At 36.8% G+C, this 65,276-nt stretch overlaps 1 long non-coding RNA gene across 2 annotated transcripts; it reads left to right on the top strand.

The window, feature by feature from the left end:
• Positions 1-8,345: 8,345 nt before the first annotated feature.
• LOC306799887 lies at positions 8,346-54,783 on the top strand. Of its 2 annotated transcripts, none has more exons than XR_013773706.1 (3): positions 8,346-8,611; positions 50,908-51,058; positions 54,347-54,783. It is a non-coding gene; the product is annotated as an uncharacterized lncRNA (long non-coding RNA). The 2 variants fall into 2 exon arrangements; XR_013773707.1 differs by lacking the exon at positions 8,346-8,611 and adding an exon at positions 22,841-22,891.
• Positions 54,784-65,276: the final 10,493 nt, after the last annotated feature.

Genomic DNA, 65,276 nt, shown 5'->3' with positions numbered 1-65,276 from the left:
AAATTATAGTAATTTCTTGCACATTTTTGAAAAATAATTGTATAAGGATTTATGTATCTGCTTCTGGATACAGTGTGTAAATAAAAATTTCATTCACAAAAAGGTTTGTGTAGTCTTCTATACACTGACATTCTAAAACAAAATCCTGAGAGACTGTAAAATTTGGATATCTGACTTAAACATTTGAATGTGGTTAGTATTTAAACTCTCCTGTATTTTTTAACCCTTGCTAGTTGACTTTCAAATATTTCTGTATACCTATTATTTCTAGCTTTCTAAACAAAGCACATTGTCAGGATATAACTAGAATATTAAGTTTGAAAGGTCTGCATAAATACTATATTAAGCTAACTTTTTGATCATTTAAATTGTTTTTTTTCCATTAAAAATTTACAGAATTTGTAAATTCTCCATCCAGATGTACCTCAAAGGTAATACATTTCCTCTTGCCTTCCAAAGAACCAAATAGTTTTTATGCAGCGCCAAAATAAAAATTTGTGTTTTCCATCATATGTTCAGTTTATGCTGTCCTAGATTCCCTTTAAAAAGAGTGACATTTTAAACCCTGGGAAGTCACACAAATAAGACAGGAGATCGAAGACAAGCAGTGTCTATATTACAGAAATATGCACAATTGCTCACATATTTTCATGTAGTTTGGACTTTGATTCACTACTCAAATTCAGGTGAATACCAGCAGCTCCTTAGGTCTCAGTTTATGACCAGGTGTGGTGGTGGTGGTAGTGGTGGTGTTTGTTTGGTATGAGTTTTTTTAATAAGCAAACAAACTAAAAGTCCAGCCTTGGAAGCAAGTGATTAGTGCTCATATTGTCCACAGTGATATGTACCTTTCTGTTTATTCTGTAACTGAAGTCCTTAAACAGTAACCAGGAAGAATTCTTAGCTTTTGCTGTTTAAGAGAAAAGCACAGTGTCCTATTTCCTGCTGCTGGGGCTAATATTGTACACTCAGCACATTGTGTGGTTGTTCCCCTGGGGGTTGTTCCCTTGGGGAATCTTGCAGGGGTTTTGTTACTAGGTCTGCATGATGTTCTTCTTTATGTTGTTCTGTTCACTCCAGAAATTTGGTGAAAAATAAACTTGCCCTCAAATATTTCCACGGTAAATGGTGAAAGGTGAGTAAGAAGTAATTTTTCAGCCACCTGTAAAATTCATGTGATCCAGACAGAGCTCGATTTTTTGTATAATCAAGATGCCTACAGTACTAATTCTACCCCACGTTGAGCCTTCATAGTTGTGATGGAAGAGAAAGAATGAGACACTGCCTGATGTAGAAATCTCACTGTATGTCTAATAACAAAACCCTGGGACCAAAGCAGGGCTTGGCAGCAGGAGGCTGTATTAAGTCACCTTCTGCAATTAAGACCTCAAAACTTACAAAGCTGCAAGATCTAGTGGAAGTCCTTGATGCTTAGGGAAGAATATCCCAATATGCTATTACTTTCCCCCAGCAAATGCAATTTGCTTGCAGTCTGTCTTAGTTTAGTTTTGATTTTTTGTTTTTCCTCTTTTGAAGGCTAAGGTTCAGCCAATTTTGGCATCTTTTGCATCTTTTAGTATGCACTTAGATTTTTTTGCTCATAAGGTAATAACTACTGGTCCCTGCCAATGCAATATGGAGTAGGAATAGGATAAAATGGCTTGTTGTTGGAAGGGACGTAAAAGATTGTCACCCCCGCCGTGGGAGACACACCTTCCACTAGACTATTTTGCTCAGAACCCCATCCAACCTGGCCTTGAGCACTTTCAGGGATGGGACATGCACATGTTCTCTGGGCAACCTGTTCCAGTGCCTTGCCACCCTCAAATGAAAACAATGCCTCTGTTAACAGCTAATCTAAACCTACTTTCCTTCAATTTAAAGCCATTCCTCTTCATCCTGTCACTACACACGCTGGTAAAAAGTCTCCTGCCTTTCTCTTAGGCTTCCTTAGGCCAAAATTAGGCCAGTCTTCTCTTCCCCAGGCTGACCAATCCTAATTATTTTATTCTTTCCTCAAAGGAGAGAAGCTCCAGCCTGTAAAATAGGTAGGGCATCTATTACCATGTGATCATTATTGTATCTATTCCTTAATTTACGTGGCTTCTCTGTTGTACACCTTTCAATTAAGGAAGGAAAACACAGCTTGAATTTCTTAAACTGTTACTGTGTGTTTTGGATAAACCAAGGGGCTATCTGGGCTGGAGAGATTTTTGGCAGTGCTGATCACAAATAAAATACTTCCCTTTTTCTTCTGCTCTAGCTCTCTGTTTCCATCAGGAGACAGCAGCTGTCTTGCTCAGTTTCTGGCTGGAGTTTTTTTGTTCAAAAGTTTTCTGTGCCCACTAATACAAACTCATGTTTCCTCTGAAAAGCATACTGTACTTTTTTCCAGAGCACCATTCTTTCTTGGCTGTCTGCCCTGTATCACTTCAAGAAGAAAATAAGTTATGAATGTTCTAACCTTCCTCAAAACCTGATCTTTTCTGAAGCAAAATTTTCAAAAGTCCTATTTTGAGCTAAAGGAAAAGTTACCTGAACTGTTTCAATCAAGCAGTGTTTTCTGTCAGTCAGATGATGGTGAAAGTCTCTAAAAGTCTCAGTTTCAAGACTTCATTGTGCAACAGATTCAAAGATACTCTGCAGTTCTTTTATGAGCATGAAGTTCAGAAATACAGAGTTCTGAAAAACTGTATTTCTATGATGCAGTGAAGGTAGGGAATAACAAAGAACAGGTCCATGACAGACTTGTTCCTTTTTGTCACTCATCTGTGGCAATCAATCAGTTTAAAGTTTTCTAACTTCCCCTTCTATTTTCTTTCTCTTCATTTATCTTTTCAGTTTCAGTGGATAAATCCAAATTAAAAAGTATAGAATGATGGAAATTGTTACTATTGCTGTATTTTCAGGGGGATTTTTTTTTTTTTCTGATTACAGGTTGTTATATGAACATCAATATTGACATTGTTAACATCTTCATGCCAGTTAACTGTTCGGATATGTTCATCAAAGAATTGTACACTTATGAAAGTGAAGATAACCTTACTGTCATCTTTTGGTACTTAATTTATCCAAGTTTCTTACAAAGATAATTTATTGCTTAGAACGACAGCCATAGCCTCTCATAATTAGATCATTACTTTTTCTCCAAAAGTGGTATTTGGGAAAAAATAAATTTCTTACACATTAAAAAAAAAATATTGGCACTGTCAAATCTTCAAATTAATATTGACCTCAATAAACTTTCAAGTTTAATTAATTTTAAATGGAATCCTAGAACAGTTTTCTGTGAATAGCCAAGAAAGAGAATGTTAGCCTGAAAGAGTTGTTTCAGAAACAGTAATTGCTGTTGTAATCATTAAAGACTAATTGTAATCCTTAAAACTAATCTCAACATCTGGTAATGTATGAGTTTTAATATATTATTCTAATATATTAAAAGGACTTCCAACGGTAATATATGCAAGAAAGAACTAAATATTACTTTCACTGATGTTAGCCTACTGTACTGCTGAGATGATCTGGTAACTTGCTAAGATCAGCTAACCTCATTGTTCAATGGCAAAAACACATCTGTCTCAGAATGAAGCAATCCCTGTCTCAAGCCACACCAAAATCACAATTTATTTTATACATGACTGCCGTGCACAACTGTGAATGAATAAGTATTGTGAAAGAGTTACAACAAAATAATAAACCCTTGAGATTTGTTCATATACAGCTAATTTAGCTCAGTGGCATGCATTACAAATAGATCAGTGCTCAAGAGAAGTCTTAGGGTGTACTTGTTAAACATACAAATCATGGTGTTATTTAAAAAGAGATATTTTGAAAATAGAAACAATTTTAATGACCTTAAGAAGCATTCTACACACATAAAAATTTGTTTCAAGTAATTTTCAGGGAATTAGTTGTCTTTCAGTTTCAATTTTTATTCAACAGAGACTGACTTTTAGATGTCAGGTCTCCTAGGCAATAACAAAATTACTTGGTTACTTTATATAAATTTACTTATATCAGAATTAAACTTATGATGATACCTAAGAGGGTATTTTGCGAAGGTAGAGGTAGAGTTTTTTCCAGTGTTGACAGCTCTGCAGTTTCATGAAGGTTAAGGATATATTTTGTATAAGCTGAGATAGGGAACTGCTTAGTTTCATAGAGATTAGTTTTTCTAAAAATTTAGGTAATGTGTTCAGTCATTGGAAGGTTATTGTCCTTGCAAAACTGTTGATATTTTATAGTATAGAATATGGGATGTACAATGCTGTGCAAGGGAATAAAACAGCTATAAATATAATAGCTTTGAGCTCCTAGAATAAAAATTTGAAGAAAAGTTTTTATAATTTATTTTTAAAACAAATATTGTAGTGTTTTGTATTTTTGTTTTCTGTCATAAAATACAGGTTTTAAGGAAATCTCCATGAAGGTTAACAATATTTTAACAATTATGATTTTTTTTTTTTTAAAGGAAGAGTATGCCTTACAATGCTGACACCTCTTCACATTCATGTGTATCTGCCTACTTTCCTTAGGGCATACCCGTATGTAGAGACAGCAGTTCTCTTCAGCACTGTGACTCAGTTCTCTCCACAATTTACCCAGCCTCATCACTTACAGCTCGATCAGGAGAGATCCTGTGGCTTCAATCACTTGTTGTGGTTCCATTTCCCCCTTGTGGCATCTCTGACATGCTTGCTGTGTGGGATATTCCCATTAAAAGTTGCAATGTGACTTCAGGATAACCTCTATCCCTTCATATGGCAGAGAGGAGGAAGCACAGCACAAACATCATCCATGTGCCTGGTGTTGTCCATGCTGTCAGCTGCTCCAGGGTTTGTGCAGCCCTGGGAGGCTTAAGTCCTTGTTTGGCCTCAGCAACGTGGTGATGGTTGTTGCATGACAACATGAAGAAAGTTACCCTAAAGTTAGAACAGATGAACTAACTAACTATTAGAAGTCTCTGTAGAAAACTTCCACAATTAATGCCTAAGACTTTTAGCAGTCTAAGACAAGCATTGTCAAGGGTTGTCATAAAACAATAGGAATAATATCTAAGTGAGCTTCCATTTAACACCAATGCTGCTAACCACAATTTACCTGCCCTGAGTTGTGACCTGCAGCTACTCAGGTGACCACAACCACCCACTGTGGGTGTAACTTGCAGGTTGCTGGCCAAGGGCAAAGAAATTATTTCAAGTGGCTGACAAACTGCCTGTGTGCTGGGATCAATGATTCATTTCCTTTCCCAAAACAAGATCTAAGAAGGAAAAAGGCAAGTAGGAGGAAGAGGTTCAAGAGGAAGGAGTATGTGCTTTATACAGCTGGTCTTGAGGTGTGAAGCTCCTTTTCATGGGTCTTTTTAGGTGCTAAGAATGTGTGTGGGGAAGAACACAGTAAGTCCATATGTTAGAAATACTTTATTGTTTTGCTAAATGCAATGATGGGGCAGGATGGATAAGAAGGCATCTGAAGGGCAGATTGTTTATACAAGGCAAGACTAAATCCCTATAATTTAGAGTTATTCTTTACCCAAGATGTCTCCTACCCCTCTAGTAATATTTCTTCTCTTTGTTACTTGCTTTTATTTAGTTTTACTTTCTGTGCTGGTCATATTTTCCAGAATTGGCTTCTAAATGGGCAAACATAATGCTGAGCTGTGAGGGTCTGTAGTCTAGCATACCTGTGCTTATGTTTTTACATTGGGTGAGAAATTTTAAATCTTGAGATATTATCTAATAAATCTTGTTTCTATGTTTTGGGGTTAGCGGGAATCTTAAGGATAAGCACCTTCTTGATCACTGTGGAAAATGTTCCTTTAATTATTTTTAAGGAAACATTAAACAGGACAGTAAATAATTTGGCCTTTGCAAGGCAAAGGATTGTCCCCAACTGGAGCATCTAACAGATTTTTCATGAGCTCTTCTGTACTTTTTTTAGTGCAAAGCCAGTGTTAAAATTAATTCAGGATCTGCTTCCAATTCATTCTAGCACTGAAAGCTTTGGAAAATGTCATATCTGAGAGAGACATATTATTTGAACCAACATAGAGTCTGTGTAATATAAATATTTCAGCACACAAGAAGAACAAGAGCAAATCTGAAATTACGTACTTTCTCCTGTGTTTGCCAAAGCATAAGCATATTTAACTGCACAGAAAAGAGTAGAAATCCTTGTATATCAGTTAATATCAGAAGAAAATCTGACCTGCTTATCCTTAAAATGTATCCTTTAAAATGTAATGGCATATTTATTTCATGTTGTATTTTAATTCTTTTATTGGAGGTTAGTTTGTTTTAAGTTTCTGAGGTGATGAAATAGCTAGAGGGAAATGAAAAAAAGGGGAGGAGGTGAACGAGGAAAACATCTTTCATCCTTCTGTTTTTATATGCAAGTAAAAAAGAGAAGAGATACTACTAGAGGAGTTGGAGGCATCTTGAGTAAAGATGAACACTACATTATGGGGATTCAGTATATTTATTTTTTCAGTGTGTGTGGCTGAGTTTGGTCATGCCACCCCTGTACATAGTGTCTGAGCTTCATAATTTGGCACCTGTACATATTTCCTCTGAAAGGTATTTTGCAGCTTGCTTTCAGAGAGTTTCAGAGATTCTGTTTTCAAAGACCTATCAGGAAACAGCTTTGTGATTTTGATTCTTCTCTCTTGAAAATTATATTTCTGTAGAAGAAAAATAGTGAAACCTAATTTATTTCCTGAATAGTCTTGGAAAAGATCAAATGATCAGCTAATGAATGGATTAGTGCTTTTTTTCATTGCTTTACGAGCCTCAGATATTTCCCAATGGAAATATATAAATAGATTTTGATAACAAACAAAGGGAAGATCTATTTTATTCCAGAAGCACTAATGCTGAAGGGCATGTCAAATACTGCAGGGTTTTTTTTTTTGGTTTTGTTTTGGTTTGGTTTTTTTTTCGTTTTCCTAGAGGAGAGAAACTGAAAATCACCAAGGATTTTGACCAAAGATTTTTTTTTTTTTTAAGTGGTGAAAAGTAATTAAAAGTAGTAAGCACACAAGTGATTTCCAAATTCTAAAAGGGTATTAGAAAAATATGAAGCACTGGGAGGTATATGAAAATCTGGAGGCTTATGCATATAGAACCATAAATGCCTATGCATCACCTGTTCCATTTCAAGGTCAAGGAAAATGAAAATGTTCCATATTAGGAACTGAGCTAATCAATAGTACTGCAAGAATAAAAATCATGTATGTTTTATATAGTAAAATAAGTAATTTTTATGTCCTTTTTTTTCTTTTCTCAAGTTCTAATTTGAAAGGGTGGGTATTGTGAAAATGTGGCAATCAACTGAAATTCTTGCCTTTCTCTAGGAATCTGTTGGGACCAGATGCTTATGCTTTTGCTAGAAGGCGATAGTGTTTCATTTTAAACACAAGTTATATTGCAGAGCTGTGGAATTACAAAAGAAATTATGGATGAGCACATTTTTTTTCACCTCAGAAGACCTTTTACAAGTTTCAAATCTTAGATTTACAAACACATATTAAATAATCATGAGGCAGCTGGCATGCATCTTGGGAAGATGTCAAGAAGCAAAAAACACTTCATGTAATATAGAGAGATGATATATTATTAAAATCTCATCTATCCTTAACAGTAAGATAGTATTGTATCATATCCTCATATTTTCTTAATAGTAATGCATGCTTTATTCTGGAACTATATCTGGGCAACTATTGATCCAAACTGAAGCTTGTCCATGCCTCATATAGATCCTACTTGAATTTCTTTTTCAAATCTACTACTTATTTTCTTAGGCACACAGTATATTAGTACAGAAAATATTTTATTACCTCATACAGTCCTTTGTCTCGTTATTATATATCTCACAATTCTTGTAAATTCAGTTATTTACAGACATAAGGCAGGAAAGTTTAAAAAACAGGAAAGAAAAAGAGGCTAATCTACTTCATGTTAGTCAGTTTTCTCTCTTTTTCTCTCAGCTTCCAAGAAAGGTTACACCAAATAGTGGGTCTCTGTTGTCTAGCAGAGGGTTTAATATAGGTACCAACAGCCACCTATGTCTTTCATTTGAAAAAAAATTGGATACACCACTGTTCATTTCTACAACTTGTTGTTGTGAGGTGGTACAAGAAGAGGAAAAATGTTATGAACTTTGCTCCTTCTGAGGAAAAAGATTGTTCTATGGCACAATCAAGGATTTACCAGGAGAAAGGGGAGAAGAGAACCTCTTCTTGATAGGATTATAGTCTGTCTAAGTTTATCTGTAGAAAAAAAAACCCAAATCAAACTCAACAACCCTCAAAGGTTTCACATTTTTCTTTCTATTTTGTAAGCAGTTATATGTCTGGATTTTAAAACTCGCTGCTAATTTTGGCTGAGCTGTCACATATGTGACCCTGCACCAGTTGTTTAATTTCCCTGAGCCTCAGTAAGCTTGGCAGAACAACAAGACAAGAACATAAGACCACTGGAAAAAACAGATGGAAGAGGAAAATAATTTTTGCACAAAGCTTTACACCATGCTTTGAGATGAGTTATTTGAGAGAAGGATGTGTAGCAAGAAATGGGCTGGATGAGACTCCAAAGAAATTACCTAAACTAGGTAAGTCCAGGTAAGTCAATTTAAATCAAAGGAATAATCCCATTGAGTTTTTGATGTGAAGTGGAATCTGCCCATCCATTTTTGTACACGTATGGTTGTGCACATCGTGTCTGTGTGGGAGAGGATGCTGGAGAAGTGCAGACAGGACAAAGAAGCATTTAAGACCTTGTGATTACAGTTTTGAATCACTCTCATGCCATCATAAGCAACATGAAAACATGCAGACAAATGTTTACTTTGCATGGAAATTTCTCTAATTGCCTACATTCATGGATAGCTTGAAAGTAAAAACTGGCTTTAAAGTAAAATAAAGTACATTTCCTCATTTCCTGTATCTTGTGGGGGTTTCTTTGGTTTGGTTTGGTTCTGGGTTTTTTTTGGGGGGTGTGTTTTTTTGTTTTGTTTTGTTTGTTTGTTTGTTTGCTTTTGGGGTTTTGGTTTTTTTCTTTTTTCGGTTGTTTGTTTGTTTGTTTGGTTTGTGTTTTTTTTAGTTGGTTTGTTTTTTTTCTAAGCTGCAAAGGATCTGTCTTGTGTTAAGTAGACTCAGGGCAGGAAACTGTATCTGGACAAGGAAGCCAGGTAGCTTGCTACTAAAGTTTTGGCTAAATGATATGAAATGGTTATTGCTTAAAAGATTACTCCTAGAACTCTGGAAACGAGTCAGTATTTTTAGGTTTTCCTTGTAAACTCAATAACTGAATAAGTATCTTCTGGACCTGTGTTTCTTATTATGACTTACAAAAAAAAGTATTAATGACTTAATGACTGGTGACTGAGGCATACTCTTATTTTTTTTGCATTCTATAAACACAATTAAAACAAATTTGAACCAAAAATATGGGCAAATGTTTCCACTTGATCTTTCTGGGTAGAAAATCAAGGGCAAATCATATAATGACAAATGTTCTTTTGACAAACTACAAATTGCTTTAAAGCCGGTGTAAGCTGACAAACATGGATAGGGCACTGCAGAGTTCAGAGGCTGTTGTTAGTCAGGATTTTGGGGCAATTACATTTCTATGAGTGTCAATAGTAGCTCATCTCTATTCTGTTGAAGGCAGAAATTTGTTCAGCCACAGGCATCAAAATATAATCAATATACTTCTAGGAAATTATTCAAGCCAAATGTTTGTGCCAACTTAACAGAAGTGCTAATTTGTCAGACAGTATGAGAAACTACTTGTGTCTCTGTAGTGAGGGTTTTTTTTTTAAATAATATTCCAATGCCAATAGATACTGACTTGTTCTAGGGGACCTGAATTTGCTAAAAACTTTAAATATCAAATTACTCTTTTCTTCATATTGCTGGACTAACTTGTCTCTTAGGTTCTGTCATCTGTGATTTCTCTAAGTACATTGGTAATTATTTTAGTGATGCTGCAGAAATGAAAAGAAAAGCAATAAACAATATGCTCACTTGTGTATTTTAAAGTATGAAATTTATGTCTATCATTTTAGCTTTTCCAGATTGTTGAACAGAAGAAATTAGAAATGGTCAAACCCCATAAAAGTATGAGATAGACTTGTCCCTAATTAGAGGTTTCAAAATTTCTGATGGTACAGTCAGTAAAGGAGAAATAGTTTAGAGATTTTTCGCTGAATTCATTACTTCACCATGTCATAAATTTTGTATGCTCTTGGAAAGCAATATGGAGAGAATACATGTTCTGATCACATTGAAATCAAAAGCATGTTGCCTTCAGAGGTGTTAGAATATCACTGAGAATTTTTTCAAATTTCACAGTACAGTCTATTTTATTTTTGTGTAATTTATCAGCTGGAATATGTCTGCAAAGAGGCAGTATCTATAGGGATGTAATTGGAAAGAGTATCAGATCACTATTGATCAGTAGATACATGGAATCACTTTGAATTTGAAACTAAACTATTAATAGATAATGTCCTCCAATGGATGTCAATAATTTACATGCTTATGGAGTGCTCTATGCAGCCTTTTCAGTGTACCAAGAGAAATCTCTGTTCAATAGCATGCCATTGCTTTATTTATATATCTAGATGTTTATTTATTAAATAAACACAATCAAAAATTAAAGCTCTCCCTTCTGGTTCTTTGATGAAAGTGATACAAGGATTCTTTTAATCCTGGCAAAAATTCCACACCCGTGGGCCTGCTTTGTGAAGCTGTCCAACAGTTGGCCAGGTACTGATTCCACAGGTTAGGATGTTCAAGATAATATGTTTTAAAAGCAAAACCTTTCCCTCAACTTTGGCTGCTCTTTGAAGGAAGTTAGGGATATAGTTAAATTTTAAAACTATATTAGCCATTAACAGCTGCTGGCTGAGGAGTCTGGGTTTTCCTACTGACACTTGGATTTGGTGTAGCTAGTATCCAAGGGTACCTCTGAATTCCCAAAAAGAAGGTTGAGCAGGTTTCTCCAGCAAGGCAAAGGTGCTGTGTCCTTCATTCACCTCTGGATGAAAGAAGTAACCCAAACCCTTGAGGCTGGTCACTATAGAAGGTAATTTTCAGGGGAAGGAATATTTGTATAACCATCATTTCACTATAATAAGGAATTCATCAGTTAATCACTTCAGTTTTAGTTATATTGTTAAAATGTTAGCAATATAAAAATATTGATAGAATAAGCTTTTTCAAATATTTTAGAGCCTGACAGCAGCGTACAATTACTATTTAGTGGAAAGGGTAAAACAAGAGCATCCAGTTAAATATATTGAGGAAGATCACAGGATCATAGAATAGTTTGGGTTGGAAGGCACCTTTAAAGACCATCCACCACTCCCCTGCAATGATCAGGAGCATCTTCAACTAGATCAGGTTTCTCAGAGCCTTATTCAATCTGACCTTGACTGTTTCCAAGGATGAGGAATTCTCTCCTGGAAACCTGCTCCAGTGTTTCACCACCCTCAGTGTAAAAAAAAAAAAAAAAAAAAAAAAAAAAAAAAAAAAAAAAATTCATGATATCTAATCTAAACTGACATTCCTTCCATTTAAAACGGTTACCCCGTGTGCCATCACCAGAGGACCTGCTGGAAGGTTTGTCTTTCTAATACTCCCCCTTGAGGTATTGGAAGGTGCTGTAAGGTCTTGTCAAAACCTTCTCTTCTCTGGGCTAAGCAGCCCCTGCGCTCTCAGCCTGTCTTCACAGGAGAGGCGTTGCAGCCCTCTGATAAATTTTGTGGACTCCTCTGAACCCACTGCAAAAGCTTCACATCTTTGTTGTGCTGACAGCTTCACGATAGATATTTCTACTAGCATGATCAGATTTCGTTGATATATATTCAGTAGATTGTCATTTGTTAGTTTTCCTGGTGAGAATGTGATAGCACTGCCTTCCCCATTTGAGTTATTCATTTTGTAGCTTTCAAATGAGCAGTGTCAGGCTTGCTCTCTTCTTTACATTAGCTGAGCAGTGAGTTTTCAGAAGGATTAATATATACTCCTTCAGCTTTCATGCCTCTGTGCTGTCCCGAGACTCATAAAGCAAGAGGGATTGATAGTTTCAGCATTTTACTCATGTAATATGGGGAAATCATTTAGAAAGTGATTTATGGTGTTGCAGTGATACGGTTCATAAAGGATAATGCCTTTCTACTTTAAATTCACATTCTATTACATAGGAAAGGCTTTGGCATTTGAAAGAAAAGTCAGCTGTGGTATCATCAATTTATAGCAGGTTATTTGAATGTGAAATAGAGGGAAACACCCCATCAAACACTTTATTCCTAGTAATGTTAGCTTCCCTGATAGTTAATTAGTCATGGAGAGTTCCATTTGACAATTAGCCATAGATTTGTGGTTGTGATGAAGAATGGTTGAAGAGAAAACGAGAGAGACAGTAACCTATACAGCATTTCTGTAAGTGTAAGAGAGGTAATTTATTCAAGGGCAAGCCTTTATTCTTCTGTCTTTGACATGTTAAGATGACACAAAATGGGAAGGTTGAGACAGGCTTACCTAGCTTATTCCCACTTCAATATTCAGCAGCAATAATGAGATTAGAATATATTTTCTTGTTATCAGCTGACCTGATACTTTTCAATACACAGTAGAATGAGAGCTATTATAGCAGTCCCCAGATATTTGAGTCTATTCCCATTCCCCTTTCATCTTCCACACTTTTTTATTACCAGTTCTGATTTAAATCATAGCTTAGTTCTTTGCTCTCAGTTTGAAACCAGATCCTACCCATCAGCATGGCTGTTTGTTGATTTTGGGAGCTACTCTGCCTGTGGTCACTGCTCCTTGCCTAGTGATCACAGGAAGCAAGCAAGAGCCTGCTGATGCAGTAATAGCACAGCTAGTTCTCTCTGGGGATTGTTTTTTTATTTTTGAAGGTACACAAACATAACTGAAAAAACATAGTTTTGGTACTGCACTGGCATGGGCTGTGGAAGGAAGAGAAATATCATCATACAGGAAATTGGTTGAAATGACAGCAGAGAGGGATTTGTTGATTTTTTAATGACATATATCAGTTCTTTTAACCTGTGCACAGGAGCAGAATGACAGGCTTAAGGGACATACCTAAATCATTGTAAAGGTTAATTGAGACCAGTCCCTGCATTAAGTGGCTGAACAAGACAGCACCTCTCTTGCTATGTACAAGGAAACACCAGAAGAAGACGTTTTTTATATCAAAGAGAAGACTAACCCTGCCTTCTTTATTCTTCTTCCCTTAATATTTAACTTCTCTGAATGCTGACACAGTGAAGTATGGGAATATTCTGACTATTTATTGGCATCATATGGAAAAGCTTTATCAAAGACACAACATAAACCTCTGTGTATTCTTAAATTTTCCCTATAAATTTTAGTGAAAAATGTGACTAAATGCAAATGTCAAAATCTGGGAGGAACAAACAGAAAGAAAGAACAGAAAGAAAGTAAGAACTTTGGTACAGTCTTTTAAGGAGGGATATGAAGTAGGAGAGTAGCTGTTTAACTTATTGAGGTTCAAATCAGGAAAGAGGCATAAAAGGTTTTGGTAACTCTTACATTTGCTCAGCAGAATTGGTTCTCACTAAGGAAATGTCATTTTTACTGTTTGGATCACTTTTCCCAGATATTTTCACAAGTGGGCCTTTAGCTAATCCTGAATTTATGTGGTTTGCTCTCTTCCTCTGAAGTCCTTAATAAAAATGTCAGATTCCATAGGATCTTATAAATGACCTTGTTGGTACCCTGTAGTGATTGTGTGCATAAAATCTTCAAATCTAGAGTGCTTCATAATTATCCACTATATTTCATCACTGCACTCAGAGACTGTGGTTAGTGTTTCTTAGGGGTCTTATACAGGCTTTATATACAGGGAATATGGAAAGGCAAGAGAACTGCAAGACTAGAACAAAAGTACTTACTATGAATTCCTTTAGCTTTGTTTGCTGCTGCTACTTTTTTTCTAAGAAGAAGATAAATTCCAAGAAAGAGGAGGTTCAGTTCCATCTCTTTCGAATATTGCTTCCAAACCTGCATTTTCTGCCCTTTCTTCCTTTTACCTCTTCTTACCTGTCTCTTAAAGCAGTGGCAAGTGCTGCCATAAACCTGTCTCCTGTTATTGGTGACATAAGAACAGAAAACATTTTTATGTGGAAGGAGCCTTAGTAGTTATAGCAAACCACTTATCTTTTTAATAAAAAGCATATATTTTTTATGCTTTACCTTTTTTATTAGTAACTGCAGTAGCATTCAGTACTCTGTAAAATGACATTTCTTTCAGTCACTTTCAGAGTTGCCTCAAACCTGTGGTATCCAGATCTTGGGGTCACTCAGGCCTTTTATCTGTGCTTGTAGGGGCATGATTACCACAGCTATGAATTTCCTCGAAAATTATTAAAGCTGTGAAATGGCCTAAATATATAGGAATTTGCAGCATTGAGACCAAATGTATAATTTTCTTTTTGATGAAAGGCTGTTGCTCAGTTTGGATCCCTGTGTTGCAGGGGTCAGAGGAGATGAAGGCTCTGGGAGGTGAAGACAGTGCTCTGCCATTCTTGAGCTTGAAAACCAAATCTCCTCTGAGAACCAACTGTAATTAACACTCATTTTTCTGGGTAATGGAGGATTTTGGTGCCCAAGAGAAAAGCACAAATAATACAAACCTATGTAAATTAAGTCTGGAAATACGGGATCTGTGCAAAGCCCATGAATCCCACTGCCATGTACATAAAACGTTACTGATTTCAGTCTTGAGATGACTTGTGTTAAATTTAACCTGGATCACTGAGAATTTCTGCTTCGAGAGATATAAACATGGGTAGGTTTCCACTGCAACAAGGTGGATCTGAGAGGCATTCTATGATTTTTCAAATGTGATATGATGGCAGTACTGGATGCCAGTAAAAATTCTGCAAGTGTCCAGAGCCCTCAAGTCTCGTATGGAAAAAGATGAGAACACACCTGAGGAAACCACATAGGTAGAATTAGCCTTGTATCTTCTGAATTTAAGAGAAAATAATGAAATTTCATTGTAAGCATGGCCTTATAATGGAAAGCAGGATCTTGTCACTAGGTATAAGGAAGTTAAACCTCTTGAAATCTCCAGTCCCATGCATTAGGACAGTTTTTGAGTGTTAAACTTAGGAGCAAAATATCCATGCGTGAAAATTAACAACTAAGGGCTCAGCAAAATTCAAATGAAACCTCCTAATCTTTCATTCAAAAAATGGTGCTGAATAGAGCGATACTTTCAGGTGTCCTCCAAGCAGAAATTCAATTTCAAGTGCCTTCGTTTTGATCCCATTGTGTTATGGATTACTGAGCCTAAATCCTGAATTACAAAATAAATCACCTCTAAATTACTTCTGTGAAGCATGTTTCACACAGTTCCTGTTGAATCATGGAGCCTTAAGACAAGACATACTTATGGATCTGGTGAGAAGGTCTAGAGAGAATGGTTTGGAGTAACATAATTTTTTCTGAATCCATGAGAAATTGGTAGAAAAACTTGGAGTTTATTTTTTTTTAAATTTAAATTATACCTAAAATAAAAACGCAGCTAACTTTTTTATGTGTACTAACTTGGCTAAAGGTTATTTTACTATAAAAATATTTTTATCCAGTGTTTTTTTTTCCTCTCCTGCAATTATTCTTTGGAAACCTTATTTATAAAAGGAAATACACACTTCAGAAAAAGATATGCCTAACATCCAGTCAGTGGAATTTCACAATGGTGCCCCAGATGGGTATTGCCATACTAGTCCTTTTATATTTGTATGGAGACCTCAGATTCAACATACCCCTCATAACTTAAATTTTACTCTTATAAATAAATCTTTTAAAGATTACCCTCCCTGGAAAGTTAGCTTTTATATTTTTCAGCATATGTCTTAATATAATCTTTGCTGACATAAATTTGCAGAAAGGATGTTACCTTAGCAGAGGGGCAAAAAAACAGATGGTACAAGAATTCTGGCTATATTTTCAGGAATTTTGAATCTGGCATGTAGTTTTATCTGAAAAACAGTGTGGCAGAGAGGAAGAAATTCAGAACATAAAAATATTTTATGTATTCTTCTCCAAATGAAAATTTTCACTACCTTATTTTGAAACTTAGTTTGGTACTATTTTAAAAATAGGGTGAATAGCACATTCCATGAAATGTTTAGGAAAGTGTTATTTTTTCCATGATGCTGAAGTAATAAGTTCAAAAAGGCTCTTTGGATGGATGTGAAATGAAATGGAGTCATCAATAGAATTCATTATTGATGAATAATGATTACTCTCACCGTGCAAGTAATTGGTATTTTCGGAAAGCTTCTGGCTAAGTTGTTCAGTAAGAGGAGAATTCAGACAGTGGTAGCTTCCTTTGATACCTCATCTTCTAATTTCTTTGGATGATCCCTCCAGAATTATTGAGTTTTGTTTTGAAGGTTACTAAGATAGAAGAATTATATCTGATGTAGACATGTCTCTCATATTTACTGCATTTTGTCATGGATTTTTATAAGCACTTCATTGCTCTATGCCTTTACAGGGTATACCTTGGATATAACAGTTTTCATATTAGTTGTTGTATCTTATAATTAAGTGTTGTAGAGCTTACAAAACTGTTATCATAGATAACCTATCTCTCTTTTAATATTCATATATACAGAGTATATTTTCTGTGGTCCTTCACACATTATTTTGAATACTTGATATTTAGAACACATCCTGCCTCATTTCAGCAATTGGTTCTCTATTTTTCAGGGGCAAAAGAAAGTTTTAGAATCTTCTAGGGTTCCTGGGCTCATTTATTTACACGGTTCACTCCTACACCTATTCTCATACTTCTATTTATAATGCAATAAAGTCAGTCATTGTCACTGAAAATGCAGTGATATAGCAGTAATGGACCACTAATTCTGTAGCCTTCATGCCATTAAACTACGTGTAAATGAGCAGTGCAGAGAGTTAGGGGTGGAGTAGAACCTGGCATATATTCAGGAAAATGCATTTCCTTTTTTAAAGTGAAATGCTGGATGGCTTCACTCATATTTTTGCAGAGGGGACCCGCCTAGCTGATGGGAGCACTGCAAGCCCTGCACCATCAGGGGAAGAGCTGGGGTGTGGAGGAAGTTAGTTTGGAGATTTGTCAATGCCTCAATCCAAGCACACTATGAAATAATTGTCACAGTACTTGATTAAAAAACAATGGTACCGCTTTAGATTTTCCACCAAATCTCTCAAACCTCTCGCAAATACCATCAGACTCAAGTGCTCACTAGTAAGAATAAATAGCATTTAATAAAAGTAGAACATGCAGTGAAATAAATAATCCTATTTTCTATTATTAAGTCACTTGCTGGATTTCTCACTAAAGTTGTGATAGCATTTTTTAATAGATTTTAACCAAGTAAAAGGCTCAAGAAAGCCCTGGTTAATATTTCATAGGAAATCCACTGCAAAACTGGGAACAGAACCCAGATCCAAGGTGGCCATGGTTTTGACTACCATGGAGATGACAAGAGTTTGCAGAAAGCTTCACTACTTCAGCTGTGTCTAGTTTTGTAGATTGAATAGTGTGGCATCATATGAATGATTAGAGTGGGTCTCGTCATTCTTGGGTGATTCATTCCCTCACACAGCTGGGGAATTGGACTGTCCAGAGCTTCTGCCCTGGGCCAGCCTGTGCCAATGCAATCATATGCTCTCACCAGTCACAGGCAGGGGAAGAGCCATAATTGCCCCTTTTTTCATTTGGGCATGTCATTCTGGTCTCAGAGGGAGCCATGGGACCAAGTCCATCTGACAGCTGCTCACTGGCCATGTCCTTTGGGGGTCAGTTCTGAGGCTAATTCTCTGCAATTTGGTTTTAATGAACTGAATGATGAGGCAGAGAAGATATTCACTGTGCTCTCAGCAGATGATAGTCGGCAGGGCTGTTCTTAAGGAGGATCTTTGTGGCCTGAAAAAATGTGAGAAGTAAAACATGACAGGTAGAGTCCTGCATGTGAGATGGAATAACCCTGTGCACAGATACAGTTTGTAGATAACTAATTGGAATCCAGCTTCAGAGAAAAGGCAATCATGTTGAACTGACCATCAGTCAGCAGTGTGTCTTTATACTGAAGAAGGCTGGTTGCACCCTGGGTTGTATTAGCATCACTGTTGCCAGCAGTCAAAGGTGCCTCTTCCCCTCTGCATTGACCGTGAAATCGATTCTGAAGTACTGCATCCATTTTGGACTCACCAGTGAGATGCTCAAGGGTGTGGAGAGCAAGGTGTATGGGGAAAAACTGAGAGGATTTGGCTTGAACAAACCCAGCTTTTATCTGAAAGCTCTAAGAAGAAAATACTGAGACACCATTCTGTTATTATGTCCAGAGCTGCCTAGTAGGAAAATGTATAGAAGATAGAATTAGACTCCTCTTGGAGACACATGGTTTTGAGATGAGAGACATAAGTTGGAAGGGGAGAATTTTCTTCTAGGTGTGATGATTGTCAGATATAATTCTATGTTAGAAACAGAGGTATTTATTTTAATCTTGAGGATGGTCAGAGACTGGAACAAGTTGCCCAAAGCATCTTTGGAAGTTCCATTATTTCAGAGATTGATTCAGCTAGACAAGAACCTGTGCAACTTACTTGAAGTGGACCTTTGTAGAGCAATAAGTAGAATGAGATAACTTTGAGAGGTCCCTTCCAAACCGATTTCGTGAATCTTGCTAGATTTGTGTAGTCATTACAAGTTTTGCCATGGAATGTAGGAAGCTGTTTATCCTGTAAGCTATTGGTTTGAACCTTAAAAATGAGAGTTATATGGACACGGAGCAATTATGACCAGCTCTGTTTTCTGTAAGGCTGTCAGACCTTCAGTGGCTATTTTAAATTGCAGTCCACTGAAAAAAAAAAAAAAAATTTAAAAAACAAATTATTGACTATACTGTAGAGTTTACTGATGGCAGATTACACCAATCCCAGTTACTTTACTCCCTCCCTGATGCCATTTGGACTATATCAGTTTTCATTACAGGAGTTTCTATTTTTACAATTATGACGACTTTCCTGCAAGGTTTCTCATGCTCGTTTCATTCTGTTCTCTTGAACTGATGAAGTGACCTCAGTGCCCCAAAGCACATCATTCTTCTGTTCACATCAGTGGATTTTCTTCCTGTCTCCACCCATTCATGGTTTTGTGGCTGTCTTCTATAGCTGACTGGCTTTGTGGTACTCACTCCAGGATGCTGCAGCTTCCCAGCTTCATTTGTCATTGCGTACAAGATATATAAAGCAGGCTACACTTCAAATCTTACAGTTTAACACTTGTACCTGCCACTTCCTTGTTCTCTGATTGTGAATCACATATATTGAAAATAAATCTTTGCACGTTTGGGTTTCTTCATTGTTTCAAAAATGTTTGATGTGTGTTATCACAGTAGACACAGCTCTGCCTTTACGAGACAGGAAGCAAGAAATATTAAACAAATGAGAGGGACAAAAGTAGCAGCTCCACTGAGGCAGCAGGGCACTTTGCAGCAGAAACTACAAGATGGACTAACAGGCTCAGTATATTCATCAAATAGCTGATAGGTTTATGGCCAGCTCCCCAGTGCATGAGAGATGTGTCTGTAAGAACCGGAGCAACACATTCTCATGTATGTAAGTCCAAACAGAGCACTCATCTGTGAAAATGTTCCAACTGCACTCATGCCACAGAGAATGAGAGGCTGAAAGCAACCACTGGGAAAGTAAAGTGTTTTGAATGTTTTGCAGTTTATTTCTGACTTCCTTGTAGCTGGCAAAATTGAAATTTCTTCTTGAGCTACATTTGATATTGTCAGAGTAAGAAAGCCAGGCTCAGGCCTAGTTAGGTGCTCTTGGACTACTGCTGTGGGTTTGCTAGGCAGGGAGAACAGTGTTTTACACTGTGGCTGATAAATGGTGCATTGATGTGTAACAACATGATAACTTGGGGGTAGATAACCTTAGGATTGGCTAGCAGAAAATAGCTCTAATGCTGGAGTCATACTTAGTGTGGTGACACAATTTTAAAGTACAACCTATATCTTACCCAGTAAGGTAAGTAAATGAACATAGAAAATCTGCAAATCTGTTCAGTGTGGAAATACAGCACCAGGACTGTGTATAGGATTAGGAGAAGGGTGTGTCCTTTCTTTGTTCTATTATGCAAACCAGACAATACATTCAGTAATTCAATCTAATCAGACTTTCACAATCAGGTGCTGGCATAGAACTATAGCAAATATTTCCTGACTCCTTAGCCAGCCACATTTACAGCAATTGGGAAAAAATATGACATGGTAACCCCTTCATTGCCTGTGTCCATCACATGAGAAGCAGCAGTCCTATGGACCCCCTTTGTTCTGATAGGCCATAGCAACATCCATGGCAGAAGAGAAATTGCTGCTTATGTTTTTACTTCTGCCAAGGTTTCTCCACAGCCTCCCTGGAGCAGGTCTGTTCCCACACTTCAGCCTGGTGAGAGGCACCCTAGGTCACCATCAGAATGCTCCTTTTTAATGTTCCTTGCTAATGGATCTTCCTCTGGGAGCCATGAAGTTGTTTATTAGGCATTTGCAGGTACCTGATCTGTCTTGTTATCTGCTGCAAATCAGTCCTCTAAATTGCAAGCAAATCAAGGCTTTTAGTAAATGTATTCAAAAATTAACTGAAGATTCATGTGAGTTTTCTACAACTGCTAGAAATATCATCCAATAATGTAATATCACAGCTTTGCAGAACAGGCTGTTAAAATGCCATGGCATGGGCAGAGACAAATTAATTAATAAATGAACAAAACCACTTGCAATGTAGAAAATTCTACTAATGCTAAAAATACTCTCAAAATCTAACTGTGAAATGTAACAGCATTGATTGATTCACTTTTTAAGCAATTTAAGACATCATTGAGGAACACTAAGAAAATTAATGTTTCAGTGAATGGCAGACATTATAGTATCTGTGCAAGGAATGATCAGAACAGCAAAATGATCCCTGTGCCAGAGTCTTTAAAAAGTAGAGATCACAAATTTTCATGACTGTTACATGAAAAAATCCATTTTAGAAATTAAGTTCTGGATGCAGCTATATATGCATGCAATCTTAAAATGGATTCTGCTTCCTAGGAAGGTCTTTGCCACCCTCAAATCACTCAGAGATATAAATTTACTATCATTCTCTAGTACTGCTTTTCTATTCCTGAGAGATTCCCAGTCCCAGCTGCCTCTCTCAACCCTTCTTTGATGACTGGAGCCAGTTAAAAGGGATAAACAATATTCATCACCCTCTGCAAGTGAAAAGATCTCAGGTTTCTGACATAAAATCTAAAATTCTTGCATGGAAGGGTGTGTGGGTGTGCAGCCTAGAGATTAAATGAAATAATTCTTGCCAGCTTCTGTTGAGCAAATTAAAGCAATAAATACATTTAATTAAATGAATATGTTCAAGGATATTAACTGCTTACAAAAATTGTATTGAAGAAAGCAGTTAAAGTCATTATTGGAAATACTTCTGTATTTTCTTGTAACTCTCTGTGAAAAGCTAGCAACAATATGGACCAAAAAAAAGATTTAAGACAGTACTTGCAGTCATTGACTGCTGGGAAAAGTTCTCCCTTAACTTCAAGAGCATTTAATAAGAGAGCAATTTATGCCTTTTTTATCCTCAGTTTCAATTTTCCTCAATTTTTAGTTTCAACATGTCTCTTTCTGGGTGAACATCTCATGTGTTTCCACCAGTTTAGCCATGGTACTAAAGCTGTGGGATCCCCTGCTGCTTAGATGCAGCCTGAACTGGTGGCTGAGGACATTGTTTCACACTCGAGAACACTATTTAACTGTGCCTCGCTGCCTCTGGCAGGGTACAGCCACAAGGAATAAAGCTGTTCACACGCTGCAAGTGGTTTTTATTCTCTTGAGTCTCCAGATGTGATGGTGTAATAAGACACCTGGATTCAGGGTAGATTTAGCAAGTTGGAGGAGGATGAAAGTTGCACTGGAATAGGTATAATTTAGGTGTAGTATCCTGAAGCTGTCAGACAGTCAAAGCAAGAGTTCTTTGATTCAAAAATCAAACAACACTCCTTATAAGACCATCATGTGTGAACAGTAGCTCAAGTGAAAGGGGCTACCTTCTAGGTAAGATGCACTCATCTTGTGGAATCCTGTATTTTTTGCAAGGTCTGGCAGCTATTACTGGTACAAACTTTCCCACTGTTTAATTTTCTCTTCATTTCTGCTTGGGTCTTTAGGATTTGCACATGTGATCTCTCCCCCCTAAATTCCTTTTCATCCTTTATTTTGAAAATCTAAAATGCTCCCTAATTATTTAATGAGGTTTACATTAATAATTTCAATTGCAGACTTCTCACGATATGTCTTAATTTTTTTGTTCTGGCAGACAGTGTAGGATTGTGTTCCCCAGTCATTAGGACTAACTACCAAACCTGGTTCTAATCAGAAGGATCTAAAAGTACTTCTGAGTCTGGAGCTGCACAGACATATTGACTCCTTGTTTTTATGAGAATGAATTAAGTTTCAGAATCTGGAGGGGTCTGTAGTGTACAGGCATGACTGAGGAAACCTAAACGTGGCCACTTATACCACACTGCTCAAAACTGGGGCCCCAGTCAAGATTGTCTTGAGCTGGTTTTGTAGTTTGAGTTTCTTTGGGGGTGGGGTGTCTGGGTACATTTCTGTTTGGTTAGCTGATTTTTTGGGTTTGGTGGTTTTGGGGTCTTTTTAATAAAAGCTACTATTTCAGGTTAACTGACTTAGTTTTGTCAAGGTATCTTTCTCTTATTTTTCTCTAAGGCAGCTATGGGTTACTCATGTGGGCTGGATCAGGATGACCCTATGCTTTGTAAGTGTTTTCAGTGACCTGGTTGCACCTGTGATAGTGTTTGTTGGTGGAGATCCAGCAGATAATTTCTGGTCAGATTTTAGTTTAAAAAGCAGAATGAAATCAATGAGTCTTGCTGCTTCCACTCTGCTTTAGAGATAAAAGGTTTTAACGAACTGGATGAAGTCCACCCAATTATTTTGCTTACCATGGCCAGAACTGTATGTCTTACTAACCAGGTAAGGACAATTATCCTTGTTGCTGTGTCACTTGTATATCACTCTTATGCATATATCCAGCCCAGGAAGAAATATTCAGACAAATGCATATAGATATGCATCCTGGAAATAAAGTTATGTAACTTACTATTAATTTACCATGCCAATTTAATTAACTTACTAATTTAACTTATTAGACCTGTATAATAATTTCTTTGCATCTGGGATAAAAGAGTTCTGGTTTATTTTTAATTGAATTACAGAATTAATATCACTTAGCTTTTATTTTATCCTACATATGTAAAAAAAAATACCAGAAAATGAACAGAATATTGAATAAATTGAGACTTAACTGTTTGAGATTGAACTGAGATATAAGTGGGAAGAACTGTTATACTAAAGTAAGCACTCTAAAGAGATGGTATCCTTCCTTAGCAGGCTTATGTAGATATTGACAAACAGAAATGGGATAAAGGGATCTGTTTGGAATCCCACTTGTTCATGACATGGAGCAAAAGAAATGGTGGTTACAGTCAGGCCTACTTCATATGGAGAGTTTGTTCTCTCTTTCAATTTTGCAGTTGTCCCCTCCACCTTCACAAGAGTGCTACAGATGTGCACAAGGCATACATTTTATCCATGGAAATACACTGGAATGAGAAACAAAAGGTGATTCAAATTTCTGGATTTCCTCATATCTGGATGTGCACAACTACATTATTCTGTTGATGCTCACTGTATATTTTCACTGTTCCCAATGCAGACTATATTGAGGAGGTGCCAGCATTATTAATGTTGATGTTACCAGTACTACTCAACACAGCATTGCAAACCCCAAATACTCTTGCTTCTGTGCAGCATCTCCTTCTTCCCTTTACTTCACCATCAGTTGCTGCTGGAGTAGCAGCTTGGAGGAGGGAATTGTATTTGTCTTCTCCTTGGGTATCCCACTCCTATGCCTCCCTAAGAAAACCCTGGAGCAGGGTGGAGCAGAACTACAGCACACGTGGAGCAATTGTGAGCCTGCAAATACTCTTGTGGGACTGGGCAATAGAAAGGACTGTAACAGGGTAAGAGATCCCAAAAACCTTTAACAGTAAAAGAGACAATTTGTAGCTCTTTTAATTCCTGGCTTATGGGGGCAGAATGGGAAGGGCAGGTTGGAAGATGAGAGGAAGAAAGGTGAAAGACCTATGTTCTCACAAATGTCAACCATGAAAAGGTTTGTAAAGTATCATTATACTTTTCTGTTATCAGTATTTTAATAAATATGTGAGTTTACGCCTCTCAATACATCTTAGTTACAGACTATGCTTAGTTTTGAAGCACACAGTGTACAAATATTCTATATCCTTCTGCATATAAGAAATATTAGATTTCATTACTTGTTCCTGTCCAGCTTGGCGACACCAAAATTTTGTGACTTTGTTTTGAGCAGACTAAAATGATGACTGAGTTGTGAATAGCAACTTCCCAGCCACTGACAGTGTTTCTGGGCACAGTTCAATCAGTTCAATTGACTTCAGACAAGAAAATCAGTCTGATACAAATCTATGTGAATATGACATGCATGTTAGAATATGATACAAACACCAGTATGTAATGGTAGATTTAGAAATGTAGAATATTTTAGATACAGCTTTAGGGACCTAAGTTACAAACGTACAGAGGACTAGTCCAATCTAACTTGAATGGCTTTCAGTCTTAAAAGCAACTGTCAAGGAACTCCTGACAGAGACTTCAGTTCCACAAGACTTACAGAACTGGACTCTTTCTTCATGCAGTGAATTGGCCAGATATTCTTGCAAGTATGTGACTGTACCCCTCAGGATCTGACCTATAGACTATAAATGTCACTTCCAAACTTTATTGCAGCAGGGAAGAGAAATGACTTCCATATTTTAAAAAGGTTTCTTAGTGAACTCCATCTGCTGCTGGCAACTCACTATAAAAATGGCCAGAATAGCCAAATTAGTCTGCTTCACAGACTCAGAGAATTCAGATCATACATATTAATATAACCCTCATGCTAATCATTAGTAAATCCTACCTCTCTCTCTCCTTTCCCCAGGAAAGCATTGCTCCTGTTTCAGCAGGGGTGTACCAAGCAGAACATGGCAGATGACAAAGTGGAGAATCCTAAGGCACTACGGTGCTGTCCTTACCTGTCTCTGAAGGGGCCTGTATAGGATCTGAATTTTGGCCAGCTGGTGGTCCTTGCCTAGCTCTGAAACAGCTTTTTCTTGTTAATAATCTCATTTTTGCTTCTGTCTCTGCTCCAGAAGCAGGCCAGAGAGCTGATCCACAGCTCAGCTGTGAGCCCTGCTTTCACAGTCCCATGTGGTGCTAGTTCAATTTCAATGGACAGTTTCTGTGTTTGAAAGCACTAGTTCACAGTTAGAAGTTCATTTTTCTCTCCTCTTTTTAAGAACCCATGTAAATTGGCCAAATCACGAGGACTTGCAAGTTCCAGTGTCAATTCAGTAGCTTCAAAGACTATAAACTCCAAGTGAAATTGTAGCAGCAAAGATAAGTGACTCTAAGATAATTAAGACATAGATTATTTTTTGGGTTTTTTTTTTGTAATGCCAAGAAAAAGGTATCAAACCAGAAAACCAGGAAAAAAACCCTCTTGGCCTCTTTCACAAGAAATTGTGTTTTGAAACACTTATCTTTTTCTAAACTCCACACTAATGCTCACCACACTGGTGATTAGACAGGAATTAATTAGATATTTGATAGTGATTTTACTATTTGTTTCTTGTGGAGAATTTTTATGTTAACAGTAAAACATTATCTTAACATTGTCTCCCTCTGTTACATTAGTTTAGGTTTTGACCTAATTTTAGTATTAAAGAGCTTCTAAAACTAAAATTGCTGGGAGAAATAAAGCTCTATTTTCATTTACCCCCCGCAAACCTATTATGCATTTTTCTCCTTCCTCTGTACATCCTACTCACCAAAAGCCTAGAACTAATAAAAGATCTGTTTTTTAAAAGTTGAATACATAAATGAAAATGTGAATTTATGAGAAACGGTGCTAAATGTGTTACAGGATATCAGCACTTAACAAACTTCTGGGCTATTATTTACACAGTCTCCTTGTTCTCCTAAATGTAAATGTATTGAATATTTCAATACTTTTTTTATTTTTTCCTTCTTCTTTTTAAGTTAGGGTTTTTCTGACCAAATTTGACCAAACATGTCTGGCCTGTTGTCTTTTGAGATGGAATTCTAATCGGAACCTGAAGTTTTCATGCAGAGAATCAGATGAGGACACTGGTATCAGGGAAAACAGTCCTGTTGCTTTGCCATCAGCACCCCCTCGCGGTGAAACTTATTATTTCCTTATCAGAACTCATCTGATAGATCTGCTCACGCGGATTAGAAGAGCAAAATTCTGGTAATGCCTTATAAAATATGCACTCTGTCGGAAAAAAAATATTTACAGGTCGTGCCTGCTAAATTTTAAAATTTAATTTTTCCATGAAAAAGACGAGGGGAGGAACAACCGCCCCCATTTATTGAATAGGCATGTTTGTAGCAAAATTAAAATATAAAGATGGGAAGCTTAAAACAGTGTTTCATTCTCTGATATGAAGCCCTTGTTGTTTTTTTTCTTCTTGACATTGAATCTAAGAGTTCAAAAAAAGGGATTGAACTGAAAATCTATGTTGAACGTGATCTTTTATAAAGTATGCTGTGATTGTGCTGCTGTCCATTTATGTTTTACTTCATTTGAATTTTATAATAATTAAAAATTATTTCTGACACAATTGATAATTAAGTCTTCTTAGACAGAACATAAAAGCACTTAAAACCAGACTTGCTTGATACAAGAGGCTGAATTCCACCATTTTTACTGAGGCTTTTCTGCTGAACTTAGTTACTTTTAAACAGCATAGATTTGTATATTGAAAGCAGTCAGTACATGCTTAAAGCTGCTATGTCATTTAGGCAGTCCAAAATGATAACCAGTTAGTATGAAACTCTGTTTTTTCTACTCTGACAAAGCGAAGATGTCAAAAGAAAGATAATTCTATTAATTAGGGGAAAAGAAATCTGAGCTAGAACACTTAAGTTTCTATTTCTACTGTGTATGTCATACTGTGGTTTGGAAGGGTGTATGCAATCAACCATTTCTCTTTTTCTCTCCAGTAAAAGAGAAGGTGGTTGTGTGTAGCAGCTTTGGTGGCTACCAGAGTACTTGTGTTCCCTGGCACATCCAATTTTCATGTATGTTATGGTTCTGCATATTTCCCTCAGAGAATTAGGGGCATATATGGGTAAAAGCTACTCATTTCAGTGTCCTGTGAAGTCTCATATCTGACATATGGCAAATCTCAAAAGAACAGTCAAATGCCAGCAAGAGTGTACCCTGAAGTCTCATTATAGTCTTAAAGTTCTGCATTTCTCACCTCATTCCATGTGTTTTCCTTCTCTACCTACTATAAGAAAACTATTTTAAACATTACTGAATTTATGGGCAGAGTTGAAATGGTGTCTATAAGATGTTCCAGACTAGTGTAGAAGAGACTGAATTTGCAAATGTTTCTGGTTCTGTTTTTGGGATTCTGAACAGCTCCTGTTTCTTTCTTCTTTGCTGACATCTCCAGGAATGAAATCTTCAAATTTTGTCAGATTCAGTACAGTGAGCATAAACATTTCCTGACAATTTGGAGTTGAGCAAATGCCAACCCTTTCTACTACCATCTATTTCTGGATAAGATGGATTGACAACATTATTTAGTGCTATTGTAATTTATTTGAATACATTTTAAAGATGTTTTTACTTCCCTTTTTATTAGTAGTAGATAAAAATCTACCATCCTTAAAGTAGTCAACAGGGCATTTCAGGGCATGTATAACCAGTGTGAAAATGGAGGCAGATGTCACTAAAGAGTTAATGAAGAGAAGGGTGACATGGGGAGGAGGATTTTGTATTACAACTTTTGACAAATATCTCATCTGTTGGTTGGTTAATACTGTGCAGCCAACCTTTAAGACTCTAAAAGATTGGCTATATCTCATATTTCTTTTACTTTGGACAGCACAAGGTGGACTCATTTTGCCAGGTTTAGTATTCACTCCCTTTTTACTCACGCAGCACTCCCAATCATTATATTAGGAATGTTAGATGCTACATCCCTAACCTCTCTTAGTTTAGTCTGGTATTGTGGTCCATGAATCAGTCTATCTCTTTTTTTGTGTGTGTGTGTGATAATATGATTTCCTTGCCATATCTTCCTGTCTTTCATAAGTTTAATGCTCACTTGGATGAAGAAGTATTTTACTTGTTTTCAGTAAGCCTCCTACTAGTGCTTCAACAAGCACTTCCTCATTCTCTAATTGCAGGTTTTTATGAATAACAGTTTAATCTTTGGATTTTTCCATTGCCTTCTTGATCCCTTCAGACCTCTTTAGCCCCATACTGAAGACTCACAGCCTTTCACATCTCTTCTCACAAGGCAGCTCTCCAGCCCTTGATTGTCTAGCTGCCCTTCTCTGTACCTTCTCTAATTTCCTCTCCTTCCTCACATGCAGAATCCAGAATCAGGTATAGCAGTGCCAATCTGGACGTGACCAAAATTTCTTGAAGTTGCACAATGCTGTCCTACTCTGAACACCTTTCTCTTGATGTCAAATATTTTATTGGCTTTTTTAGGCGATTGCTGTACAATGATTTCAGAGAACTGCAAGTGATGAATCTAAAATCCTCCTAAATTACAACTGTTTTTTTATGACTGCAGCACAGTGTATGCAAGATGTAGGGTAGATCTTCCTTATTGCACCTTTTTCTGTTAACTCATCTGCCACCTTTTACCCACTGAGAAAGTTTGTTAAGGATTTTTGGCATTCTGGGCTGATGACTTGGCTTTGGGCCATCTTGAAGAGCAGAATTGGCTTCAGGCTTGCAGGTTTCACAGTACTGTGGTTTCTTCAGCTCATTGATAAAGAAGCTGAATGAAGCTGTAACCAGCATAATTCCCTGGAGAACTTGACAGCTGAGTCCTCTTGATCCTGGAAAGTGTTCATTAAGCCTTATCTTTTGATTCATATTAAGCTGTGAAATACTTTATCCCCCTCCAGTTCTGTGGCAACTGTTTTACTTAATAATGGAAGTGTTTTAAAAAATCACTTAGAAGGAGTCTTCCTGATTTCTTTTATCGACATGTCTATTTGATACCCCCAGAGAGCTCTAGAAGGCCCAGAAGCCAGTGTTTCCCTGCAGTAAGTCCATGCTGGCTGCTTTGTCCCACTTGGAACACTGACTGGCCCTGTTGCAGTGGTTTCACCTTGGCTGGGTGCCTGGTGCTCTCCAAGCTGCTCTATCACTCCCTTTCCCAGTGGGATAGGGGAGAGAATAAGATGGAAAACAAGCAGTGCTGAGACAAGACAGTTTGTCAAAGAGAAAGAAAGAAACAAGCAAAAGTTTGTGCATGCATGAGGGAAGGGAAAAGTTACTCTCTACTTCCCACCAGCGAGTGATGTTTGGATGCTTTCCTGGAAGGAGGGTCTCAGCATGGGTAGTGGTTGTTCTGGAAGGCAAACACTGAAGAATAACAAATGCACCCCATTCCTCCTCTCTCCCTTAGCTTTTACATCTGAGCTGACATCACATGGCATGGAATGTCCCTTTGGCTAACTTGGGTCAGCTGGCCTGGTGTGTGCCCTCCCAGGGTCTTGCCCACTATCAGATCCTTGATGGGAGGATGGGATGTAGTGGGACAGCACTGCTCAGCAGTAGCCAAAGCACTGGTGTGTTGCAAACACCCTGCCAGCTACCAATGCAAAGCACAGCACTGTGTGGGCTACTAAGGGTAAAACTAACTCTACTTCTGTCAGACTCAATACGTATCTGCTCTTCTTTTCTCCTGAAGTGTTTTTCTTTTTTGTTTGTTTGTTTGTTTGTTTTGTTTTGTTTTGTTTTGTTTGGGATGGGTGCATTGACACGTTGAACTCATATTGGCCTTCAATGTTTCTGATGAGCTACCCACTGACACACCTCAGCTGGCCTGATATGTTTATCCTAATGCTCCCACCTTTTGCTGTTTTCCATTGTTTTATTCATTCCCACACAGTTTTGTGGTTGCCATTCAGGAATAGTTATAGATCTGGCCTGCAGGCCACTTTTCCCTTTTATCCTACTCCAACACTACCTGCATAGTTCTGGCTTCTGCAAAGTGGCTGGCCACTTCTCTTCCACTCAGTTTGGCTATTCAGTGAGTGTGGGGCCTCTGCAATACTGCTTTCCACAGCCTCTGTTCCCTTTGGAGTCTGCAGGAAGTGTCAGTGCAGTGGGTTCACTTTTGGTTATTCTGTGAGTCAGCCAGGGGTGATGTTTAGCTGGCTCTGTTTTATCTGGGGATTTGTTCTACAGTTCTTCTTCCTCAAGACGATGGATAGTTTATTCTGCTAGTGCAGAGTGTACTTTTCATTCCAGAAGAATTTGCTGGACCATCAGTGCAGTCCAGTTGCTCTGTGTAGGGGTGGTGGTGCAATAACTGCTTTCACCCTTCTCTGGATCCCTGATATAGTATTGGCATCAAGGAATCAACACAGCCCCTTGAACTGTCCCTGGCATTTCAGGCTCTGCCTGAACTCCTCTGTAGGTAGTAAGTATCAATTTCTCTTGGGAAATGGGATCAGATGTGCTGGGGCAGTGCACCCAAACTGTGTGATCAATGTGGGAACTGTTATTCCAGAGAGACAGAGAAATCCCAATTTCCCACATCTAGTTTTCTGTTTACCAGGGAAAAGCTTGAGGAATTATGTACCAATCTTCACTTATTATAGCCATAATAGTCCATGGAGTACTCCATTCTTATCTTCCAGAAAATTAAGGAGAAATATCAATTTGCTCAGGAATAGAGAACCCTTGACTGTGTGACTTTGAAAAATACTGCTAGAGAACAGTGGGCCAAGTTTGGAAAAGCAGCACATGAAAGCACTAAGACAGGAGAGCATCCTAAAATATGTCAGTTATCATTCTTGATTACTTTGATTGACAATGACTAGAAGAAGTTCATAGCTTTGAGCAAGAAAACCCTAGATTAATGTCTGCCCTATTTCAGAAGGCAGGCTATTGTAATTTTCTGAGGTGTGGGAGGAGGAAATCCAAATGTCGTTGCTTTCTTTATCTAACACCAATTTCTATTTTGAATTGAAATTATCTACAAGATTCTAAATTTTGTCTAGCTATGTAGAAACATCTGATACTCAGACAGAAGAAGAATAAAAAAAGGTGTTAAATGGGGTATAAAACAGAAAATGCAAGGCTAAAGTTAAAATTAAAAAAAAAAAGGAAAAAAAGTTTTTTCTGGATTCCTTTTCCAAAACATCTAAAATCAGAAAGAATGAAAATTGCTGCAAATTCAGCTAGTGGTATGGTGAAGGAATATATCTCACATCTAGGTATTATCTAGGACTCTGGACTCTTTGCCATAACCAGGTGACAGCTAGACTTCTCAGCTGATTATTCTCAGGAAACTGTGACAAAGGAAATAAGATCTGCATTACTCCCCATCACAGGGGATTACTCCCCATCATTTGCTCATGCTGTACTGCTTAGCTGGACAACTTCATGCACTGCTACACAAAGAATAATCATGGACATCCTAGAAAAGAACTGGATTATTAATTTGGATTTTTTTTCATTGTGACTGTGGAGAGCTACTGTCACCAGATTGTCCCGTGTAAAAACACTTCTCTCCATCTCATTGCCAAACAAGTAATAAAGCAAAACAAACACTGGTTTAGATTTGCTTGCTTTGAACTGTGGTAAAAATTGTTGTATCTGGCTGAAAAAAATCCCCTTGTATTTGTTTCATGCAAAATATTCCATACTTATCTAAGAATTTTATATTGTTGCCTTCATGTCTGAGGAATTGACTTATCCCAGCATGATCTCAGATACAATCCAGAGAGGTAAAAATACAGAGCATTAAAACCTTTGCTTACATACCTGGCAAATGGAGAGGTTTTAAAACCCCTCTCTGAATAAAAGCTCCAAAGAAGCAATATCTACCCTTTTCTGTTATTTAACTTACATATTCTTTTCCATAGAATTTCTCAAATTAATTCCAAAAAGTTTACTGTATTAGCCCATCAAATTTGTATGCTTTATAAATTATTAAAAATTATGCCAGTTCTACTTTAAGAGAAATATGTTACCCTTTAATTGCAACTGAAACTGGTGGCTTTCTAAAAATATCTGACTTTAAGCCACTTCTAGGTCTATACACTGATGTTTAACACATTATAACATTTATTCCCCATTTCTCAATTAACAAAATCTTTCTCCTAACAAAGAAATGCTAGCATAATGCAGTCAATTTTATGGCTTCTAATTAAGTGGACCTCTCAAGGGTCTAATTTCCTCCAAAATTAAAAACTGCATTTGTGTGAATACAGTGAAAGAAGGTCAACAGCAGGAACTTAAAACATTTTATTTCAGAATACTTCATAACATGGACATTTCTTCTTTTCTCTATAATGTAATTTAAGACTCTCTAGTGGAGATGAGATTCAGCTGGGGCTCCCCTGTGTAAGGAATGATTCAGATGCTGCATCTTTCAGCCAGAAGATTATTTCCTCCAGCCTTAAATGAAACCCTCAGAAATGTACTCAAATTAAACATTTTTTTTTAAATTTCCAAATAACTCTGAAATAATCACAGCTTAATTTCTCAACAAGTTTTGTTTCTTCCCTTGAACCCAATTAAAACACATGTTGAAGTAATGGCTTCAGGCATGAAGAACTTTTAAAAACCTGTCTTCTGGGTGATGCCAGCACAAACTTGTTTTATTTGCCTTGCTCCAGAGTTATCATGTTTAATGCACTTAAGAAAATTGTAGAACTTGCAACTTACAGATGCTACTAACTGCAGCTTTTAGTCTGTCCCAAGGAAGTCTGGGGATCATTGGAACTGGGGGCTGTGGAGGAAGCACATGGTTCCCCAATATTGCAAGGTAGCCATCATCGACTTTTAGTTTAAGCAAACTCTCAGTTTATTTAAGTTCCCAAGTCAAATGTTCATAAAAATTTCCAAACTCATTCTTATGATAAATTAGAAAAAGCAATCAAGAGCAGTGTTTGTATCAGTAGCAGTATTTCATCAGAAGATTGCCACTGGTAATGTGATGGAGAGAGGCAGGTACAAAGTCTCTTTTAGCAAGGAATGATTGCAGTTTGTTAGAATCCTTGTCGAATATTTTTAAATAATGCCACTACTGCAGGCAAATTCAAATTAAGAACTTTTCTTGGAAATACAGGAAATCGAGCTGGTAAGCTGATGGGTTTTAGTTCTGTTATGAAAGTGCTTCAATCTCAAATTTTGAATTTAAATCAATATAACCTTAACCTGCAGAAAGAGAAAACTGTAAGGAGCAAGCACTGTGCCAGCTTTGAAAGTAGGACAGGAACTAAATGTAGAATTCAGCATGATACGATGTTTCTTCAAGGTAAAATTGTGGTCATGCTGAGATGTATGATTGACAGTGGAAAATATCTTTGGACTACTCAAAGATCAATTTTAATTGGAATTTAGGTCAGATGTAGGAAAGTAACTTTTAGTAACCAAAAATTTATGCCTGAAACTAACTCAGAATAACGATCAAAATCACAGGATTCTAAGGCCTAAGGTGACCTTAAAATTTCTTACAATCCATTTGACTGATCCTAAGCAGGATTAACTATAGCTAACCCACTTCTGGTATGTCTAACCTGCTCTTGGACCTTCAGTGTCAGAAAACTAAGTTTGCCATCACCAACTACTTTCAAAACATTATTATTCTTAACTTGGGAGAGCTATGACATTCTTTTCATTCCTTACTTGAAAATGAAATGTACTTGTTCTGTCCTTTCCAGATATGGAGAATAATTCTTTCCATTTCTTCGCAGTAACTTTATTAAGAATTCAAGAACCAGCTTGCTTATCTTTCCCTCAAGAAATCTGCACAATTCCAATTTATTATCTTTGATTTCTTATAAGAAATGATTTCCAGACCATGCTGTTAGACTTTTATAATAGTATCATACTTTAAACTGAGCCCAGTACCTCACGAGAAGATTTTTTATTTATGAATAAAGCAGAAACTTTACTACCTGCGTATTGTATATATTGTTGTTGTTGTTTTTGTTGTTTTTTTTTGTTAAAAGATTGGTGTTGGCTATATTTAGATATAGTGCCTGAGAAAATCTCCTATTATTCTGGGTTCTTGTTTTCCTAGATATGGCCTCTATTGTACCTTGCTACAGCTCTCATCTGGTTTGTATATGAAGCTGTTGTGCTACATTTGAGCCAGGCAATCTACAGCAACTGGGAATGCTGAGATAGTCTCAGCTGGGATGACAGGTTTTGAAACTAATTCCTTGTTCTTATAGGACTCTCAATCAGGATATTCAGACAATTCCACTCTCCACAGTCCCTTGTCTTTCATGAGTGCTCTAAAAATCAAGACACAAACTGGGTGAAACATGAATTGTTAGACACGAGTCTCTAGAATGGTCTTTCAGAAGCTGCACAGTTGTTGAGTATAACTTCTATTGAAAGGTCCTCTAAACCTTCAGACCTATGACTACCAGTCATTGCTGGAGCAAAACTAAGAATATTTTTTATATTTCTCTTTTTCAGTTAGTGACAATATCTTCCTTACAAAACTGAGGTATTCAGGGGTGATTTCATGACTTATAAATGCATAAGCTGTCTCAAAGCTTCTGAATTGGTGACCACCCCATCTATTGCTTAATTGCTCCCCTCCCAAGTGAGCCCTGACTTTAGACCAGCTGATAGAGAGAGGGTTTTTTTGTACTAGTATGGGCAAATATTCATTGAGACAAGAAAGATAAATCAAAGAGGTAAATTTTTGGCAATGGAGAATATTTAAGAAGCTCCAAGTATATTCTTAGGAAAATAATTTGGATTCTAGAGTAAGCACTACATCATTACTGGTCTTTCTTTTTTTTTTTTTTTTTTATATTCTTCAAAGATTTCAGAAGTCATTGGAAGAATAACCTTGTTGTAATGTCTGTGAGAAGGGCATTTTATAAACCTGTGCAAAGCAGGAAAACATTGCCCTTGCTCAAATCTCTCATAACAAATTAAGGATTTATTGATGACAAAAAACCCAAAAAATTGCCAGCAGGTCAGACTCCTATCTACTGTGATTTGTGGCTGTCATGTTGGCCTAGACTGTCTCACTGGTGTTCCCCAATCTGTCCATATTGGTTTGCTGTGTCTTATACATAAATGTCAGTCTCTGTGGGACAGAAATTAAGTTTTTATACTATGTTTTTGCTTAAGATGTCAAATGAAGAAGATCAATAGATACTATGATAATAGGAATTGTAGAAATCCTGTTGCTGTTTTCTGTCCTGACAAATTGATTCCATCAGAAATGCTTTCAGGATAAGAGATTCATTCAGTCATACTCCATATGATCTTTCACAGTTATTTTGTCTGTATATACTAATTTGTTTCAATTAAACAAGGCAGCTTATTACCAAGACCTTGAGCAGATCAGTTTAATGCTGAGTTGAGCCCTTTTTCAGCAGAAGGAGGAACCAGAAAAACTCAAGAGGACGTTTCCACTCCAAATCATGTAATGGTCTAAATTTGTCTTTTTGTTTTTGAAATATTTTTTCATTTTTGTTCCAGTAAACTTTAGTTAGCCAGTTGCTTTATTTCCATTTTCTGGGCAAAGATGCTCTGCTGGTGGTTGGATGGGCGACTTCACTATTTTGCCTCTTTTCTGTTCAAGGGAGTGACAACAGTGGTTTAATGTTCTGGTTTCAAGAATATAAGGCTTCCTCATGCCAGGTCCTCAGATTCTTTCACTGCTGACTCAGCCTTTCACTCTTTTTAGAAAAATAAACTGCAGTTTCTGTGTATGAATTTTTCAGCTGTCACATTAAAACTCCAATGCCTTAACTGTTGGGACACTACACCCCTTTTTTCACTCCATCCTGTTGCATGCTTTTTTGTAAACAGAAATTTAAGTTATAGTTAAGTCTCAGTAGTGGTCCAGCAATATATGATCCTCAAAACATGTAGGAGAAAAACGCCCTCTCTTGAAAGGATAAATTTGATCGTGTTTTAGAAAGTGGGATAAGTAAGAAAAGCGAGTGTATTATTGAAGGCTTTAGAAGAAAGGTAAGAAGCAACAGTGACTGACCTTAAAAAATCAATTTTTTAACAATCATTTATTGGATAAAATGTCAGAAAAGATTAAAATAAAGAACTTTGATTCTTCTGCATAGGATTTTTTAGATTCTTAAAGTCCAAGATTATTCTGCCTGTCAGGAGTACAACTAATGAAGGGCTTTCAGAGGACTTTTGCTGTGATCCTTAGGCTTATAAAAGAAGAGTGAAAAAGGAATATTCTGCTTGCTCCAGTAGTGATCTTCAGCTATTCCTACAATGCCTTGGCTCAAGCTGCTTTGCAGCTGCTGCACAAATTTGACTTGGCATGACTATTAATGATCTGACCTTCATCCCAAGTTTACTTTGTGCTCACAAGAGCAGTGGGTAGTGATGAGGAATATGATTTCGTTCCTAGTGGCAATTAGGTTGCCTGGTAGCCATAGTGCTACTTAAAGGGGGAAGTCTTGTCAGACCATCTGTAAACTTTGCTCAGAACATTTACAGCATTTCATGGACTGTCATTCTTGCTCCCTCTGTGATCCTCCTTTTGTTCTCAGCAAGGGATTTAAATGCTCCAAACTACCACTAGATCAAACAATGTCCATAATTTGTACCAGTAAATAGCAAACCTAGCATGCTCCTTGTGTAAATTAAGGATAGTGTTATGCAAATAAGTCTGGCTATACTGCAGGATTTAGACCAGTGACATAGTTTCCTCATGGAGGCATAATTATCCTTTAAAAGGATGTGTGTATTCTACTGAATCCCTTAGGACTACCTGCTCAGAAAGAATAAATGAAAAGTAAAACATAATAAACAGACTGGTGTTTTAGAATTACTTGGCAATTTCTAATTCTCAAAACAGTAAAAAGTGAGAAAATGTCACCCTGTGTTTCTGCACACAAGAAGGAAAGACATAGGAAGAGGCAGAGCATCTCAGCTGAGTTACTATAAAAGATTCTGTGCCTGACATTTTGATTGTTTTGTATAATACAATATAAAAAAAAAATATTCCTAGTGTCTGTTACTTACAGCTGATCAGCTTTCCCTGGTAGCAGCTGGACAAATGCAACCAGTTGATGTGAAGAACATTTATGTGTATTGGGCTTCAGTCCAGCTGGACAATTTCTTTCAACCTGTGCCTTATCAAAGTGTGGCATTCCTGCATGGAGATGTTTTGAAGTTTTGGTTCCTTCAAGCTGCAGAACTTAGTGGTTAAATATTTAATTCTTCTCTTTGCTTTAAAATATGTGTATGCACACACACACCTCTGTAGTTACAGCCATATCCATGTCTATATTGATGAAACTACACCAGGATCTGTGTATACGTGTGTATATATATATATGTATGTATGTAGGTAGGTACATTTGTGTGTATTTGTACACTTACCATTCAGACACACACATACAGATAAAGGCTTTAGAGATTAATATTCTTTTGCTATTTTTTATTCTATTGTAGAGATCCATCTTGTTTTGAAAATTCTTTCACAATATTGCTCTGCTTTGAAAATAACAGTATGTGACCACATTTCAGAGCTTACAGAAAATGAACTCTGAAATACAAAGTCAGGAGAGGTGGATGGAATTTTGATCTGCTCTGTGAGAACATAAGGATGTTTCACCTTAGAAAATTTATTTTATTTTCCTGTGTTGATGCTTGTCTTTCAAACAAGAGAGCTTTAATTATTTCTTTTGGCTTTATGCAAGCCTGGTCCATGGTTAAAATTTACAGTTTCCTCTGCTATACCTAATACATACCTCAGTCCTTTGCTGGATTTGGAGCACTGTGTGAAGGTGCTCAGGATAACTTTCATTGTCCTCCAGTATTCTGTCCTCAGCCTTTCTGGAAACTGGTTTCAAATCTCTTCCTGAGTTTGAAGGTATCTGTGATTATTCTTTAATTTTGAATATCTCTCTCCTGTGTTCAAATTACACCCTTTAATCTCATTTCCCTTTTATAGAGGTTTAGTGTTTACATTTCCATGTTGTCTGAGTGGCACAGTGGAAGATACACAACTAAGGCAGTTGATATAACAATATTATTAATATGTGGGCATTGGGGAATATCTAATACAGATAGTGCAGTATATAACTGCAGATGATCTAGTGTAACTTTTTTTTTTTTGTGTAGAAGGAACAGCTTAGTTCAGATGAATTTCATTTCCTTAGCTTAGATTTTCAAGGAGAGGTCACAAATCTGAGAACTAATGTGATACATGAGGGAAAATGCCTATATCTCATTGGCATTATGAATGAGAAGTACCACTTTGGGATTATCCAACTTCTACTGTATGAGACAGCAAGTATGTGTGTTGTGATGACTTCCAGTAGGTTTCTGTCAAGATTCTTCCATCAGGCTCAAGGTTCTGCAGAGAACATTTTATTTAATGTTCCTATGGAAGTGCACAATGAGAGGGAAAGTAGGAGAAATGCTCTGAGGAGTGAGGTACAGATGCTTGGACAGGGAAGGATATGGTAGAGGTCACATTGGGACTGAAATTTGGACTGTGCTGGATATTCTTGGCAGAATTTTGTTTTCATCTTAGCAAAAAATTCTCTGTATTATTGATTTATGATTTCTAGTAATCTGTTAGCCAGTTTTTATGTTTGAGAGAAATTGTGGGCTCCACCTCACACCAAAAATCCTCTTGTTCTGAAACCAAAACATGCCTCCCTCTATTCCCCCTCTAAAAGAAAAAGCCTACAGATTTGAGCAACATATATGCACAGAGGGAAAGGCCAGCACTCCACCTTCTGTGGCATACTTTTCTGACAAGTACATTTTTCTGCATTTGTGGTTTCCAAAACTTTTCCTGATATTTTATAGCATGTTTGAATTGCCAGGCCAAATGAAATGTAGGAGTGTTCTCAGAAGGTTTTCTAGATCAACTCTGTCCTTAAATAAACATGTATGTACCACACATCATGGTTGAAATCCAGACCAGGATATTCTAGACCTTGAAAGGTCTCCCTTTCCACCCTTTTTTTTTGGTACTTCCAAGCACCAAAAATTCCTTCAGTTTTCCCTTAACACCTTTATGTGTCTGTCAACAGTTTTCAGGCATGTTTTCTGCTGAAAAACTGCAAAAGGGTAGTGAGAAAAAAAAATAAAGTAACAGCTGAAATCTATCATAAATATAGCTACAGTGTCCTATCCGTATATCAAACATTGCTGCATGCAGAGAATGCATCTGCCTCAACACATTGGAAAACTGGTTCTGACACCATGGTAGCCAAAATTGTGACTTATGTGCCTATCCTCAGTAATTGAACATATTTACAATGCCCATTTTGAATGCAGAACATTAGCAAGAGATTGGTCATGAATGTTTCTCATACCAAGACACCACAATACAATAATTTAACCCATAAAAAAAAAAAAAAAAGTAACTTTTAAAACCAATCTCCTGAAAATTTTCATAAGATTAAAAAAAAAATTGTTCCATTTTTTTCTTTTTGACTGCTAAACACATTATAGCTCTATCTGTTTGTTTATTTTTTAACAGTGAAATGAAAGTTTGTGCTTTTAAACAAGTTAGGTGTCATAGCAACTTGATCTGAACTTGTAGTTTCTTGTTAATGATTTGGTGAATTCCAGTATATGAGCTATGTAGAGTTGTTCTAATGAACACATATTTTTCTACGGAATGGAAGAGAATTTATTTAAATTAATTGGGGAATTTTTGCTTGCTGCTATTAAATAAAACTTACTTTCATGAATAGAGACTTAATTGTCTGCAGTGAGTAAACAATGTAAATATCTTTCTGTATTACATAATGTTTTCCTATTTTATAAAGAATACAATTTTGAAAATAGAAAATACCAAGAAAACAGGACTATTTTTTTCTCATAAACATAAGCTTCCAGGTATTTTAGGATGTAATTAGACCATACAGATCACTTGACCCCTGATACTTTTCAGTGACAGTCTTCCTTGGAGTCAGAATGTGAAAGATCTAATTTTAATGAGTTTGTATTTGTAAAAGTCTGCACACACACAAAAAAATCTCCAACTGTCACAACAGCCAGTAATTGGCAGAGAAATGCTTTGATAAAAATGGGAAGACATCCCTGCTGGTTCAAGACAGGTGGACATCAACTTGAATCCAATTTACATCTTAAAATGTGCAATAGAAAGGATTTGCATTACATTGCCTAGATGAAAGAGAACTCTTAGTCTGAGAGCCTCATTTGCTTTCCCCTCTTCCTTTTCTTTTCTTGCCCAAACACTCAAATTCTCTGTAGAGAAGTTTTAATGAAGATAGCTTGTTCAGCTCCTGTTTAAGGCAGCTATTTACTTGGCTACAGCTCAAATCTGAACCCATGCTGGGCTAAAAAAGAACGTCCAAACTGATAATTGGGCAAACCTGAAATTGGATAACCTGCTTTAACCTCTGCTTGAATCAAATGAGCCCATCTTGTATCCTGAGTTATTTTTATTTTCTTGCCTGGTCAAGATTCCTTGCAACACTTAACTGGGATCTAGCAAGAGACCTGGTCTGAAAGGTACAAGAAATGGTTCCTGATGGACAACTTTGGACTATCTGAGTGATCCTACCTGCATGTTTAGGAGAATGATCTATATTTAAATTGTTACTTCACATGCAAATTTTACTCCATTCTAAAGTTTTCAGAGTAAGAATCCAACAAGTAAGTAAGGGAAAAGTAAGTTTCTTCTTTTCCAAAATGGTTGCTGAAGGAAGACAGGGAGGGAGTAGGTGGGTAGTCTGAATGGGTAGTCCCATGCAGCTCTTCCCCATTTGTTTTTCTCAGGAAATATTTGTTTGTCTGACAGAAAATGAAATTTGATTACAGAAACTTATAATATTTGTATGTATATCTTCAGGTACAAATTCCAATCTTGCAATCAGCAGTGTGAAGTCTGTAAAGACTACTCCAAATTTATATATGCACCTCACACTGACATTTTGTTATTTGTTAAATATTTGATTCTGAGTTGACATTCCTTTTTTAAAACAAACCTTTCCATTTCAGATAAGAGTCTCTGGCTCTTTGAAAAGACAGAGCAATATGTCACCAACATAAATATATTGAAGGAACCTAGTGAACTCTCCTTCCATGAAGTATGCAGTTTTCTATTTTGTGGAATTCCTTTAAAGTGTGTCTAATAATCGATATTACTGCATGTTTTATGTGTTTCTAATTTTGGAGAACTTTCATCTCACTACAACATGCATGTGAAATGGAAAATTGAAATGGATGGAGCTACTGGTTGCTTTGGGGTGTAATAGCCACTGAGGTACCTAAGTGGCATTGGCTCTGTTGGACATGGGAGAAGCTTCTGGCAATTCTCACAGGAGGCACCTTTCATAAACCCTTCCTAGGTCAAAGTTTTGCCACCCAAATCCAATACACTGATCTTGTACTTGAGGAGTTTGGTTGCACTTCCTATATATTCTTTTATTGTGTTTGAATAATTAATTGTGGGAATGCAAGTGGGGAAACATTACAGACTAAGCAAAATTACATCGTGTTGCTAACACTTCATATTTTGTTTATTCCTCAAAAAAAAAAAACCTGTGTGTGTTAGACTAACAGGCTATGCTGTTCTGTATTGGCTAGAAGTGTAAACCACTCTGAAAAGAAACAAACTGAAATCGGTTTTGGTACCTTTGTTGTGCCTCTGCATGGTAATAGGTCCATGTCTGCAGGACTCCCTGCTCTGGAATATAATCTCTGCTTTCTTTTGGAATCTGAACTGAAAAAAGGGGGAAAAGAAAAAGCTTATTGCTGTAATTTCTGATGTTGTAAGGTTACAGGCTACAACCTTGGGACGTTTTACACTAAATTTGATTTTTATTGTTTCGCAAAATGGGACCTGTTTTCTGACAGTCAATAAAACCGCAGGTGATACTGCTCTTATAATAGATGTGAATGGACTATTACTGTTTGCTATAGCAGTTTAACTGCAGGGCAAGCTTATAAGGGGGATTTTTTTTTCAGAAAAAACGCACAATCTTTTTTTAGCCATAGACTATTTCTTTATTTTCATCAAGTTCTCTGGCAATATTGGTATATACCCACCTGAGCACATCTGAAATAAGCAGAAAGTTCTCTGCTTCTGAAGTTCAAAACAAACTGAAAATTGAAAACCAGTATTGGTGGGCTAAAATGAAAGTGATTTTAACACAGTATATAAATGGGCAATCCCAAGATTTAAAATCATTTATCAAGACAAATATTTTGTGAGCATTATATAGTAGCGGCAATGTAGAAATCAACTTCATCTCTTGGTGCTTTCTTTTAAGTCATATATTCTAGTTCTGAAAATGTGAAATGCTGGTATGCGGTATTTATACTTTGAATCACAGCACCACTGAAGTTGGAAGGGAGTTCTGGGCGTGGTCTAACCAAATGTTCCTGCTAAACCCAGGATTTCCTAGAGCTGACTGCTAACAGTTTTGTCTGATTATATTTTGAATGTCTCCAAGTGTGGAGACTCCACAACTTCTCTGACCAACCTGTATTTCAAAACAGGCATAGTGAAAAACATTTTCCTTACATTTAAATGGAATTTCCTCTCTGAATTGGTGTCTATTTGCATTTTTTCTGTCACTGAGCATCAGCAAAGTGAGAGAAGTCAGAAGAATCTGACCTTGTCTTCTTCTTCCCTTCCATGATGAGTATATCTATATATCTGTCTACGTATGTATATATATATACACATATAGATATCTACAGGACAAATAATAATGATCAGAATTTTACAAAAAATGTAACAAGACATATAGGAAGACATTAAAATTATTCCTGAGGCTACACTCTAGCCCATTGTTTAGGTCATTAATTGTGCAGGATTTGAGCCAGTATTGATCCCTGGGATACACTGGTAGTTATGGGTTGCCAGCCACCCTCTCTCTGGGCCTGTCCACTCAGTTGGTTTTCCCTGCATCACTCTCTGTCTGTCTGGTGAATACCTCTTCAGTTTCTCTCTGAGAATCTTATGGGTGGCCGTGCCAAAAGCCCTTCTGAAGTGAAAATACTCAGTATCCTCTGCTCTCTCCTCATTTGCTAAGCCAGTCATTTCACTGTACAGGGTGATCAGTTGATTGGTCAAGGAACACTTTCCAATGATGGCACCATAACAGCTACTCCTGATGAGATTCTTGCTCATGTGGCTTGCTTCATCAGGTTCCAAGGCTCAGGGTTCTCTTTTACTGTCCTTGAAGATAGGAGTGTCATTTTCTTTCTTCCTATCCTCAGACACCTTTTTCAGACACAATGATTGTTCAAAGATCTCCAAGTGGTCTTGCAATGACAACTTTTCCATGTCTTCTGTCAGGATTCTGTGATCTTCAAATAGTATGAAACTGAAGTCTATCCTTTGAAGTCGTGGAAATGTGAGTTTAATTTGTGAGTATACCACTGACAAAATAATTCACTCCACTCTTTCAGTTTAAGAGAGTTTAAGTTCAGAGTTACTAAATGGTCAGCATATTTATGAAGCTCTGTATCAACACAAATTCTTTGCCAGGTTTAGGTATAGGTAAGAATAAAGAAACTAGCTATCAATATTTACTTACTGGTGTTGATATTTCAACTACTTTAGTAATTTTAATTAATGTCTTCCTATATGTCTTGTTGCATTTTTTGTAAAATTCTGATCATTATTATTTCTCCTGTAGATGTCTCTCTTTTTTTTTTTTTTTTCTCTCCAAGTATTGATCTAAACTTACTTTTGAAATATAGGTTTATAAAATAGAATGGTGACTGGTAGAATGGGAATCATTAGAGAGTAGAAATGAAGAAAAAACAAGAAAGGATGAAGGACAAAGTGTGTGAAAGAATCAGATTTTGGAGCTTGAGATCAGAAAGCTCAGGAAAGAATGTAAATACCAGTAAATGTCAGCTGGCTTTGACTGATATTTGTGTATCTCAAATGATGAGCTCATCATCACACAAGTTTAACACCTCTCTTGTGGCTTGGTCTTCACCTGCAGCTTTCTGAAGTTTTACCACTTTTATCCTTCCTTTAATTTTTTTTTTTTTTTTTTGTTTTGTTTTTTTTGTTTTTTTTTTTTTTTGGTAGTCTTTTTGGGATATTATGATATTTTAACTCTGGGAATGAAACTGCAACTACAGCACTACTCTGCCTGCAAGCTGCCCTGGTTTGTATCCCCCTGTAGCACATTTTGCTCTCTCTGATAATTACAGAGGAAAGGCAACTGTAGTCCTTCTACCCTTGATGTCTCATTTCTTTATCAAACTCAGTAACTTCTTGTGGTGTTGATCTGGCAGTCACCTCTTGAAAATTCTCTTTATTCTTTTTCCACTGCTATGTATTTGCCATGTTTTAATAGAACAGGCCCTCTGGCTGGAGAAAAGTTGCCAGTTAAACTTGTGAGACTGATCCACTGTTTTATTATTATTTTTCTCAGAAGCTTTTCAGTGTCTTTGATGTTACTCATGCATTTGCATTAAAAGATGTGAGTGATTTATTTTGATAAAATCCAATTATCCTCTTTAGTTCCTTGGGAAAAATTAAAGGCTATTTCCAGTTTAAATGTGAATATGAGCAAAGGGAAGGAAACACACCAGTTACTATTGGAAATGTGGCATTAATAGTTCCAGAAGCAGCCATGAGGGTTAACAAATGAATAATGATGTGCAGACTCAATTTCAGTAACTTTGCAGAACTATGTGAGTACAAGGAGGAAAACCAGCTGCTTTCAAGGGGTTATTCTAGGGTAATGCTAGAATACCATGTCTCTCACTTAGCTCAGTATCCCCACGTGGTTCTTGAGCTGTGTACACATGTGAAAAGAAATGACATTTCCAGGAGGTGGCTTCTTCTGCTTTCTAGGGTGATTTTTTGAGCCGGATCTCTTACAACTTTGGTTTTTCTGTAGTTTCACAAGGGGGAAAAAAAAAAAAAAAAGAAGAAGAAGGGAGCTTCAGTCTCCTGAACAGTTAAATCATCATGGTGTTAGCTGTGTATTTTCAAAGCAAGCTGCATCTCTTCCAGCAAATCCTTGATTTTACTATACTTCTAACAGCAGGAGACTATGCTTCCACAAATATCAGCTTTTCTTTATCTGAAATATAGGACTGACTTCTTGGTACTGCTGAGGCTTTCTAATTGGTACCAAGAGAAAGGAAGGTGTTAGTATCTCTCTGGTATCCTAAATTTGGGCTGGTGTGGACTCAAACTACATTATAAAATTAATTGCACCAGCAATTGTTGTTATCTTTGTGCTATCTATGAATAACAGTAAACTATTTGGCTTTATTGCTAAAAACAGGCTGGTTATAAGCAACAGTGAGATTGCACCAGTTTTGTTTGGGACACTTTGTAGCTGAGTTCATCGGGTCATTGTCACATATCTCACCTGGGACCTGTTTGTGCTCCCATTTGAGCACAGCAGCTGTAAGCTGAGGAGCCCATCAGGCCTGAATTACAAATATATGTGTTACATCAATCTGTTGTCTCAGTGGTATAGATGACAATCCTGCCCTCCCTTCACACCCCTGCTGTTTAGCTTTTGTAAAAAAAATCTTGCAGTGAGCCTCAGCATTTTTCCACTATCTCCTTTCTCCTGACAGCAACTCAAGACCTGCTAACTAATTTCTGCAATAAGACTCTATTCTTATTTCAAAATATCAGCAAAGCCTTTAAATGAGAAAAGATAATGATTATCACTCAGGAAATGTACTAATGATGCACTCAGGAATGGCCTTCAGCATCACAGAAAATAAGAGGTGGAAGAAAAGAGACCTTAATTAAACATTTACAGGGAACCTTACCCACAAGACCTATTTAAACAATTTTGATTGAATCATTTTTAAACTGTTAAAATGATCAATTATGAAAGAAAAAGCCCCAAATACAATGCAGCGGACAGAATCAAACCCCAGAAAATATTGCTTTTCATTTCATAGCTGAGTAAGATGATGTATTTCTACTTTATCAGATTAATAATGGGATTGGTCCACATTGTTGTTGGTCCATCACACTATTGCATGTAGAATCATGGCATGGTTAGGTTGGAAGGGATCTTTAAAGCTCATCCAGTCCAACCCTCCTGCGATAAGCAGGGACATCTTCAACAAGATCAGGATGATTACAGCTCTGTGAAAGCTGACCTTGAACCTGACCTCATCTGTCTCATTGCCTAATTAAAAGCTGAGGTTGCTGTTCAAAATCTACCCTGTATGGCTTCAGCTAAATTAAAATAAATTAAACATTTTCTTCCTTACCAATTTCTTTCTTAATCAAACTATTGGTACTTTCTGTATTCATAAAGTTCTGATTGTCTTTACATCAATAAGTCTACAGAAACTTTTATAAATATAGCCAGTGATACACAAAATGTAATCTAAATTTCCTCCTTTCTTCTAATTGCAAAAACTTTTTACAGAGTTGACCCAAGACAGATAAAGTTTAATATCAGTTTAGTGAAAGATTCCATGTAATATTAAACATTTCATAAAGTCTTTATTAATTCCTTATTGAACAATTTCCGGAAATTGATCACTAATTTCACTGGTGATACTTGAAAATCCTGCTTGTTTTGTATGTGATAAAAATAATTCAAAGTGTGTCAGAAACAGTCAGCTCTGCTGTAATCGGCATTAATCTCCTCAAACAGTAGGTTTTTCCAGGGTCGGCAGGACTTAAAAATGGCATAAAATGTCAGTGAGGAAATACTGGCAGAAAAAGAATTTTTGGAATTCTAGATAGGTTTTTTTTTTTCTTCTTCCTTACCTAACCTTTTTTTTTTTTTTTTTTTTTTTTTTTTTTTTTTTTTTTTTTTTTGCAACTATTATTGCAAAATAGCATGCTTTCAAATCTTGCAGTCCTGTTCTCTTAAACACAACACAGAAAATGGGCAGAAATGCTGTAGGGGAGCAACTGAGTTTTGGATGGTGCTATGAGCCTTAACACCCGCATTAGCATTCCTACAATCTGCTTGGGAATGACTGCTCTGTACCCAGGGGCATTTCCAACTTCTGCAGCCTTGGCTGAAGTAGAATATGGTGTTAGAGGTTTAAAACTAACTCTAATAATAGAAAATAAATAGTAGAAAATAAAGCAGTTACTTATCGGTAGGTGGGGTTAAGCAGAACTTTTCACAAATGCATAAAGGTTATGGTATAGCTCTAAAGACTGGCTATGATCCAGCTTTATATTTGTCATGTTAAAGTATTTATTTATCATTTATATTGAGGCCTATGGCAATGATTGTTTTAAAGGTACATAACCCAAATGTATTTTGGAAATGTTTTGATAAAACTCTCTTAACTTCTGTGTACAAGTGTAATTTAAACTGCAAAACTAAGGAGCAGGAGTTTGGACATAAGCATAAGCATATAATAATAAATATATAATAAAAAAATCCAAGCTGTTTTCAAACCACTACACTTATATGAGAGAAAACATTCATAATAATAAGAACAATAAAATGACAATGCACTGATATATTAAGGTTCTTGGAAAGTAGACAACCAGTAGTATCCTTAAAATGCATTTTAAACTGCATTTTGTGGTACCTACAAAATTAGTGTTTAACAGCATACCACCTGTGATACAGTATGATGAATGATGTAAGTATAATTCCAATGAAATGTCAGTATCTTATGAAAAGTACCTAACCAATGCACATATTTTCAAACCTGAGATGAAAGGTCAAATGAGAACCTGTATATCTTAGAAGTGAACTTAGATGTAACAGTCCATTTACTACTGTTCAGATGGTGGTGAGCATTTCAGGGCTCCAGCTATCAGGTAACACTTCTTTAATCTTAGGAATACATACTTTTTATGATGCCAAGATACAGTATTTCCTATAAGAAATTTAGAGTGAAAAGTGAAAATCATGGATTTGTTAAATTAATTGAATTATGGCAAAGCAGTTAAAGAACAGACATTTAGTTAACACATCCTAGTGCCAGAGCAACTAGATTAAGGGAGACACTTTAATTGGACAAAATAGAGGTAAATATGCATTCTGCAGGAAAAGAGATTATATAGGTCTCAGAATTCAGACACATAAAAATTTCAGTAGTTTAGAAAAGACACTGCTAACTTTTTTGAATAGATTTCTCAAAAAATGTTAAGTAGTCATTACAGGTAGAAGTTGTTAGGGGAAAAATTCTTGCTAATTTGATTGTTAAATTTAACAGTTTGTTGATGCAGAAATTTTATACATTCTGAAGTTTTATCATATTATGGGCTACAAAGAGTTGAATTTTGCCTGTATTAATGCATGAGATGGAAGCAAGATAGAAGCTGGCATTTGTGCTTCAGTATTTTACTTATTAGAAAAAGGCATTCAGTTAACACAATCTGAAAATGAGCCAAATATTTTCAAAATTTTCTGGAAAGATACATTGTTTTTAACAAGGAAAAAAAAATGGACATATGATTGAGAAATATCTATTTTCCCCCCACCTGAAAATGATGCAAATATTTGTATTTCCTTTAGTAAAGATACCTCCTTGTGATAAAAGGACTGTGCACTTTGGAGTTATGCTTTAGTAGTGCCTAAGAGGTGGTGCCAGCCTCAGACCACCTATAAACTGGATCAGGTGAAAAGCAATGTCCCTTCCATCTGCTTTGTAGGACAGACAGAATGTTTCTGGGTTTCAGGTGTACTCTCTTTCTTTATGGTGTCATCTCTTTTTGTACAACAGGGGGCCGAGCTCTCAGAAATTTCTTTTGCTCTGTAGGTCCTTTATGTTGTGTGTGAAGGTGACCTATTTTCCAGCACTTTAAACTGCATTTTCTTCTCTCACTTCATTGTGAATGCTCCTCACTGTACACCAATAATGATTTCAGTTCTCTGTGAGAGGTTTAAAACTTCAGACTCAGTGCTAAGTGTGAGTATTTTTATTTACCTCATCACAGTTTTTTTCTCATGGAGGCAAGTTGCTACAATTTCTGAGAAGACAAGGAATCCATAAAAAGTATCTGGTATTCTTTCAGTGAAGTAAAAATACCATAATATATAATGAATTATCAAAATTAAGAAATGAGTGAATCATGGAGAAAACGTGATTAAAAAAATTAATTCATTAACATTTGCAAGAATTAGCTTATTCATATGAATATTGTTTCATATATTGAGGCCAAATAAGCACCAAGTAGCACTGTAAATATTTGTCTTAAATACATCATCAGTCTGTTGGAAATGATAAATCCAAACTTCAGAATTAGTAAAATAGTGAGTCTTGAAGGAATGGCAAGAAATAACTAGTGGGATTATACTCAATGAACACTAAAATTTGCTTCCTATCATCAGCTGGGTGAAATTAGCTCAGCCAGGGGTGCTGCAGTCATTCCTTTGATTGCAGACAAAGAGCTGACATTTGGCTTTAGTGGTTAAAATACAGTCAGCACAGCAGCATTGTGCTCTGAAGTTTCAGATGAAATGTATTATGGCAAGTACCATTAAGTTTAGTGCTTAAAATGACTTTAAGCACCATTTCCTATGTGCTATTATATGCTGCTATGAGTGTGACAGGCAGTGATCCACCTTTGCATGCGCCTCTGATTGATTTCTTTGTAACCCTGTTCTGTGCAACTGTGCTCACTTGTGATTTTCTACTTCCTGAAGGATGTTCAGATGGATGTCTGAATCATCAGTGTGAATGTTCGAATGGGCAGCAAATGAGATGCAATTTAAATAGCAGTGGTGGCACGGAACACTACACATTGCAAGAAGTCACAGTCGTAAGCAACTTGAGCATCACACCTAAAATACCTAAGCAAGCTGTGAAGGAAAAAGGGTGTTATATTATTTTCTCACCAGGTTGCTTCTGAAGATGCTTAAAGGAGCTGCTCTTCTAACAGGAAGGGAGAATATTTATTTTCTGGAAAAAGAGAGTACATAGTGAAAGCATTTAATCACTGCATTGACTTGAAATTAGTTTGAAGATAAAATGACATTTGAATCAAACTACTACCTGATCTAACATCTAAACCAAGATACTTCCCTTAACTGGAGTGATGAAAGCATTTTTCACCCATCATCATGAGAAAAGGCTTATCAAAACAGTTGTTAGAACTAAGAGGTCTGTCTTATGAATGTGTACTCAGGCTGTGCACCAGTGGAGAAGTGTGCTGCAATGTGCCAAAAGTACAAGGACTTTACTATCAGCAGGAGCATTTCTGCAACTTCTGATTGGCACATCATTAAAATCTAACAGCAAATAGTCCTTTAAGTTATGTAGAAACAATTTTGTGCCAAATGATATGTTCTATTAAATTTTTCATTTTCTCTTACATGTTTTGGTTAATTTCTAAGAATATAATATAGCTCCCATCTGGATCTCCTGCTTGGAAACCCACTGAATTAAACTATACATATGAGGACCTTGGAAGTCATGTAAAGTTCAGAATTTGTACAACAATGTTCCAGAAAAATGTAATTTTCATAGAAGCAAACGGCACCATTTGCTGTATTTGTGTTTGCAAAGTCACAGATGATCTCTGGGAGTTTATCCAGAACATCTATGCTGACAACGAGTACCAACTGCAACAGGCCAGAAATAAAACTTTTATGCAATTAGCCTGGTAAGAAACAGTAGGAAAAAGAGCATTTTGTAAGAAAATAACTACCTGCCTCAAGATGAGTGATTTTGAATTGACCATAATTATTTTTCCCTTAAACTATAATTTTTTTTTTTTTTTTTTTTTTTTTAAGAAGGCAAACAATCCCTCTGAACAGAGCTTTCTGAAGTGTCACTCTGGGTATGAATGGATAAAGAAGAAAATCCTTTAGCTTTGACTGCATGGTACCAGATGCACCAAACTCCATGCAAAAGTGCAATCCTGCCAGGATCATCACAGGAATTCAGGTATAGCAAATTAGAAAGGCATAATCTGCTATGTTTATTTTACATTACCTCTTCTGTTTGCATATGCTGTAGATGTTTAAAGACACTGTACTCTTGACACACCCATGACAAAGAGATAAAATATTTGGATTATTGATGGGAAACCTCCCAAGCCTGAAGATGGACCATCTGTCCTTTCCCCTCCACACGCTGCACATTCTCAGGCTACGTTTGTTTTGTTGGTTCTAAATTTTTTAATCTTAGACAATTCATCATTTTGGCTAGATTTCTGTTAGATTTTGGGAACAATGATAAAAACAGAAGTGGCAGATGACAAATTTACTTTTGACTGCTTAGTGTAATGGCAAAGGTTTCTGTGAAAATCTGACTACTCCAACCATGCTCTCAATGCTCAAAAGTATCAAAAAATATCCCAGTTATAATTGCCAAATCATAAGAGAAAATGCTTCCAAACAATCAATCTGGATAATACATTTATCTTTTTATCATATACTTAACTGATCATACAAATATTTTGCAACCCTTTTTTTTTTAGTATGACATACATTTTCATGGGTAAAAGTAATGCATTACATGAATTAACAAACTTGTGAAGCCCAGTATAGCATAATTCCCAAAACTGAAGAAGTAACCTGAAATCTTTTTATATACTTCTCTTTCTACAACATATTTTTAGGTTTTTTTAAATGCAAAAGCAGGAAAACTAGCTCTCTAAATGTGACATAATTTTGGTATACCTTCTGCCATTCTTGCTCATTTATACCGCTCCTGGCATCTTTAAAATGGTGATAATTAAGCTGAGTGCAAATCAAGCCCAGTCCTGTTAAATTTTTTATAAGGAAGTATTTGTAATCTTTATTGTGTGATTTTCCCTTATGCTATTGTTTTCTCTAGGAAGATGTTTGAAGAGAAGCTGAAATTTTCTCTGAAGATTTCTGCATCTGCATGTGATGAGTTTATTCACTGAATGACCAAAAAATGAGAAACATAACCGAGCAGGACAAAGATACCAACCTCTTAGACTACTTAGCTTATAACTAAAATTACGAAATTTTATTTTATAAGAATCAATGTTGATTGCCACAGCTGGTAATGAGGCATGAATGTCCACTGCTCTTGAAAGTGTCAGCAGAAAAAAACATCCCTCATTTGGTTTCACTGACTTCCATCACAGGATGTGAGTTTCCATGGGGGGAGTGAAGGCAAGAAGCAGGAGGGACTGCAACTCCATAAAGTGTCTTATCAAGAATCTTTTGAGATCTTCCACACTGTCTCAAAGCTCAGTCACTTATATACATTTTTAGTAAGAAAGCTGCAATAAAAATGAGCATTCTGTTTTCTATCAGTCTATTGACAATGAGAAGCAGACTGAAATATCCTTCTGGAGAGGTTCACTGCTGTGAATACTAGTTCTGAAAAAGTGAATTAAAAGGAAGGAGTTTGTTTTATGTGCTATAAACATATATGTAGAATACACATTTTAGAGACAGCATTTCTAGTGGTTAGGGGAATACAGAGATACCTTTGATAGTTTTTCCTGCTCTCAACCAGTTTCTAGTGGCCTATGGGTTTTATATCTGACTTCTTGATGACTTCCTGGACTGCTTTCAATTTCTCTTTGAGAATACTCAGTACTTAAGCAAACCAACATCCATAGTTAATCTGTGTAGCTGATGAAAAAATATAAAATAATATTTTCTATTTCCGCTGACATTTTCAAGACTTTACAAGGGCAGTGGACATTCATGCCTCATTACCAGCTGTGGCAATCAACATTGATTCTTGCAAAATAAAACTTCTTAATTTTAGTTATAAGCTAAGTAGTCTAAGAGGTTGGTATCTTTGTCCTGCTCGGTTATGTTTCTCATGTTTTGGTCATTTGGTGAATAAACTCACCACACACAGATGCAGAAGTCTTCAGAGAAAACTTCAGCTTCTCTTCAAGCATCTTCCTAGAGAAAACAATAGCATAAGGGAAAATAACACAATAAAGATTACAAATACTTCCTTACAATAAATTTAACAGGACTGGACTTTTATTTGCACTCAGTTTAATTATCACCATTTTTTAAAGATGCCAGGAGCGGTATAAATGAGCAAGAATGGCAGAAGGTATACCAAAATTTTGTCACATTTAGACAGCTAGTTTTTCTGCTTTTGCATTTAAATAAACCTAAAAATATGTTGCAGAACGAGAAGTATATAAAAAGATTTCAGGTTACTTCTTCAGTTTTGGGAATTATGCTATACTGGGCTTCACAAGTTTGTTAATTTATGTAATGCATTACTTTTACCCATGAAAATGTATGTCATACTAAAAAAAAAAGGGTTGCAAAATATTTGTATGATCAGGTATGTATATGATAAAAAAGATAACTGTATTATCCAGATCGATTGTTTGGAAGCATTTTCTCTTATGGTTTGGCAATTATAACTGGGATATTTCCTCTTAGTCCTGTAACAGCAGAGTAAATACCAAGTTTCATAACCTTGTCCTTTTTGTAAGTCTTCAGATGTACAATTGCTCTAAATTATTCAATGAATGATATAACATGGCACTGTAAAATTTGTAGATTTTTGAGGATACTGCACTGGTTTATATGTGTAATAAATATTACAGCAAAGTGAGGAATGATGGAAAAATTTACTTTTTCAAATGGGCATTTTTTCTGCTCTATAAAACTTTAATATTGAGAACAACTAGAACTGTGTCTGATTTTGGTGCTACTGGTATTCCACTCCACACAACCTCTAGGGAGATTGCTCTGCATGAAGCAGCAGTCTTCAGATCAATGCAGTTTGGTAAGTTCTGGTCATCTCTGTGAGCACAGCAATGGACAAATCTCACCAAGTTCTCCTGACTTACATGCAGGAACTGCTTGTATTAGTGGAGGGAGCCTGATGGGGGTACCTGAATTCTGCTGGCACTAGTGGGTTTCACCATTGCCATCAGGTGACAAATTCTGTCTGTGGTAAGGAGACCAAGCATACCTGGGATGTCCTATATAGCTTCTCCTTCCTTTTTCTGTGCTGCTTTGTGCTGGTAATCAAGGGCAAAGTGTAAGTAGTAAAAGCAGAGATAGAAGGGGAAACAGAGAGTGTGGACCAGAAAACATGCAGAAAAGGGACTCAGTGGAGCTTTCTCAGTTTGTTTTTTTTTTTTATTGTTTTGTTTTGCTTTTTTTGTGTTTGTTTGGTTGGTGTTTTGCTTTAAAATCCTGTGTACCCAATGAAGGATGAATTAAGGTGGTATTCTTTGTTTGTTTGCTTGTTTGGGTTTTTTGGCAGAAAGATCTGACTCCCTTTGAAAACCAGAGTATATTTTCCATTTGTTTGCTGTTTTGCTCATGTCTGCATCCAGGCAGACAGACAGTGTGGTTATTGGAACTGGACCCCTTCAGAGTTCATCATCCTTGCCACAGAGCAAGTTAGATCTAAATACAGCTGGACTAGAAATAACCTGCTCTCACCAGAGTAAAAGGAAGAGGCTGGGTAGTGTGAGGATATTGGAAACTGGAGTGGTCTTGCTGTTTTTGCTTGATCTTGTTTAAAGGGGTCCCTAACCGAGGCTAACTTCAAGATATGCCTGGACAGATGAGGATGAGATGTGTCCTGAGTACACCCTCTGCTTCCCTGCCAGGGGCTCTGCAGGTGCTCTGTAAGTAGATTCTTACCAGGGTTTGATTTAAATAGATATATTAGCTTGAAATAAAGATCTCTTTTGTGCATTTGTGCATTTTAAAATTAATTAATTCAAGAAATTATGCAGAGCTGGGACTGAATCTGTTTTCTCTGTTGCACAGCAAACTGAGGCCAAAAAAGAGCTGCTGAGGAGCCACATAACCCAAACAATTCCCTGAGCAGCTGCGTGGCTGCAGCCTCCAGACACCTTGCCCTTGCCTTGCCTGTGCCTCCCTGAAAGTAGTCTTGCCCAGAGCATGAAGTTTTTTTCTGATTACTTTCTCTTATATTAGCATGTCCCATGTATTATTTTTTAGTGAAAATCCTTCTCTTGTTATAAGAAGCAAGAACTCTGAAAATGTTTCTGTCAGCTACTGTGGCTGCAAATCAGATTTACCAAGAAGAACAATTAGTAGGACATAATAAAGCAATTACTCGGCAGGGTTTGGATGACCTACCAGTTTGTGTTCTGTAATAATAATGTGCCATTAAATAAGAAATCAGTTTTAATGGTCTTGACGCTTTACTCTTGTATTAATGCCTCTTTGAGGCTGGGAAAAGCAGAGGTTTGAAAATTGCCGACTCGTGCGGATCCTCGCTGGCAGCACCTTTCCCGTGCCTGCAGTTCCGGGCACGGCCACAGGAGGGCGCTGCGCACTGACAGCAACTCCCGCCTGCCCCGGGAGCGCGCAGCTCGCTCGGGAGCGAGTCCAAATTATCCCACTGTCAGTTCTGTCTACGTTTCTACATTACACGTGGCAAGAAATATTGGATTCGAGTAGCAGAAAGAGTGAAAAAGCCCACCCAAAGAGTAATAAGAAAAATACATTCTATCTGGCAACTACCGGTATTAGCAAAATTAAAAATCATTAAGCAGCACGCTCAATTGCATATGTGTCTTAAGGAATGACATTTTTATCCATAAAATAGTCTAATACACACCATGAATGTGCAGCCGCTTCTGTAGTGCTGATGAGGATCTAAAAGCTGTGATTTTCTGCTTGCATGTTCCACTGCTTTCCCCAATCTTCCCAAAATTCAAGCTTCCTAATTGGTTTTAAAAACGAAATCTCTTGGAAATTCCTGTGGACCAGCTAAAATGCTTTCTAGTCTTACCTGGTAGAGACGGGATTACATTCTTTTTTACTCACACAAATTTTCTTGCCTGCTGCCAAGAAAAATGTGAGTTCAGAGGGCTCAGCAGCAGACAGATTGCCTAGGGAGTGTAAAAGCTCCACTTTTGCTAGGAGAGGTTCACAGGCAGCACAGATCAGGAATGAAATATTACCAGGTAAACTAATTCACAATTTATCAACTTCAGCCCTCGGGACACCCTCTGAAGCCATCCTTACATGTTTTGTAGAATAAGTCCTCCAAATGTGCGCTGAGGAGGAAGAGATGCAGTTCAGTGTAACTGAAGGGCGTGCCCAGTGTCATCTTGCAGCTGCAAGATTTCAGTTAGGCAGGTTGCCTTTCTGGGGACTTCTATAGCTTCAAATTAAGTAAATAATTTAAAACAAGTACGTTATCTCAGTGGTCATTGCAGTTCTTGAAATGTAGCACTTCATAGGTATGATTAATAAAGGGGTATGGATAAATAAAGGATGCATCCTCCATCATTAATAGGACACCCTAGTAATTAAACAAAACAAAGCAAAAAGTGTATGAAATTTTAAATGCAGAACATTTCTAGAAGTTAAATCACTGAGCACTAGGCAATATTCGTGTATCTATATTTTAACAAGTATTAATGTATTTATTTCACATATTTATTCTTTATTTTGCCCTTGAAAGTCATAAACTGGCATTCCTAATATTCACAGGTGTCTATTTATTACTAATAGACTAAAAAAGAAATCCTGAACCCTTGTGAAAAACACTTTAAAACTATCTATAAATTATATTATTGTAATTTATGGAGTTGCTGTTTGTCTTCATATGGTATTCTTTCCACTGTGACTCAAAATCCATTTAATGTTTTCCTCCTTTATTAATTTTCTTCTTGTGTTTTTTCTCATGCATACAGTCGAGGATATTTAGGTCTATATCTAAAGATTCTATAAAAGACCTTGAGTTTGTTATGCTGGTTTGAATAGCTTGTGAAACATCTTAACAGATTCCACAGAAACACAGAATTACAGAAGTGTCTAAGGTGGGAAGTGAGTGTTCTGCTCCAACCTCCCTGCTCAAACTGTGCTGCCTAGAGCTGGTAGTGCAAGGCCATGTCCAGATGACTTTTGAATATCTCCAAAGTCTCCACCAGCCCTCTGGGCAATGTGTGCCAGTGCTCTGTCAGCCTCACAGTGAAAAAGGATTCTCTGGTGCTCAAAGGGACCTTGAGTGTTTCAATCCTTCCACTGGGCACCACTGAGAAGAGTCTGTCCTCTTCATCCCCTCCTTTCAGGTATTTGCACACATTGATCAGATCCTCCTGAGCTTTCTCTTCTTCAGTCTGAACAGCTCCAGCTCTTTCAGCATTTCATCACAGGAGAGGTGATTTAGCACAGATGCTTCCAGGAATACCACAGCACCAATGTCTCTGCTTCTTGATCCAGGGGATTGTGGCAAAAACTGGAAAAAGTGCTTCAAAAAACAAGTAAAATCGGTACTTAAAAAAAATCTTGGCTAAAAATATGAGCTTCATTCTGTAGAGTCTGGCTGAACAGGAAGAAAATCCATTCATTATTTTATTCTTGATCCCCTGCTAGGCCAAGGTAAATGTCATACAAGGTATTGACATTTCAATTTATATTAGACTATGAACTAGTTCAGAGAAAAGGTAGAAAAAATCCACACTGAACTATGTCAGAATAGAGTCTGTAATTGAATCCTTGTATATACATTTTACAAACATCTGCCATACTGTGCATTTTTATATACATAGTGAGTAAAGTGCAAAACAACAGGCCATGTGCAACAATAAACTAAGGACTTTTACTAACTACTTTTGACTTTGCAAAGCAGTCATGAGAATGAAAGTTGCATCTGCCAACATGTTAAATCTGTCACAGATAAATCAGCAAGTAGCATCACATTGTTGTGAGTGGAGAGGCAGCTTCAGGCAAAGTTTATTAGAGAAGCATTCCCACTGAGTCACAAGATGAGGAAGGACCTCCTTCTTTCTAAATTCCTTCTCAGAGAGGAGCCTGGCTGCAGCTGGATTCAGTCCTAGACCCAGACCTTTTCAGTGGTTTAAATCTAAGGAATTACAGTGGTGTGGCTGAACTTTGTGGTTCAACTTTGTGCTGTAGGATTAAGGAGGGCAAACAAGACATATTTATATAAAAATTACTTACTATGATAAATGACTAGACAAAAAGATCTTAATCAGAATTATTTACTACCCAGTATAGAAGCTAAAACTACTATTGTAGCATAGTACAGTGTACTATATTAAAGCAGCTATATTAAAACTAGCAAAGAAGAAACAGTTATTAAGTAGATTGATGCTACTCACCCATACCAATTACCTTGGGCAAATCTCTTTTCCTCAGCCTTGAGGGACATCCCACCAAAAGGAGGAATCTCTGCACACACTCCAAGAAGAACCTGCTGTTTGAAAGTGGGACTGGACTGATACATGACTGTCAGTCATATATCTCAGGCCAGCTGTACCAGCTCAGCATCCCTGATAAGGGTAATTTGCCATGTCTGCCACATCTTCACCTTGATATCAGGGTGTTTAACTTCAGGATTGATGAGTCAGACTGGTTTTAACATAATTCAATACCAAGAGCAAAATGACACTCCTTCTCAGTTCCCCACTGATAGCTTTGCAAACAGGGCACTGTTTGAGTTGTTTTGTCACATTCCAGGCAGAGCATCCTGCTACACACGACTATCATGACAACTGGAATTACACATGTAGTTGTAATTGCACAGTATATTGCTACTTTCTACTGTCTGTGCAGACATTTAATGTAATTTAAAGGTAATGCACAATTTTTGAGCTTCATTGTTATGTTGCTGGTGTTGCATTTTCTGGACATATCTTTCTCCAGGACATAAAAACCAAGTCTGGGAGGACTGTACAAAAACATACAGTTTCTTCAAACTGAACTGCTTTTCAGGATTGTCAGTGATACTAAACTTTGTATTGCTTCTAATAATTTTGTTTTCCAGACAAGAGTTTATATATATAATTACCTAGACTTCACATTCTGCACTACTTTTGAGAAGCTTGCACATATTTACTCGTTACTCATTGCTCTGCTTGATTGAGTAATATCGAGGATGAGATTAATGAACAACAAAACAACAATAACAAAACTTAGAAAAATGCAATTATTTTGTAATTAAAACCTGTTAAAAATCTGGTTAGATGACAGAGAGGACAAACTTCATAGGGCATTGAAAAATGCAAGTCCATTATTGCTACACATTTTGGTGTGTTTGTACAGGGTTAAGTGAATAGACATAGTTTTTACACATTAGTAAGCCAGGACCTTAGTGGAGAAGTGGTTTTGGTTTTTTTTTTCCTCTATAGACAGGGACTCTAGAGACTTTTTTACAATACAGGAGTGCAGGTGCAGTCCATATCAACACCTCAGCTCATTTGGTCTGTGCAGTTGGCTGGTACAGTTGTTCCTCTCTCCTCAGGGATATATAACTATAAAGCCCAATGTCAGCTTTTGTTTTAAACAAGATTCTCTAATCCTATACTTTGTGAGTAATGATCTTTAACCAGTGTAATGCTGTAAGCCTGGTTACTAAGGTTGAGCCTCTTGCTCTAATGTGTCATTCTCTGAAGTTGAAGGCTTAGTTGTGCTCCCTGGGACTATTCAGAGCCCTTTTTGGAACACTGTCAAACTTCCACAGCATCCATTGATGTTGGAAAGGAACATCAATTAAATTCACACTTAAAGGGAGTTTACAGCATCTGGCAATAAACCCACAGAAATCTTTTTGATTACTATCAGATTAATTTTTGTTTGATTTTAAGCTTTACTGAAGTCTATTCATGACTTGATATTCTTTTTCTGTCTTATACTAGCAACATTTATGTCTTTATTTCTCCCACTGCAAACTGAGTGTAAAAATGTATCTTGTATCTTGAACAGGATGCTGAATAACCACTGTCACAGAAACTCAAATGAAGTCATTTTACTTTGTAGCTGGGACAGGCTAAGAAATCATGAGCCATACATTTGGCTTTGATCTACTGACCCTTAAAAGATATTAAAAATTATTTCCAGTTCTGTGGACAAAACAGATACAACTGTTTGAGATTCATTGTAGGAAATTAGTCATTACAGTGTCTCAGATCAAGGAAAATTCATGACTTGATCACATTCCTATGTATGATGAAAGATGAGGGACATTTAAAAAAAAAAAGCCATACTGACACTTATTCCAGAAGGAGGACACAGTCCTATGAATGGTCTTGAACAATTGTATAGGCAAAGATGATGAAAGTGAAAAATTTCAGGGAGGTCAGAGTGTATGTGGCAAGTGTGATCTGTTTGTTATGAAATAGGAAATCCAGATTAAAACAGACACTGAGAGCTTCACTGTCAGTACTTGAAAAGGCATACACGATGTAATGTAACACAATTGTTAAAAATATTTTGGAACAAAATTTTGCTGAGGTGTAATTGCTATGTGCACCCACAAAATTTGTGTCTGTGTTTCCAGACACACCCCCAAAATTAATTCAATTAATATAAAAGACCTCACTTACATTGTTAGTTTATGAATCATCATATTCATACATGCATTGAGTCTTTTCTTTTACACAGCTATTGTTCTACTTATTTCCTTTTTCCCCTTCTGTCCTTCCAATATCATCTTCTCTTGAAATGCTTTATTGTTTTCATTGGCTCCCATGCTTTCCTTTCCTACTTTTGGTGTATTTTTAGGATCTTTTAATGTGTTCTTTTCAAAAATATATCACACAGTGCTTTTAATTTAGCACAGGGAACTACTCAGAAGCTTGATGAAACGCTTGCTGATGCTTAGGATATGGTTCAGAAATACTACCAAAGTCCATTTAGTTCTGCAAGACTGTACTTAACAAATTCCCTTTTGTGAATTCTTTTTGAGACATTCAAATGTGTGAAGATATTAGGGACAACGGCCAGGCTAAGGTGACACAGAATAACACCATTCATATTTTTCGACAAATCAAAAAGAAGTTGGTTAGATCAGGCTGTCCTTCATTTTCTACTGCTTCTCTCCTTCAAAAGTCAAACTGAAATCTGAAGCTGGGAAATGGCATCTGGTATTTGGTTAACCACACAGTGTTACCAGACGATCATCCTTTCTCAAAGCAAACAAAGTTAAGTTATAGAAACCAGTTCCATAGTGAATAAAAGGCAAAGGTAAAAGAACATTATCTGCAATATGGACCTTGGTTGTTTATCCTTACTAGCTGATCTTAGAAAGATGTAGCAATGTTAGATAGGTTCTAATGGCATCTAAATTGCCATGCAATTTCTGAATTAAGGAAATTAGGGTGATATCAACACAGTCCCTATGTGCATATGGTCAGTGCAGATGTGATGAACAAGAAAAAAATAGCAAGGCAACCCTTCTGATCACAGAAAATGGATGATGATATTGACAGCCATTTAAATAGTTGTAAAATGTGCCTATCAAACAGAATTGTTCCAGTCCTGGGACCATTTTACCTGCAAAAGGGGGCAAGTAAATCACATGAGACAGATTCCATTGACTTTGAGGAAAAGGAAAGACAAGCCTTTTTTATTGCTATTGATGTTTGCTCTTATTGACTAAGTGTTTGCCACGGACTCAAGCACCACCAGACACATAAATACAAGGAGAACCTTGTGTGTGTCCTTTATCTGACTGGGGGAAACAATTTGCAATTTACATCCAAGGGATCTGCAGCTTTCCTCCAACACACAGAACAGTTTGAGAAGTGTGTGCTGAAAATTGGTTCAAATAATCCTCCTGTCCTACAAAGTCCTTGCTGAGTTCAAAGAGAATTTTTTCCTTTATAGTGCAGAAGAAAACATTTGACACTCTATCACTGTGATTTTACTGCCTGAATTATCTCTGAACTTTGCTAAGTCACAGCCTAGCTTAGTTTGCTAATGCTATATTTTGTGAAGGTGCTAAGGCATGGGGTCACCTTAAAAAAAGACCGATGCAGGAATTCCCTTCCTCATAAAATTTTGTTCTCTAATAAAACCTGTGCAACAGAGAAAGAAAATGAGAAAATTTTTACAGTCTGAATGATTAAGAAGAGGAATATTTCTGAATGATCAAGATACAAGTGAAAATCTATTAAAGTAATATAACTCTCAGCTGTCACATCTCTCTCTGGGAACCCCAGAGGAGCTCGTGTTTCCAGAAAGGATAACAGAATTCAGCTGTTACATCTGACAAGGTTACTAATTTAGCTGTGGAGTTAGAAATCTGTAAATTGTTATCAGGGGTTTCCTCTCTAGACCTCTCAGGAGGGTCCTTACAGTGAGACCAACTGGGGATTGAGTAATATCAAACAGAGAATACAGGCTTTTGGCCAGGACTACAGTTGAAGTTCTGTGACTAGAAAATTGAAATTAATAGACATCTTAATGAACCATTATTTTACATTGGCCTCAACTTATATCAAAAGAGCTTTACAATAATAAAATCTTCCTATGCTATCTGTAATAAAGCAGTCATCATATATTGAATATTATACTGATATAATATGGGAATTCACATATAATTTAGATAGAAAGCTAAATTTTGGACTTCTTTGTGATTTATTAATTGTAAAAAATTAAGTATTTAGAAGAAATTAAAGCTGAAAAGACATTTTATTTTCCTTTGCTGATATGATGTATATTTTATGATGTAATGCAGTAAATCATTGCATAGCATAGCATAAATCTGAATTTGTTAGTGCTGTTAGACAGACAATATGCATCTTTTGAGTAACTAATTATAAGTGCAACATAACCTCAGCTACAACAGTACAATAAATGTGAGTAGATGACTTTGCTTTTTTTATTATTAGTTTTTGAATTTGCACTGTTGGTCAGTTTACTGTGAAAAAAAGAACATGCAGGTTTAGAGCTAGGTGAGTTATATGGGCTAAAGCAGTTTTCACAGGGACAGCTGGCAAGCATCCCTTTGTGCTTAAAAAAGGAATGGGTAAATTCCAGAGGTAAAGTGATGTTGTTGCTACAAGGATTACAAAGACAAACTTTGAAATATGGATCTGTATCTACTCCTGCAAGGTGACACTCCATTGACTTCACTTGATACTTGCTTTACTGAGAATTGGCCCAATAGATTTTAATGCAGACAGTGTAACAGAGAAAAAATTGCTTTCAGCACAGTTGATGGTGTAATGTTGTTTTAAACAGATAGGATGAATTGAAACACTTTCTCTCCCCCTCTCCCTCCCTGTTTTTCACTTGTAATGTTTGTATGACGGTGCTCTTTTATGCACTTAATCAGCTCACAGATGCAAGTGGCTATTCTAAAGTCACTTTTATTTTTGTCAGTCTGTTTCCTTGCATATTGCTGGTGGGAGAGTTTTCTAATCACAGCATTCCATTGTAAAGAAAATGTATAAAAGGCAGAAATAAGAGATGGCTCAAATCACATTGTAGCTAATGTTTGTTCCAAACAGAGCATTCTCTGAGGCACTTGTCATTAGAACTTGAGGAGTTTTATGGCCCTAAAAGCACAGGTCAGAGACTCTATATACACCTGTACTGCACGTAATCATCATTTACAATTGGACAAGAAATGGTGTGAAGTAAGATTTTGCTGGTTTTGTCTTAGCCTCTTATCATTTAATAAAGTTCATATACCAGTACAAAGACTGCAATGAAACTCTAAGATTTTTCTGCTGAGTTTTGGGTCACTGAGCTCTTCTGAAAAGGTTTGCACTGCTTGTCCTTGGGGCAGAAAAATAAAAAGAGAGAAATAATAAAAATCCCAGGACTGAGTTTTTGTGAGCCTGCAGGATGTCAGTGTTTCACATTTAGCACATAGTTCCCAAAGAAGTATCTGTTAAATGTTCAACAGATAAAGTCAAAGAGGAGATATTGACTGAGCAAATGAGTTAGAGGAGCCTGGGGTTTGGGATATCAGTACTGCCATTTTGTGAGCTGTTTAAGCTAATGATGTTTATGAAGGTAATTCTGGCCTTGACTCAGTATTTGCTGAAGTCATAGAGGCCCTTCTTTCTAGTGACATTTCAAATAGGTTCTTAATTGAGTAGGGACAAAGCCAGTTGGGGAGAAATAGCATCCACTAGATGTCTTAATTTCTTATATATCTGTGTGTGTTTAGCTATACAGAAATATTTAAAAAAGTTTAAATATCTGTCTTTTTTGATCCCCAGGAGAATACACTTTTTTCTCCTTGCTTTTTTGATGTTTAGGAATTCCACTAATGCTGGCAACAGCAGCAACAAGACTTACTGAAACCAACACCATAGTCATGAGGATTTGTGTCTCTTTAACCTTGACAATTCATAAAGGTGTTACTCAGATCACTCCATTCTCACATATGTTAATTAAAAAATTGAATATTTATGTGGAGGTTATGATTTCTGGGAGTTATTTTCTTGATAACATGATTGTGTTTCATGGAATCAAAAAATGGCCTTGGAAGGGCCTTAGAGATCATTGAATTCAAATCCCCCCTCCTTGCACATCAATCTCTTCCACAAGAGCAGGTTTCTCAGATTCACATCCAGCCTGGCCTTGAACATTTGCAGGGATGGGAATTTCACATCCTTTCTGGGCAACCTGTTCCAGTTCCCTCTGTAAGAGCAGGTAGGCACCTTCAGAAAACTCATAACTATAGAATATCTGCTTGGCAGCTGCTTTGCAATTGAAAAACTTGACTAAATATTCACATTTTAGACTTTAGCCAATACTTGAATATTACAACCTCACTTAGGATACCAGCAGAACCATGGGCTGAAATAGCATAACTTTGAATGCTTCAACTGGGCTTGTAGCAGAGATTTACAAATAACATTTCAGCAAGCAATGGCCAGAATGTCATCAAGGATTTTATAAACAAAACAAAAAGCTTAAATATAACCCCCTTTCCAAGGTAACTCAGAAGATACATAGTAAGATGATCTAAAATCTCCCTTGAGAATTGTGTGGAAAGGAAAAATTTTGTCTTTTGATAAGAATGGATACAACTCAAACAAATATGCTATAGGAGAAAATGAACTAATTAGGAATTTTGCAGCAAAAAAGCCACAGTATGTGGCAAACCCCTGCTACTGAACTGCATGATGCTTTGCAACATATACCATCCCCATGATTGTGAGGATCTATTTTTATTCAAGAGCAGTTAAAACTCATTGTTATGCTGCCTGCTTAGCACTGCCCTTGCCTGGAGACCACTATGGCTTAACCCTCAAATAATGTTAAACAAGAAATTGTAAATAGTGACATGAAACTGTGGAAGAGTTAATTGGAATGTAAAAGCATTATAATTTTAAAGTGTAAATTGTAAACATAAGCACAGGTGACCTCTGGAACAGAAAAGTACAAGGGAGAATAGAATCTGTGAAATCAGGTAGTTGCCCCTGCATAAAATAATCATG

The sequence above is a fragment of the Erithacus rubecula genome (genome assembly GCF_903797595.1).
Source record: "Erithacus rubecula genome assembly, chromosome: 3".
NCBI classification, from domain to species: Eukaryota; Metazoa; Chordata; class Aves; order Passeriformes; family Muscicapidae; genus Erithacus; species Erithacus rubecula.
Note: the sequence above shows the minus strand (reverse complement) of the source record. Positions and strands in the feature narration are given on the sequence as shown.